Source organism: Anguilla anguilla, chromosome 17 (genome assembly GCF_013347855.1).
Source record: "Anguilla anguilla isolate fAngAng1 chromosome 17, fAngAng1.pri, whole genome shotgun sequence".
Taxonomy (NCBI): Eukaryota; Metazoa; Chordata; class Actinopteri; order Anguilliformes; family Anguillidae; genus Anguilla; species Anguilla anguilla.
Window position 1 is genome coordinate 22,729,529 of NC_049217.1, and position 69,103 is coordinate 22,798,631.

The 69,103-nt window shown below is 48.7% G+C and overlaps 6 protein-coding genes across 10 annotated transcripts in view; 4 read left to right on the top strand and 2 right to left on the bottom strand.

Moving 5' to 3' along the window:
* The window catches only part of hmox2b (heme oxygenase 2b), a 5,720-nt gene extending 4,712 nt beyond the window's left edge, over positions 1-1,008 (bottom strand). Inside the window, exon 1 of one of the 2 annotated variants that reach the window (XM_035398760.1) lies at positions 867-1,008. The gene's annotated coding sequence lies outside the window, so the exon portion shown is untranslated. Of the gene's footprint in view, positions 1-569; positions 841-866 lie in introns of those variants that run through there. The other variant, XM_035398761.1, reaches the window with a different exon arrangement.
* Positions 1,009-1,139: 131 nt separating this feature from the next.
* Positions 1,140-16,111, bottom strand: cfap70 (cilia and flagella associated protein 70). Its single transcript, XM_035398743.1, has 26 exons — positions 15,911-16,111; positions 15,390-15,573; positions 15,094-15,192; positions 14,835-14,917; positions 14,320-14,496; positions 13,989-14,171; positions 13,681-13,775; positions 13,419-13,521; positions 12,536-12,670; positions 11,564-11,728; positions 10,407-10,466; positions 9,866-9,957; positions 9,697-9,757; positions 9,277-9,471; positions 7,827-7,958; positions 6,939-7,064; positions 6,127-6,260; positions 5,320-5,435; positions 4,925-5,116; positions 4,632-4,819; positions 4,207-4,359; positions 3,849-4,010; positions 3,477-3,566; positions 2,640-2,741; positions 2,064-2,111; positions 1,140-1,836 (listed from the first exon to the last, which is right to left on the bottom strand). The coding sequence occupies exons 1-26, from the start codon at positions 15,980-15,982 to the stop codon at positions 1,756-1,758; spliced, it is 3,228 nt and encodes a 1,075-aa protein (XP_035254634.1). The 5' UTR covers positions 15,983-16,111; the 3' UTR covers positions 1,140-1,755.
* LOC118217023 (tubulin epsilon and delta complex protein 2) lies at positions 15,356-23,032 on the top strand. Of its 4 annotated transcripts, XM_035398754.1 has the most exons (10): positions 16,190-16,562; positions 16,679-16,783; positions 17,358-17,416; positions 17,670-18,249; positions 18,696-18,749; positions 18,990-19,068; positions 19,923-20,073; positions 20,610-20,708; positions 21,551-21,729; positions 22,200-23,032. In XM_035398754.1, exons 2-10 carry the CDS (start codon positions 16,680-16,682, stop codon positions 22,347-22,349), a joined length of 1,455 nt encoding a protein of 484 aa, XP_035254645.1. In that variant the 5' UTR covers positions 16,190-16,562; position 16,679; the 3' UTR covers positions 22,350-23,032. The 4 variants fall into 4 exon arrangements, with proteins under 4 accessions (XP_035254647.1, XP_035254645.1, XP_035254644.1 ...); XM_035398756.1 differs by lacking the exons at positions 16,190-16,562; positions 16,679-16,783 and adding an exon at positions 15,356-15,482; XM_035398753.1 differs by having other exon boundaries at positions 16,190-16,783; positions 22,200-23,031.
* Positions 23,033-29,800: 6,768 nt separating this feature from the next.
* On the top strand, positions 29,801-34,956 carry LOC118216073 (transmembrane protein 100). Its single transcript, XM_035397091.1, has one exon. The coding sequence runs from the start codon at positions 30,187-30,189 to the stop codon at positions 30,565-30,567; it is 381 nt and encodes a 126-aa protein (XP_035252982.1). The 5' UTR covers positions 29,801-30,186; the 3' UTR covers positions 30,568-34,956.
* Positions 34,957-41,434: 6,478 nt separating this feature from the next.
* On the top strand, positions 41,435-59,402 carry ccnf (cyclin F). The gene is made up of 18 exons (XM_035397113.1): positions 41,435-41,513; positions 41,610-41,694; positions 43,020-43,174; positions 44,346-44,452; positions 44,565-44,632; positions 44,806-45,002; positions 46,094-46,147; positions 47,539-47,643; positions 48,334-48,411; positions 49,709-49,860; positions 50,369-50,533; positions 50,986-51,109; positions 51,504-51,684; positions 52,290-52,377; positions 55,036-55,135; positions 55,997-56,136; positions 56,610-56,782; positions 56,965-59,402. The coding sequence occupies exons 2-18, from the start codon at positions 41,682-41,684 to the stop codon at positions 57,462-57,464; spliced, it is 2,400 nt and encodes a 799-aa protein (XP_035253004.1). The 5' UTR covers positions 41,435-41,513; positions 41,610-41,681; the 3' UTR covers positions 57,465-59,402.
* Positions 59,403-60,990: 1,588 nt separating this feature from the next.
* The window catches only part of abca3b (ATP-binding cassette, sub-family A (ABC1), member 3b), a 41,426-nt gene continuing 33,313 nt past the window's right edge, over positions 60,991-69,103 (top strand). The window contains 4 exon segments of the mRNA XM_035398703.1: positions 60,991-61,293; positions 63,338-63,430; positions 66,019-66,153; positions 66,155-66,278. Of these exon segments, the coding sequence (XP_035254594.1) occupies positions 63,377-63,430; positions 66,019-66,153; positions 66,155-66,278 (313 nt within the window). The 5' untranslated portion in view covers positions 60,991-61,293; positions 63,338-63,376.

Below are 69,103 nucleotides of genomic sequence, written 5' to 3' on the forward strand. Positions count from 1 at the left end.
CCCTCCGTTCATGTCAATGGAGCCATCTATGGCCATCCAGCCAGCTACCCCCGGGGCAATAAAAACACCGTAGTAAAAAAATGTAAGTAATAAACACATTGCAGTGTCATGTGGCACAATGTTCTTCTACTGACATATAGATTCCGCTAAATAAAGTTACAGGTCCATATAAAACTATTAGCCCACTAAGCTGCTTAGCTGGAAAGACATGCTATCTAGTTAGCTTTCGCTGTCCCCGACTGAACCAACTCTAACAACAAGTTAGCTGTCATCTTTGCACTGATCCCGCGACTGTTTCTCCAACGAACCGCTCCTGTTCATACTCCAGAGGTACTGTCTTTGCCAGATTTTCTCAGTTTCAACACTTCGTGGAGCCAAGTGCATATTCTAATGGTGTCATTTTATCTAAACGGATAGCTATTTTTACCTAAATTTAGCTGGTGAAAACCACAAACCATGTCACCTGTCTAGTTTAGACAATTGCAGATAAACTACTTGCATACTGTTAGCCAAGGAGCAGCATTAGCGAACTATCCAAACCGAAATGATTATTAACGTTATTTACGTACCGCATTACAAGATGTATGAGGTCATTGGCTAGCAAAACTGATTTGAAAGTATACACCCAAATTATCTTACGTCCAGCTATCAAGCAAAGTAACTTTCAAAAAACAAAGTTCAATTTAAACAAAGACATTCATAGCCGTAGTAGTGCAGCTAGCTCTCTCAGTTGCCGCAATGATTGCACAGATCAACCATACATATTTTGTCAAGTCACATAGTTTACACGCAACCTAATTGGTAGTGTGGATTTAATATGTCCATGAATGATGGCTACCTATTATTGTATGGCTAAATAAAATTACCTTCCTCTGCGGTACGTAGCCAGAAGTGTTTCTTCCGTTCAATAGCTGTCGCTCATGCGCTCATTCGCTAAACAGGAAGTGCTGGATTGCGTGCAGGAGAACAAGAGAGTACGTTACGCCAGACCAACGCCAGACACGTAGCTAATGACAGGTTTACGTCATTATTATAACGTACGCGGTAAAAACTGTACAAGTCAGTGATGGGGATTTCACCAGGGACCGTTGGTGTGCTGAAAATTGGTGGGGCCGAAAACCTTCCTTCAAACTGATCACTTACATTTGACTCAGTTTGTTTTATAATTTCCCACGATTAACAAGCATGCGAACGATCTGACTAATCAACTGGAAAGTAAATAACACAGCTTCTTCACACAGATTACATCAGGAGTGACCAATCTTGTCCGAAAAGGGTCGGTGTGGGTGCATGTTTTTTGTTTTAACCAAGCACAAAGACACCTCATTCTTTTGTGATCATAAATTTCATTATGTGCAGCAGTTTCTGAAGCAATGCCTGTTTTGGTCCAGAAGTCTTGGGAATATATTATATTTGCAAATATACAAAAACCTGTACACTTTGTAAAATTAACTTGACAACCAAGTATAAAATGTCCTTTCTGGGGTGTAATTTTTCATCAGCGGTTCAAAACATTCATTTAAATGTCTTCTTCCATGCGGCAATTTTTGTTCAAAACCTATTGTTTATTGTCTTATTGTTAACATCACAAATTTATGATGCTACATGCCACCGTGTTAGATTCTTCACAACGTATAGGATGAAGAAAATCAGGCACCTGGCACACCTTTCTGGCCTATGCTAACTGAGTGAGTGTGGGTGGGAGCAAGTGTCTCTTCATCTCCGGTCCGGACCAATCACAGCATCTGATCCGACTCAGAAGCTTGGATTTCCAAACCCGACCTGAGCTTGCAGCTCTGTAATCTCTCGCAGTAGCGTCTCTTTCTGAAGGTCCAACTGCAACAAAAAAATTTAAATTTAAATTCAACGTACTGCAAATGAAAATTGATGAATATTAACCTGCAGATTTTCGGTTTCTAGCACTGAATTTTTTAGCACTCATTTTTATTTAGTAATTTTGTAGGCATGCAATGGGCCTATTCAGTCAGATGGACGGTCGTGGCCTCAGCCATTAACTGGCAAGCTCAAAAAGGCCCAGTGTAGAGCATGAGAAAGGCACAAACCTTCGTGGCGTACTTATAGCACTGCTCAGCTTCCAGCTTCCTGCCCGTCTGAGGAGACAAAGACACCGGTCACGCACTGACAGACAGAACCCAAACCCCTCTGCCTCAGCCCTCGCCTCAGTTAGGGGTGGTGACATAACGGAAAGCGCCGTCCATCCAACTCCGCATTGGTCACTTGCACCAAGCTGTGGCTGCGCAGGGCCTTATGTGTTCTGGCTAAATTTAGACGCTGCCCAGCGTGAGATTGCACTGCAAGGACGCACAAATGTGTCCCTCTCAGGACAGTCAGCGTTCAGTGCCAGAAGACACAGGGTGCGTTCCAACTGCTTTTTTTTTTTTTTTACCTCCTTGTTTCCTTTCCTTGCCTCCCTTCCTATTACGGAAGCCCAAACAGGTCAAAAATATGTGAAACTGACGCCCGTATGGGGCGGAGTCATAGTGAGTGACTGACGCACACTTGAGTTATGGCCGCTCCGTGGGCACGCGCAGTCACAGAGCACAGTGCGTTGGTGGGCGTGTATGTTTCGACTGCGCGCCAGCCTCTGCAGAGGCACTTGTGGAGCTTCAGGAACTGACCCGCAGGCAGACCAGGGACAGGTGTCCCCACACCTCCGGGTTGGCGTTGTTCAGGGCGTTGGCTTCTGTGAGGGCATCCTCCGCCTCGGCCAGCTCTCCTAGCTAATCGCTCACACGGACAGACGGACGGACGGACGGACAGGCAAGCAAGCACACAGCAGCCAGACAGACAGACACTGTTATTCATAATCCGAGCGAGCAGTAATTGCTCAAGCACTAATAACATCACACAGACATCCGCAGCATTGTGTTTCAGAGGAAAGGTGTGTACACCAACACCAGCAGTATTATGCATAAAGTTTTCACAGGATTCTGCTGTTATGCTAAATACAGCACAGCTCATGTTACTGGTGTCACTTTGTGACAGGGCAATTAAACTGTCAGTGGGAAGCATGAAATGAATCTGATGCCAACACACTCTGCTGTAAGAAGCATTAAAGGTCAGGCAAGGACAAATTCATATGACTCCTGAGTTAAAAATGAATGACTGTGTGTGACGTGTGTGTGTATGCGTGTGTATGTGTTTGTGTGTGTGCGTGCACACATCTGTGTGCATGCGTGTGTGTGTGCGTGTGTGTGTGTGTGTGTGTATGCGTGTGTTTGTGTGTGCGTATGCGTGTGTGCATGTGTGCGTGTGCGTGTGTGTGTGTGTGCATGCGTGTGTTTGTGTGTGCGTATGCGTGTGTGTTTGTGCGCGTGTGTGTGTGTGTGCGTATGCGTGTGTGCGTGTGTGTTTGTGCGTGTGAGTGTGTGCGTGTGTGTGTGTGTGCGTATGCGTGTGCGTGTGTGCGTGTGTGTGTGTGCGTGTGTGTACACAAACAGAGATTTGGTAGCTACCCGGTAGCAGGCAATCCCCACTCCCAGCCAGGTGAGGCAGGATGGGGAGCTCTTGCAGCCGCGCAGGTAGGTGGGTTTGGCTTTCTCAAACTGCGGGGGTGGGGGTCACAAGGAACAGGGGATTATTCTATGTGCCATTACATTACATTACATTTATTTAGCAGATGCTTTTATCCAACGCGACGTACAAAAGTGCGTTTCATGTGCTGCACGGTCAGCAGGTTTCACTTGCGTAAAATCATTTTTCACAGGACCTCGTTAACTCCCTCGGATATCGTTGTGTTTACAGAGTCGAAGGAGGTGGCAGTACTGCACTGAATGCACAAAGGCTGTGTCGGGATCATGAGAAGCACACCTGTCCGTCTTGCTCACCTGTCCCTCCTGCAGGTAGATGTGTCCGAGACGCAGGTAGACCGCGTGCATGTCGGAGGCGTCTGCCACAAAGTCCACGGTCCTCTCGTAGCAGGTCTTCGCTTGGCTGTGGGTCCCCGTAAGGTAGTGCAGGTGACCGGTCAAAGCCCAGACATCCGGGTTCTACACATAACACAAGCAAACAAAGAACAACTGCTGAGGCAACACAGTATAAACATCATAAATGGTTTTACTGACTTGAGAATAATGTAAAAACAGCAAAATAAATTTTCATGTCTTTTTCCCCCCAACTTTTCCACTGTAATTGGTGATTTTTGCATGTTGCACTGTGCTCTGTTTTCTACATCACTCGCCGCACCTGTAGGCCACCGTCTAGCGCCTCCTTCAGGCTGGCCTCGGCGCTGCAGTAGTCCCCGCTCAGCAGATGCAGTCTGGCCAGCGCCAGGTGGTAGCAGCTGCTCCTGCCGCCCTCTGGACACAGCAACTGCTGAGCCAGAGCTCTCTCAGCCATCTGAGGGCGGGGGGGGAGGGCAGGCGGGGAGCGAGGGAGGGAGGGGGAGAGAGAAAGAGGGGTGGAGAGAGGGATGAGAGAGAGAGAGGGGGAAGACGGGGTGAAAGAGGGGGAGGGATTGAGTGGTAGGGAGGGAGGCAGAAAAAGTGAGAGACAGGGAGAAGCGGTTAGAGTGAGGGAGAGGGGGTTAGAGTGAAGTAAAGTTGGATGTGTATGTGGCTTTATGTGTTTTTGAGTGCACATGTGTGCATGTGTGTGCTCACAGTGCTAACCTGAAGGACGTTGTTCTCCAGCAGAAACTGCACAGCCTCCATGTAGATGGTGGTTCTGAGCCCGGGAGGGGATGCTGGGGGCTTTGTGATGGCAGGATCTTGGTAAGTGTCCCCCCCGTCTCTCCCTGGCCCGCCCTCCTGGCTGATCGGAGACCTGTTCACCAAGTTCTCTGCGTCCTCCTCAACATCTGAGCCACCAAGGACAGGAAATGACATCATCCACAAACAGGAACACAGCGCTGCAGAAGCAGACCACCCCACCCCACCCCACCCCCACGCTCTGCGGGGCTTACCTGTAGTGTTGACGGGGTGGTCGCTGGTAACTGACGACCTGTTCGGCTGCAGCACCTCATCTGCCCCCCTCTCGGCCCCATCTTTGCCACCGGACGACGGGCCGTTGGCCAGGGCCGCTCTCAGCCGCCTCTGGGCCTCCAGGAAGGCCATCTCTGCCTGGATGGCGTTGTCCCTGCTCTCGTAGTACAGGCCTGAGAGCACAGACACCACACATCACGGTCTGCAAACCCTTCTAGAACTCTAGGACTCTGGTGTTCCGGAACCCAGGGTTCTGGCGCAGTCACGTCCTGATTTGCTATAGGTACTTTAAATACTAATTAATGGTAATGGTAATGTCCATCTCAGCAGTGCACCCCCCCCTTGCCACGCCCCCACTCCCTCCCCCCAATCTCACCGAAAAGGGTCCAGGCTACCACGTTGTTAGGGTCGAGGGAAGTCGCCTGCTCCAAGAAAGTCTCCGCCTCCTCAAATCTTCCCGCCATCTCCGCAAGGATCCCACACATCAGCAGGCTGTTCAGGGGAATAAGTGGGCCCCCACATGACTTCGGTGCCCAAGCCCTCCCTCTTTGAGCCCCCACTTATCCTGCCTCTCTAGCACCCTCAATCCCTTTCCTTTTTTATTATTTCTAGGGACACTTTGAATATTTTAGTAAACGATTACTGTAACGAACAATAACAGTTAGTACATTAATCTAAGACTGGTGGACCCAGAGTTGTAAGCTGCTAGCCAGTCATAATTATGAAGGGAACACTCGCTCAGTCAAGGAAAATGAGACTAAATTGGAGTACAATTAGAATCATCAAGACCACAATCACTGGTACATTGCCTCTCATGCTAATTTGCACTACAGCTAATTAACATCTTCATTGCCTACTCTAGTTATCCCTCTGAGGCGACAGCAAAGAAATAAGCTAATTTAGGACAACCAATCAGTATTTTAATAAATACTGGGTAATCCAACAGTTACTTGGAAAGGTGATTAGTTGTGCCCATTCTTAATTATTATATAATTAATTTTCTAAGCAGAGGCTTGTATCCAGAGAAACTACACAGAATATGCTGAATATTTGCTGAAGGAATGCAAACGTAACTACCGTGTCAAAGGATACAGTGGCAGGGTTCCAAACTGGGCCTTGAACCTCTGCAACCTCTGTTCCCAGTTCCCTACCCACTGCCCCACCCTGCCACCCTTCCCCTCACCTGGGCAGGTGAGCCTGCTCTACGGAGACAGCCTGCTGGAAGCACTCCTGTGCCTTCACGTGGTCCCCCGTCAGCATGTGGAAAGCACCGAAATCAAACCAGTGGCCGGGGTCCTGGCGATCCAGAGCCAGCCTCTGAAAGAGACGCGCGAACCGACGTGAAGACGGTTTCCATGGTTTCAAGGCCAACGGCTGTCTACGCACCAGCCTGTCTAAAAATATTTTTAGTAAAGCATGAATGTGCTCTCAGTATGACAATCTATTTACAAGGACCATGGGTGCAGAATAGCTTTGGGTAAAAAAGCCTTTTCCTTTAGACTACCTTGATTGGAATGGGCTGCCTACATAACTGACAAACATCTATTTTGGTGAAACTGAAGGTTTCCTCATTTCTTAAAGGTAGGAGTACCCTTGCTATTGAATTCTAATTCTAATCCGCTGTATATATTGTTGTCCTGCACGTTGTACATGTATTTACTAATTCTTTCCATGTTTTTCAATGGCCATTCCAGTTTTTATTGCTAGGTTTTATCCCATTTGCCATCTAAGCATCTCGTATGCCGAGGACACCGTTGGGACGAGGGATTTTGCCCCTAGTCAGTACAGATTATTTGAAGGATTAACTGTTCCTCAGCGGAACGACGTGGACATTCGGGGCCCTGCTCGTTAGTGCATGTTCATCCCAAGAGAGTCATCGACCTCACAATGCTGAAGAGGAAGGGTTTAGATGAGTCTCAAACAGGGATGCTGAGAGCTGTGGCTGCAGTGTGGGGACTCTGTGACAATGGGAGGGGGAGGGGGTGGGTCCCATACCTCCTGGTAGTATTGGGAAGCCAAGGGATAGTCCTCATTCAGCTGGGCCTCCCTGGCGAAGTGCCTGAGCTGAGCGCTGTCCAGCAGGGGGCGCTGCTTCGTCTCCTGCATGTCTGATGAAAGTGTCTGTCCAGGGTGGGGGAGGGGGGGGGGGGGCAAGAGGGGGGTCAGACAGCCAGAGAGACCAGGACAGAGAGGGTCAGGAGAGAGGGTGAAAGAGACAAACGTGATCAAACGGAAGTAGACAAGGAAAGGGGGATGGCCAGCAACAGAGGAAAACAAATACAAGAAGTAAGAAGAAGGGGGAAGCGAAGGAACAAAAAGAAGTTGAGAGGAAAGAGGGAGGTGGAAAGACGAGATGGGGGAGGGAGGAGGGCGGTAGGGTTAAGCACTAGCGTCAGCAGAGTGAGCTGTGGCTTAAAGGTGGTTCATTCCGTTATCTGATTAGCTCACTATCTAATTAAGGATAGTGCTTTTTATCCGTTAGGTCAACAATACCCCAAAAGCAGGATGTGCTCTGAGACAGGTCCCCCAGGCAATGCACACAAGCCTAAACCCTCCCACAGACGTCCTGAACCAAAAAAAAAGACGGTCAGCTCCCGCGTTCCTTTCTGGCACCTCTATTTGCTTACTCCCTATGGTTCTGGCGGATAACAGGAGTTTCTATCAATATGTCAGAGTTTATGAATTAATTTGCTCCCAGTATTTTCATTGGTCATGCCAGAGCATCAGTTTAAAGTCAAATCAGAGCATTTCACTTTAAACAGTATTTTAAATTTCAATTCAGCCTGGTTTGTCTATAGAATCAGTAACTTCTCCCACAAACCCAACACAGCGGGGGGAGTGGGGGGGTTAGGTGGACGGGGGGCAGGTAGTCGTCGTCCTCACCTTGTTGAGGGCCACATGCATTTCGTCCACCAGGAACACGTAGAGCTGGCTCAGGAAAGCCTGCAGCTGCTCCGGGTCGGAGAAGGCCTCAGTCCGCAACATCTTCTCACGCACGATCCGGACCACCGAGTGCTGGGAAGGACAACCACCACCACCATTTCAGAGGGAGGGGTTGACCGTAAGTAGATAGAGAAAGAACAAGCACACAGAGCCATACACTGACCACACAAAGAGCGCACACTGACCACACAGAACCATACACTGACCACACAAAGAGCGCACACTGACCACACAGAACCATACACTGACCACACAGAACCATACACTGACCACACAGAGAGTGCACACTGACCACACAGAACCATACACTGACCACACAAAGAGCGCACACTGACCACACAAAGAGCGCACACTGACCACACAGAGCCATACACTGACCACACAGAGCCATACACTGACCACACAAAGAGCGCACACTGACCACACAGATCCATACACTGACCACACAAAGAGCGCACACTGACCACACAGATCCATACACTGACCACACAAAGAGCGCACACTGACCACACAGAGCCATACACTGACCACACAGAGCCATACACTGACCACACAGAACCATACACTGACCACACAAAGAGCGCACACTGAGCACACAGATCCATGCACTGACCACACAAAGAGTGCACACTGACCACACAGATCCATGCACTGACCACACAAAGAGTGCACACTGACCACACAGATCCATACACTGACCACACAAAGAGTGCACAATGACCACACAGATCCATACACTGACCACACAAAGAGAGCACACTGACCACACAGATCCATACACTGACCACACAAAGAGTGCACAATGACCACACAAAGAGCGCACACTGACCACACAGAGCCATACACTGACCACACAAAGAGCGCACACTGACCACACGATGTGACTGCAAAAGTACTGTAAACTGATAGTGTCATGCTGAAACAGTAAAGGGCCTTCCTCAAACTATTGGAAAAGCACAGAATCATCTAGAATGTGACCGTATGCTGTAGCATTAAGATCAGCCTTCAGTGGAACGAAGGGGCCTAGCCCAAACCATGAAAACAGCCCCAGACCAAGGAGTTTCCAGATACCTTTGGTCATACAGAATATATATATGTCCATCTAACCAGTCAAAAATCAACAACTTGCATGTGAGTTCTAGGCTGGAAGAGGATATTTTTCAACGGACCATCCCACTTGTGATCACAATGCTGATGCACAACAGTCCGTCTACTTATGCACAAGTGTCTTAACCAAAAAAAGAGCAATATCACAAAAGAAGTGACAAGGCTACCGAGTAAAGTGTCTATTTTGTTCCATGGGCCATGGGCTCTCTTTTTTAAAAATGGATGGTTTTTAGATCTTTGCGAATGTCCCACGTGTGAGGGTCTGCTGGCCCCGCCCTCTCACCTTCATCTGCTCCTTGAAGGCGAAGTACCGCCCAGAGTAGTTCAGCTCTGCCAGAAGCTGGGACTTGCGCTGCTCCTGGGAGGCGGGGTCAAGGGGCGGGGCTCCTGGGACCATGGCAGCTCCGAACAGCTGCTGGTACTGCTCCAGAACCTGGCCCACTACATTCGCCACTTGAGACTGATACTCCTGGACTGCCTGAGACACACACACACACACACACACACGCAGTTTGTGCAATTCAGACTTGCAGTTCTAATACCAACAGTGACCACAAGATGGCACGAGTGTAGAGAACTGTGCTGAGTGTGATCATCAGATCTAGGCAAGAGATTGTTCAGTGGGAGCAAGCATGTGTGTACATCTAAGTGTGTGCGTGTGTGTGTGTGTGTGTGCGTGTGTTTGTGTGTGTGTCTTCCTTACCCTCTCTGCTCCAACCGGTAGGCGTGGCAGGGGAGGTCTGGGGGGAATCAGTTCCATCACCCTAAATGATTTTTGAAAAACAGAAACATTAATTAATCAGGCCAGGACAGGACAGTATATATTCTGTTACATCAAAGATTCTGTAATTGGAGTGCAGGCCTGGCGCTACCTCCTGGCCAGCTCCTCCGGAGATCTCTTCGGCACCAGCGGCTTTTCCAGGGAGATTTCAATCACAATGTAGGTCCTGGCATCCACGTACATCTACAGCGGTGAGGGGAGGGGGGGGGGGGGGGGGGGGGGGGGGGGGGGGGGGTGACATCATCAGGCCTGTGTTCAGATGCATTTAGCACCTTCACTTCAAGGGATGCACATGGATGCACACACGCACACACATGCACACACACGCACGTACACATACGCACATGCACACACACACACACAAACACACGCACATACACGCGCACAAACACACACACACACACACATTGGCAGGGTGGCCCGGAATGGCTCAGCATGGCTGCGTCATTATCCAACTGCCCGTCAGACGCACACACTCATACACACACACACACCTGCACACACGCTCACACACACACACACACACACACACATACACCTGCACACACAGACCACACCTGCACACATGCTCACACACACACACACACACATACACACACACACAAAAAAACTCTAATCCAGACCCAGCTCACCTGTCCCTCCACATTCCCTTGAGTGTCCAGCTCTGTCCCCGTCTCAGCAGGTGACTTTCCCTGGTTCAAGAGCAGAGACACGGTGAGGTTTATCCAGCTGGCCGACTCACTGCGTGTGCCTTTTCACGTGCAGAACGAGCGAAACTGTCACAGCGAGGAAAACCATAAAGCTGCACTGGACGTAACAGTAGAAGTCATAGTCTAGGCAGGATTCAAGACCTTGCAGAAACAGAGCTGAACGGACGTGGCGAACAGGCCTCCGATGATGTCAGGCTTCATTACCCTGTTAACGCGTTTTTGGGGGGGGTGGTGGTTTGGGTGGGGGTGGGACGTGGGCGGTTTTAGGGAACATTGTGGGGGGGGGAGGGGGCGGGGGTTGTTCTACTTGCCGGCTGTAACCGCAGATGCTGCCGCACCCTCCTCCTCCTGCTGCCGAATAAGAAAAACGGGGGGGGGGGGGGGGGGGGGGGCCCGCGAAGGCCAGAGGAGGCAAAGAGATGATGACTCACCGCCGGTAATGAAGCCGGCAATTTGCGGCAATTACCGCTAATTGCGTTGGGAAGCAGCCCTCTGCTGCTCCGCCAGAGGCCTTCAGGGCCAGGAGCTGGGGGGGGTCGGGGTGGGGTGGGGTGGCTGGGGTCGGGCGGTGGGGGGATCACATGGAATTTTGAGTTCATATCTGGAGTAAACTAGCAGGGCACTCAAGAAACTCCCAATTTCGGCCTAATATTTTCCATCTCCAGCATTTTTGGAGTGGGTCTTCTTAAAGCTGTTTTGCCTTTCAGTGCACACCACTGTATGCAGCAAGCTAGATGAGAGCATGGATATATGGTGAGGAGAACAGGCCACCCATCTCTGTTCATCATTTACTTGTTGATAGCACCCAGCACTGGGTAAATCCTGGACTTGAACACCCAAAGGGTCTCTCTTGTATGACGTGGCAAGCTGTTCCAATTCTCTAAGTAACACCAAACGTCTCTAATTCAGTGCGAAATTCCCCTCCGGCACCTTTAAAGCATGAACAGGTTAAAAATACAGGAAAACAAGGCAGCTGTAGGGAGATGGCTAAGAGCCGTAGCTTGGCTTAGTTATGATTATCCCCACCCCCGCCGCCCCACCACCTACGCCGCTGGTTTCTAGGCAGCAGGCCCACTCACTTTTCTGGGCTGGTCCTTGGGCTCTTTTCCAGCCTTTTGTGCCTCTGGGATTTTGGGGGCCCCTGCCTTCCACTGGGAGGAGCTGAGGGCTGAGGAGGCCCGGTGTTTGGGATGAACCGCTGCAGTCCGCATGCTGTCCCGCAGGACGCTGCTGGTCCGCTTGGTCTGAAGCAGGGGTTTAGCATGGGGATTAGCATCATCGCCGTGACTACAAATGGAACAGGAGTTTAACATCACCATAACGACAATGGAACAGGGGTTTAAAATCACCGTAACAACAACGGAACTGAAATATAAAATCAACATTACAACAAAGGAACAGGAGTTTACATTGCCGTAACAACAATGGAACATGAATTTAACATCAACATTACAACAAAGGAACAGGAGTTTAACATCAACGTTACAACAATGATACAGGCGTTCAACAATACCATAAAAACACCAGAACAGGGTCAGGGAGAGTGGTTCCTAGTCCCCATCTTTGAACATAATAGCCTATGACACGTAAAAAGAAAATCGCTGCAGCAAATCCAGCAATTCAATATCTTTATTCATAACACGGGAACACAAGTGAAACACCATCTTAGCAACCCTGACAGCAGAAGCTTCCCTGAGCAGCCCTGTTGGGTTCCTTAATCAAATCAAGCGCAGGTAAAACAATACCCCAAATCCACAGCTACAGTCCGGAACATCAGATACGACAAACAGCAATCAGATCCGTAGCTGCGTGCGAAAATTAATTTCTCCACCCGACTGCACCCATTCTTGTATTGTGATGGTGACTGTTCTCTCTCTTGCTTGGCATTTTGAATGCAGAAGTGGCTTACATCCCCATCCCCATCTTCACCTCCATCAGCAAACAGCAACACATCCACCCTCACCACTGAAAAACAACTCAGCTGGAGAGTTCTGAGGCAAAGCAGCCAGCAGCCCTCCACCATCCCCACCCCCACCCCCACGCTCCCTCACCTTGGCCTCCAGGTCGGACTCGTAGAAGGGCCACAGGCGGTACGCGCCGCGGATGCGTTTGGCTCCGGGGTACAGCAGAGGGGCGAAGTCCACGTAGGCCACGCCGTGGAACGAGATCGGCGCCTCCTCCTCTCCCTGGCACCCGGCCAGAATCACAAAAACACGTCAGAGGACAGTTACATTTTCTCAACGACCAGGAGAGGAGTTCATGGACCAATTTAGATCACCGCCATTTATAGAAGAAATAAGATAAACACTAATTGAAAGAAAAAGACGCATTTTGGGGCATAAGTGTAGCAGATAAACGTCAGCTGCAGCTTTCCAGGCCTTCTGTCCATCTGGTGAGAGACAACGAATGTACCAACCGTACTATTGCTCTGCCAAAACAACCAATCATACTACTATACTAACATGTTGGGGTTGACATGACTACCTGTAGTGCATTTGTGTTCTTCTGAGCACTGCAACATTCAGATTATAATAAACACTCACTGTTCACCATACAGGCCAGTGTGCTGATCAGTTAAGAAACTGATGGATGTAATAGTGTCTAATGAAGAATACATACCAGCCAATGAGCTGTGTGGTAGTAAAAAGTGAAACACAAAGGAGAAAACAATGGCACCAGAATGTCTTATGACAACAGTAAGAGGAATGTGTGAAATATGCTTGTTCATTTGTGTAATCAAATTACTTGAAGCTGGCATTACTTCAAAAGGTCTCCCCCCTCACTGTTTTTGGAGAGAGACAGAGGAAACGAAGAGGCAACGGAGCATGGTGAAGGCCTGACAGTGAAGGGGCTGGGATGGACAGACTCCCTCCTGGAGAATGAAAGACAGACACGCAGACCAGGTTCCCTCGTCCATCGTCCGGGAGGACTCACCACCTTCTCCTTCCCAGCTTTCCCTCCTTTCGGGGCTCCGCCCTGCGCTGACCTCATCACCTCCACGGGCCACAGGCGACAGGCCTCGATCTGCTGGGTCAGGCTGAGGATGGGGCGTGGGGGTGGGGAGGAGGGGGTGTAGAATATGATGTTATAAATATATGTGGATCCTGGGATCGCAAACAACAACAAAAAAAACCCCTCCATTTGCCTCCCGAGGGGCGGGGGGGGGGGGGGGGGGGGGGGGGGGGGGGGGGCTCACCTAGCCACAGCTCCAGGATCCAAAAAGCAGCGCCTCTCGGTGTCCCAGCTCACCCTCTTCCTGTCCGTCTCCGCCTCCGTGCGGAACTCCCTGTCCTGGGATGTATGAACACGTTCCCTCAGCACGCCTTCACGCCGCATGCACCCTCATTCAGTACGTATTCACAGCTACATGTTTGCATTTTAAGCATTTAGCAGTCGCTCCTATCCAAGAGAATCCATTATTTGTGCGTATATTTACCAGGTTAAGTATCTGAGTTTTTGAGTCGTGTCTGAGTAGTTATCACACTAAGCATTCCTAGACTCTACCTCCACACCGGTCAGGTCTCCATCCTCTGTCTCAATTGGCTGCATATCTATGGAGGTTCCTGGCATGAACTGGGCCCCGGGGGCCAGCAGGGGCCCCACGGGCCACTTTTTGGGCCTGGAGAGGGGCTCTCTCTCCCCGCCGGCTTTCAGCAGTCCGTTGGCGAACAGCAGCGTGTGCTCCTTCTGCAGGAGGGAGAAAAACTAAGCATGAGTGCGTGCAGCGTGTGCTTCTCCATGAGAGACACACTTTTAGTACACTAGGTGACAAAAATACAAGACCTCTCTCTCTCTCTCTCTCTCTCTCTCTCTCTCTCACTCTCTCTCCCCTCACCTCTGACAGGGGCACCTGTAGGCCGGCCACGTAGTTGAAGGGGGGTCCAGTGCCGGCGTTCCAGGCTTCTGGGACCGAATATGCCGTTTCCACGGCAACCCTGAGCAGATTTGATTGGCTGAGCTGGACGTCAGACAGCACAGGCTCCGGGACACAGATGGTCACATCCAGGGAGGGCTGCGAACAAGGACGAGAGGAGAAAATGTCTTCTTCATCGCCAGGGGGGCCCAGCATGGCTCAGCATGGCTCAGCATGGCTGCGTCACACTCATACACACACACACACACCTGCACACACACTCGCTCACACACACACACACACACACACCTGCACACACGCTCACACACACACACACACACCTGCACACACAGACCACACAAACACATGGACACACGGAAATGCGCACGCACAAACGTGCACACACACACAGACCACACATACATACACTCACATGAACACACACACACGCACACACATCATGAATATGCGGGGCAAAGGAGACAGCCAGCCCTCACCTGGCAGCTGGCATCAGAGACGGCCTCTCCAGGCGAATCAGGGGTCAGGTGCAGAACAGCCACACATGTAGAGCTGCACTGACCTTCAAGAGGCCAGGATTCAGAGACGAAACCAAGTTAAACCAGGACAACCAACAACCTTGCAGTCCTGCTTAGAAGATGCTTTTTTCAGTTTAAGCAGTGGCAGAGTTTTGCTAATATTATGCTGTTATGACTTGCATGTGTATGTGCTGGGAGATCCAGTGAGCCTGGCTCTTACCCTGTAGAAGAGGCAGCAGGTCCAAGGCAGCTTGGCCCAAGATTATAGTCCTCTCCTCTTTCTGCTTCTTCTCTTTGGACAGAACCTCCATCACCGTCACTGCAGATCAGCACCGAAGTCATGTACGAGTTAAAGTTCTCAGTGCACCCACACCCACACACACACGCTTCCACACCAGCATGTTTTCTAAACTTACTCCCAAATTCACTGCTCTAATCTCATTGATTCATTAGTGCCATTGTGTTCTTGTTTTGTTGAGCAGACACCTGAAAGGCGAGAGCAGTTCATGCACTCACAGATAAGTGGTCGGTGCGCCAGGTCGTCCAAACTATTGGCTCCATTTCCGCAGTTGAAGCCGCAGGCGAAATTATACTCCACGCTCTGGTCGGGTACGGTCTCCACCTTCTGCGATTCCCCCAGCACTGCACCGCTAAACTCAGCCCGCACCATACTGAGGAAGGGCTTACCCTTGCCACCCTTCTGTGACCGAATATTTATATTACTGTTCACATATTAATTTGCCAGCATTATTTGAGAGTAAATGAACAATAATCTTAATTGCAAAACTTCTACCCAATTGAAATAAAGTAAAATAGTACAAACACACACACAAACAATAGCCAGACTACGTCTGTTTTCACTGACAACAGAAATAAGTGGCTCAAAATGTCATTTGTAACGAATATTATAAACTGCTCATGATAGCTAGGCAGCTACATGATGTTCATGTTAGACTCACTCTGACGATACATTACATACATTACATACATTGCATTTGAGCGCTAACATTACACAGCTAGCACACCAACACACTCACCAAGTTGTTTCCACTTAAAACAGTTATTTGCACAGGCACCGTCTTGCCTCCAGTTGCTTGAATCTGTTCCATGATTGCGATGAGAAGTTGATAGTTAGCAAAATGCGCAGGTTTATGGTTAACTGGAAACACGGAGGTTTCTGCAGGGCAGGATGGCTAAGCGTCCTATGGTTTCCATGGTTGCAACAGGACTGTGTCGCGAGATATGGTTTCTCCATTTGCTTCTGCAAATTCTTTCCTTTTCTATAAGTCAAATACTTTTTCGGAGCTCAAAAGAGCTGAAACTTCTGGGCAAAGACGTCAGCTAATAAACAATGCAACAGAGAATGTACAAAAACAGTAACTCAAAGACGACAGTGAAACTGTAACTTGCGAATTACCTTAAGGTCCTGTCAGCTCATTAAAATCATAAAAAGTTGTAACTTTAATCGTTTTACCAGATCCACTCAAAATTATTAGTGAGAATCTACTGTTTCTATTTCACATACTATAACGAGAAAATAAATGTTTTTAACTCTATATTAATATTTAAATATTTATATACGTGTAGTTTTAGAATAATGCGTTTGCAAGACCCGACACTATCCATTTCCGGAAGTGGAAGCGGGCTATTAGAAACTGAAGTTGTTTGCTGACAGTATGCTGCAAAGCGGTGTGTTGGTTGCCATGCAGATGTTAATAAAACAGTCATATTAGGATCAGACATTCAAATAATCGTTTCGGTTTAAAATATGTTTTGTTGAATTGCAAAGCGGTGTTTTTAAGTAGCATGTCGCTGCTAAATACGGTGGATGAAGCACTCCGGTTAACCCGGGTGGAGGAGGCCAAGATCAACGAGAGCATCCGTCAGTTAAGAGCGATTCTGCTTTCTATGTGAGTTCTATGATTATGCTCTGTTAAATATCTTTCTTGCAGTTTTGCGGTGCTGGCGTTTTATCGTGGCATTTCTGTAAGCGAAACTATACAACCAGCCAACGTGTTGACCTACCTGTAAAAGAAACAGTCTGTAGAGGGAGGCAGTCCAGTAAGTCGGTGTAGACAGCTGCTCCTGTCCCTCTGTCATAGTGGCTAAATATTTTTTAAAGAATTTTGCCGCAACAGTGTTGTATACTGTGTTGCCACCGTAATTTTTCGTCATGAAAAGGCAACAAAATACAGAAACTTTTTTTTTTTTTTTTTTTTTTTTAACTTTTCTTTGACAAATATGCAGTTTATTTAACATTCTTCTTTCATTAACGAACGTTAAGACGCTACCCCCAACAACCAAAGCAGGCAGACTTGTTTTGACTTTGATTAGCCTATTTGCAAGCGAACACACACATCCATGGAAATACTTTTCATTCTGAACAGCAGAATTGCTGAAAACAGATGCAGCAGGCTGCGTACAGTATCATCACAAATATTTCTGTGCTTGTTTCTTACCAATTCGTACTGTACTGTTTCACAGGAAAGCAGAACCAAAGGAAGCCCCTGAGGAGCAGGTGCCATCAACTGATAATGAGGAAGGTAAAGCCATTTCTGTCACAAATTACTCATTTAATGAGTATTCAGATGAGCTTGTGCGGCTGTGATTGCAGAGGAGGCAGTAAACAGTTTTTGTTTTATGCAGAGATCGCTCACATGAATGCTGTTCAGCGGCAGCCGGATTTTTGAATGCCTCCATTTGGAGCCCAGTTGTTTTGCATTTCATATCTGTGTGGAAAGCTCCCAAGCAGTTGGTAGAAATGTATACAGGAGTGTGTGTGTGTGTGTGTCCCAGGCGTGCTGCCAGAGGAGAGAGAGGAAATGGAACTACTGGAACGAGTGCTGCGGAGAGCACTACGAGTTCGCTGTAGATCAGGGGCCCTCAGGGGCCCTGAGACGGCGGGAAGGGGTGACGAAGGTGTGCTGGGAAGCAATCAGGCCGAAAGTGACGGTTCAGCCAGTCGGACGGCCTCCAAACCTGCCTGCAAACCCAGCGCGGGCCGGACGGCATCCCGGAGGTCTGCTTCGGCTTCGGGGCCCTCCGAAGAGGCGCGGGGAGGATCGGGCCATCGTGCCGGTCGGGGTCGAGGCGGCACGGCCCGAATCTCTGCCCGGAATCGAACGGTTGCCCCAGGGAGGGCGGCGCTCCCTCGACGCCCGGGCACAGGGTGGCAGTCTGCTCCAGCACCTGCCCCAGGGGAGCACCGCCACCCCCAGGCTTCGTTAGCAGGGGCCCAGCAGAGGGCAACCCAGACAGGCCTTTGCTCTGAAGATTCGGACATGAGACAGGACTCTGCCGAGGACCTGATGCCAGTGATGTGCTTGGCGGGGACCGACGCGGGGGGCAGAAGTCTCTCAACCACGAAAGGAGTCGGGTAGGACACCGTTCAGTGGGGCATAACTGTCAGGGGGCTGGGCTTAGAGGTTGCAGGTTCAAATCCTCAGTGTTCCAGATGTACATATAGGTAGGTTCACCATGGTATTTGCTTATAAATTCTTCCCAAACAACCACCCCAAAGACCTGCTCTACGTTGCTCCACATTGCTGAGCTACACCCACACTCTGAGTTATACTGTATGTCTGACAAGTAAAACATGGTCAAGTTTGATCTCTGTAGTCCTCCTTTCAGGTGCTTCCAGCTGTGAAATGTTCTAACCGAGCCAAACTACAGCCGTGTGGAATAAAAAAGATACCATGGTTCTTTCACCTTGGAGAACAGTGGTTATTTAACCTTGGAGAGCAGTGGTTCTTTAAACTGGGAGAGCAGTGGTCTTTGCTCATCTGAAGTACAGGATCTCTGATGCCTCTGTGTTTGTGACAGGAAACCATCTGTGCCACCTTCTGTCTGGAGAGCACATAGGACCAAGCACGAGAGGTCAGTGAGTCTGTGCTGCTCCCTGCTTCAGAAAGAGGCCTGCGTGACCAGCTTGCAGGATAAATTCAGTAAACTTTTGTAACCTTGAGGTGATAAATGCATCCACCACTGCTTAATTTCTTCTGCAAACACAACTCTGTACTTCCTGGGAAAGCTTGAATTTCCCTGTACAAGATTGGACAGGAATCAAATTGTACAGGAAGATTCAAATTTACACCAGTTTCCTGTTTGAATCTGCAGATTGTGGGACAAGGTTTTGGCAACGGCATCGAAGCCTGTGGAAGAGAAGGCCCGGTTCACCGAGAGGTTACTCAGCACTGTATCCAAAAACGAACCGTAAACCTGTAAAACCTCAAACCGTTTGAAACCTTTTCAAACCTTAAAAACCTGCTAAAAAGTATGCTTCCTTGGAACATAACGGTACACATTTCCGTGCAGCGCTGCAGATGGGTGAGGTTAAATATAGCTGGCTTCGTATGAACCGCTGCAGGATTTAGTCTCTAAATGCATGTGTAGGACAACGCCCCCGCAGTTCATTCTTCTGTGAGAAAATGCCATGGAAACAAGCTCTGGTATTGGCCCTCCCCGCTGAATCACTAGCTTCTGAGGAGAGTCAGACCCAATTTTACTGCTCCTCTTCCTTCGGTACGGTGCACTTTATTTATCTACAAGTATGTACATTTTCCCATGTGTAGCTATATTTATTTTGTAGTTATTGTATAAAAGTAATGAATTGTATACAGGCACACGTAACGTTGTTACCGATAATAATGAGTTGCTTTTAGATTCCACTTTATAGAGGAAGTTTTTCAGGCACAGATTAAGCCCAGTCCTGGACTAAATTCACTTTTGAATGGAGATTCTCCATCCAGGACTAACACTTAACCTGTGTCTGTGAGCCTGGCCCCATAGGCATTTAGTTATATCTGTTTTGTACTCCATGCAGCGTCGTTCAAGAATCACTCTGTGCTTTACAGTGGGGGTGGATTACTCTGCAGAACCATCACCTGTGTGACAAATGGCAGCCATTTTCTGGCAGAATTATGACTATATTGCAGATATATGCGCGCGCGCGCACACACACACACACACACACACTTTTAAAGCTTTAGTATTTCCTCCAGAGTCCATTTTGTGTCACAGTTGGCTGTTATCCTTGATGGGCCATCTCTGTGCGTGGGGCAGTTTCCCTGCAAGGTTCCCACTTGCAGCCCAGCAGACACCAGAGCGGAGGTGGAGAGGCTGACCCAGCTCTGCCGCGCGCTGACTCACTGCCTCCATGGAGAGGCGCTGGCTCACAGGACGGGCAGGCAGCCAGGGACAGGTATCTGGAGGAGGGGGGAAGAGTGGGATATAGTGTGAGAGAGAGAGAGAGAGAGAGAGTGAGGGGGAGAGATGGAGAGGCAGACTGTGAAGGAGGCAGAGAGAGAGCATCCTGATTGTTTAGCATCTCTGAGGAAATGCTGATTTAATGATTCCCCAAAACAATTATCTTAAGGGTATTCAATATTTAATCTGTTTATATCCCTGCTTCCTCCTTTGAATAATTTAACGAAGAGCGGTTTTTAAAATGTGCCTGTTCGTGTGCACATTTGCCCATTTAGAAGACGTTTATGCCGTATGACTTACAGATGGCATACAAAAATATTTGGTGAAGTTTTCAGCGTCGCAGCTGATCAAAGTTGTCATTTTCCACAGCATGAAGGTGTGGGCTATGTAAGCTATAATATGGTGTGGGTTTATGTGCGCAATTGTAATTGTATGAAATGGGGATAGCAGAGGAATATGTGCCTTGTTATAATGAAATTTAGTTGACAGAACCCCTACAGGGACTAGATCACTTGTATTGTGTGCTTGCAGGTGCATGCTGGGAGTTGGAGTACGAGTCCTTGCTGATGCAGGAGGGCCTGGAAAAGGTGGTGTTGGACCTCCAGGGGAGGGTGGAGAAGCTGAAGAGAGGTGAAGTGGCCTTGTTTCACCACACACCGAAGGGGCTGATGTATTTCACTTATGAAGTGGAGAGTGTAAAACATACACTTCAACAGGAAAAATAATGTTTCTGAAAAAGTCACCCCAGCTGGTTTCTCAGGACTGAACTGGTCTCAGGACTGAACAGTTATCAGTCTTTCCTCCCAGTAATACCAAAAAAGGGTCACTCCCCAGAGGGAGACCGATTGGCCCCCCAGTATCACGTATGTTTCCTCAGGATGCGGCCCGACGAGAGCCAAAACTCTCACCGTTCTGTCCCTCTCTCTGATTATACGCATCTGTTGCCGCCCCCTGGGGTCTCATTGAGGGTGGGACTGAGGCCTGGGGCTTGTGCTTGCAGCATCGAAGCCCCCACTCAGACCCCCCCCCCCCTCCTCCTTTCCCCCAGGGGAAGGCCACTTCGCGGTCATCTGCGTTTCCAGGACGCGAGCAAGCTATGTGAATCACCGTACCCGTGTGGGGAAGCCAGTGCGCGACTCTGTCGTTCTTCATGGGAGGGTTATTTTTGGAAAGATAACGGCTGGGTCGTTTTTCCCGAAAAACCGGAGGAAAAGAGAGAGCGCGCGGTGACTGTTCTCACAACCTCTCTCCCGATAGCTGCCCCCGCGCTCAGTTTGCAGGGGCACAGAAAGCGAAAGGAGGCTGAAGGGGAGCGAGCACCACCTCGGAGGCGTGGGTTTTTCCGGCAGTCTGCAGCCGGGAGCCCGGGACCTTTCCGGAGCCGCCCTGCTCCGTTTGGGCGCTGACGCTGTGGGTCCTGTAGGTGCTCTCGTTTCCCCTCCCTGTCTAAAAATAGCCCCTGTGTCCCTCAGATGCTGAGGCGTGGGATCGATGGGGGCCCGGGTACTGCTGTCCCACCCGGGGACGGGGGCGGTGGGGGGCCCCTGACCTGCCCCGCACGCTTCGGTACGCCAGCGAGGCCCAGCTGGCGGAGCTGGAGGGACTGAGGCTTAGAGTGGCACAGCTGCAGCAGGAGATTCACCTGCACCAGGTAAGAGTCACAGCTCACGCACCTGCTCCAGGTAAGAGTCACAGCTCACACACCTGCTCCAGGTAAGAGTCACAGCTCACACACCTGCTCCAGGTAAGAGTCACAGCTCACGCACCTGCACCAGGTAAGAGTCACAGCTCACGCACCTGCTCCAGGTAAGAGTCACAGCTCACACACCTGCTCCAGGTAAGAGTCACAGCTCACACACCTGCTCCAGGTAAGAGTCACAGCTCACACACCTGCTCCAGGTAAGAGTCACAGCTCACACACCTGTCTTTATATCATAATTGATTTCTGTATTTAGAACACATGAACACTTTTTGTATCTTATATATTTATATTACTCCCCACCACCACTGCCTTGATGCTCAATAAATTTCATATTAAAAGGCATCTGGGTGCTTTACCTTCGATTTGAGAACCCTCCCCCTCCTGGTTTAATGTGTATGGGTGTGCTGTCTCCCCTTCAGGCCATGAGAGAAGCCATGACCCCTTGCCTGACCTCCGCTTGGTCTGCCCGGGGAGGTCCTGGCGCCAGTGTGCTACGAGGCCTGTACTCCCTGCTCGGGGAAGGGGGGGCACGGTTCCCCGCCGTGGTCCTGGACACGGAGCCCGATTAGCCGGCACAGAGCTAGCGGGAACGTCAGAAAGCAGCAAGGCCTGGAACAACAAAATATCTGATTTCTTTCAATAAACTCTTACAATTTGTGGACCACAGTGAGAACTGAGGGACTGTCGAACCGAAGGAATCCGTCTCTGAACTGGTTGCTTCTTTTAATCTAACTGTGCACATGGAGTGTTGATACGTATTGCCTACCAATCAGCTGGTCTGATTTGGCTCCCTGCATTATGACGTCATAAACTGGCTAATTTTGGGAATGATGACTCCCATTCCTTCTGGTGTATTATGACCTCATTTCCCCCTCTCATCATCTGTTTTGTTTTTCTTCAACAATGGTGACAGGATTATGATTCATTTGAACCAATTTGAGCCTTTCTTCTACCAAATTCTGACTTTTCTACAACTTCAACTAATGTGAACCAAATTCACTGTTCCTGGAGATCACTGTGTGTCATTTCATCGCGTCTTTCTGATTTAATTCAATCAAAGTGCATCAGAATAAAATAATGACAAGTGATTTGAGAGAACTTCTGTTTTTCCGCAGTGTTATTTGTCACATGAATGCGACGTGCTTCAAAATCATTTTTTAATGACTTTTAAAATTTGTTTTAGTTAGTTTTTAGTCAAAAGCAAAATATATGATGCCATACAACATTAAAGAGACAAACATTCACTGACAGTTTAGTTTTTAGAATGTTCTCATTTGCAATGTTGCTCTCTACCAGCAGATGGTGCATTCTTCACATCATGAGCATCTACAATTGTACTTCAAGAGATGTGCTTGATTTTTGATTTTGTTTTGTGTTTCACACAGTAGTACATTGCTGTGTTTGCACATATAACCTGCATAAGGAATGCCTCAGCTGGATTTTCTGAAGTCTGACAAAACTGAATTTTTAATTCAATGGTATCCAGTTCGGCAGTCCTGACCTAACATTCTTGCTGTTTTTAATGAGTTAATAAATATGAAGGTGTAAATATGTTTCTATGACTGTGGTCCAGCCATCCTAGCGCAATAATTAGTGACCTGCACTGTCTTAAAGCTTTTTTGAGGTATGAGGTACATTATTTGATGTTTGGAAAATAATTTCTATTGCAGGCTTTGTACTTTGTACTTAGTACTTTGATGTGCTTTAAAACCACGTATTTTCCACACTGCTCTGAGCTAAACCTTGTGAATATTGATGAGGCCGATTCTTAGGCATGCGTCATCGATCCGAGTATGAGTGATTTGGCCAATTCAAGGTCTCAACAGGGGCAACTGCGCTTTACGAGGCGTGTCGTGTTCTCTGCGCCTTCCATAACAGCCGTTGGCGGTGTGACGGGACTCCCACGCTTTCGCGCATGGTGTGCTGCCAATTAACCTCGCTGAGCCTGTCCTGCAAATAAACCACTTCCGGCCAAATCGCGCTCCTTAACAGTACCGAACAGCCTCGCGTCGTGAGCAGTGCGTGCTTGCCATTTAAACTACACTTGCAGTAAATTTTGCATTTTTTCCCCAATGGATCGTTGATGCGCGAGCTCGGCATAAGGACGACGGTCGACGTACTGCATGTACGATTTTATTTGGCGTGAGGTAACATGTAGCCATACCATGAGAACATCTGAGGCGTCATCTTTTGACTCATGGCTTGCAAGATTTTGCACGTGCATACGGTCAAGAGAACAGTTTGTGTAGCTGTTTGTCTGAACTAAATGCACAAAGTGAACCATCGTTTTTTTTTTTTACTCATCAGAAATATGCCATGTTGTACTTAAATAGAATCAGTCGGAACATTATTACACTGCTATATTCTGATAATTTTAGTTATCAAAATTGGAGGAGGAAAGTGATAAATTATGCATTCTATGATACAATGTAAAAACAAGTGTTTTATCATTTAGAAACCCACATAATGAACTAAATGGTGACCTGCTGGTGTGTGGGAGAACACAGCATAGTGGCTCAGAGCAGACAATAGAGTGGTTGGACTCCAACCTCTCTGATTATGTGCTACATTAAAACGTGTCAGGGGTGCCTGGCTATTACTACACGGTAATACGAGTTAATAACTCAGTTTGGCAAAGTTTTAAGACAATGAGCAGATACATCACTTTACAAACTAAATAAATGTAGGTACCAGTGGGCTGACATATGTTGACATATGAAGTGCACTACATGAGTGCCGAAAGTATGTGGACATCTGGCATGCAACATCTCATCCAAAATGATGGACACTGATATGAGGTTGGTCCACCCTTTGCTGCTGTAATAACCTTCACTCTTATGGGAAGGCTTTATACTAGATGTCAGGGATGTACAGGGATTTGCTTTCATTCAGCCAGAAGAGCATTAGTGAGGTTGGGCACTGACCAAGCGATTAGGCCTGGCTCGCAGTTGTCTTTCCAATTGATCCCAAAGGTGTTGGATGGGGTTGAAGTCAGGGCTCTGTGCAGGCCATTCAAATTATTCCACATTCTCCATCCATTCGACCCATTATCTATACCTGCTTATCCTGGGCAAGGTCGCAGGGGTTCTGGAGCCTATCCCAGCGTTCATTTGGTGAGAGGCAGGAATGCACCCTGGACAGGCCGCCAATCTGTCGCAGGGCGCACACACCATTCACTCGCACACTCATATGTATGGGCAATTTAGTCTTCAATTAGCCTAACTGAAGGTCTTTGGACTGTGGGAGTTCACCGGGGGAAAGGGAAACAGGAAAGGGCCTTCCCCAAACTGCTAAGGAAGCACGTAATCATCTACAATGTTATTGCGTGCTGTAGCATTAATATTTGCCTTCACTGGAACTAAGGAGCCTAGCCCAAACAATTAAAAACAGCCCCAGACCATGGGGTGTCCAGTTACCCTTGGTCATATAGTGTATCTATGTATAAGTGGTCATGGAAGATTTTTTCCTCTTTTTTCTGTGTAATCTTAATGTTTTTCATGTTCCCACTCTAAGAGGTTTTTCTTTCTTGAATGTGTGGAATTGACACCCTGACATTCTTCTTTACCTAAAGAGGGTGACATTATGGCCTGCATTCTATCAAATTCTTCCATATAAATAAGCGCATGTGCTTTTTACTTTTTACTTTCACAGACAGTTTTTTTTTAAATTCAGCAATCACCAAAATGAACTAATTCTGTGAAGAAATAAGAATGAACACTTGCATTTATTTGTATGTCAAAGACCTACAAAATGTACAGCTTCTTTAGCCCAATCTATTCATCTGGCATCAGTGGACTCCATCTATTTCAGAGCTTGAATCACTACAGCTACTTCAGCTTCTACTTTGGTCTGACCCTTTTCCACTTGGAATCCAGGGGGTTGATATCGAACTGCCTTTGTGAGCACCGAAGACAAAGAAAACGAGGGATGTAGGGGAGATGAGAGAGTGAGCAATAGAGGGAGAGTGTGTGGGAAGAGCAGCCTACAAATGGATCTAAGTATTTGGGTGTGTGTGTGGGGGGGGGAGCTTGGGGGGGACATTAAAGACAACACAAGCTGCTCCAGACCAGGCAACAGGTGGCGTCGGGTTCATGCAGAGTGTCGTGGGTGTGCCTGTCGATGCCAACTCCCCCCTCCCCTCCCCATCCACTGAGTCACAGGGGGGTTGGGCGGTTGGGGGGGGGGGGGGGGTAACCAGTTTCAGTGATGGCTTCCCAGAAGGCCACCAGCAGTCAGGCAGGAACAAGTTCTTCCCCCAGAAAGAGAAAGGAGAGGGAGACAAACAGCAGACTCGGCACGTAGGCAAGAGAGCGACATCTGCTCGCTCTGAAGTGCCAGAGAGCGAAAGCAGGCAGGAAAAAGCCGAAAGCCTTTATCACGCCGCCCTCTCCTCGCACCCGGGTTCGATCGCTGCGCCCTCACGCGGGGCCGAGCCGCGCCTCTCTGGATTTATCCTTCCGCTCTTTCCCCCCCTCCCCGTTCTTCCCCCGGTGTGGAACGCCCGATTACGTCCGTCGTCAGAGCTCGCGGCCGCGAGGTTCCGACCGGTTCCGCGGAGCGCGGACGGGCGCGTGCTCTCCTCCGAAATCACGTGACGCGGCGGTCGGCTCTTCCGCTCACGCCGCGGTGCGAGCCGGGCCCGGGGCGCGCGGACGCGAGCGGGAGGTCGGCGCTCGACTTGCTGCGCGACGGGCGGACGACGGGCGTCTGACCGGCCGGCGGCGTTCGCTAGCGTCCCGGCTGTCTGAAATCGTACCGTTACCCGGGTGACGCTATGTAGCGCAGCTCGTCAAACTCCGGTCCTGGGTGGTCGCCGTGGCTGCCGGTTTTGGGGGGGTGTTCTCGGCACAAGTGTTTAATTTAAGTCAGCGGCTCAGGAATCCACACACCTCGGCCTTAATTGGCAGCTGATTGAAAGGAAAACCACAAAAAAACCCAAAGACACAACAGCCCCCATGGGATACAGTTTGACACCCCTGCTATAGAGAATCGGCGTGGCCCAGATACAGAACCAGACCGCGGGGCCCACCCATGCATTAGAAGCAGTCTCCCTTGAAGGAAAAACAGTCTGGTAGCAATGAAAGATGTGATCCGTGTGGGAACTAAATGGCTATTTGTAATTGGTTGTCATCCCCCGGGCCTTAATGTACCATGAGCAATAACGAAACCTGGCACATTCCTGAAACACTACGCTGGGTTTTTTTTTTTTTTTGGTTTTTTTTTTGAGACAAGCAGAGATGCTATGTGAAAAATATATGAATGGCCCTGTACAAAGATTGTGCCTGGTATGTTATTGCCTTTGTTGTTGGATTTCTTGCTTGTTGCCATGACAGTTTTTCAGGGCTAAGAAGTCAGAGTCTGAGGCATCAGGGGGCAAAAGGGCATCACCGAGGGCCACGCGCTACCCACCGACGCACCTCACTGCCCGCGCTGCCTGGCGCTGAGGACACCGACGTCTTCCTTCTCATGACTGCTTCCTTCCTTCTCGCGCGTGCAGCGGTAGTTCCCGCAATCGTATTGTCTCCTTTCTGATGTCGCTTTCAGGCTTATTTGGAAGAACGGAAAGGTCTTTGAATGGCCCTCCCCCCCCACCCCCCCCCAAAAAAAAACAAAAACAATGAAGTTGCGGGATTGATCCAGTCAAATAAATTACATTTTATAAAAATAGTTTCGAAACCATGGAAACGACATACATCACAGGAACCATCTGCTCTCCCCCGCTGTACCTACCCCCCCCCCCCGACTTTTCTTTTTCTCCCATTTCTCCTACCGCCACCCCCCTCTTCCTCCACTTTTTCCAAGTTATCCCCTCCCTTTCCCCCCCCCGCAGACCGCGTGCGCTCTCGTCTCTCTCTGTTTCTCTCCATACGCTCAGCTTCCGCAGTTCTGACTGACTGTGATTGTGTGTTATCCTCGACTTGTGTGTTTTCTTATTTTTATTTTTCTGTCATCCCGCCAGAATCCCACCAGTCGTCACTGACAGCGTTTCCCCAGAAAGGGATCGGGAATAATAATAAAAAAATTGCAAGTGTGTGTTGCGCGTGCTTAAATGACATTACATCATTGGTATCCATAGAGAAAAGGGTAGCGCATAGAAATCGATTCACTTTTTTTCAAACATTCAACAAGACAGAAAAGGGTCAAGCGGAATTGTTTGTAGTTTGCAACTGTGTAACAACAAGTTTAAAATAAGATTTTTGCCCATGCAAAAAAAAAAGAAAGAAAAAGAGTAGTAAACTATGAAATTTATATCTGCCTCTTAACCAACAGAACACTTATCAGGCTTGTGGATGAAAGGCATATTTCTATTTGGCTGTAAGAGAAAAACGCCTTGACTGTATGTGGGGTTTACTTCAATTCTCCCCCCCCACCACCCCCACCCCCCACAAAGTTATAGCTTTTTCTTCATGTTTTTTTTTTTTTAAATGGAGCCAAAATCAGCAGAACAGAACATTTTCTCTTTCAACTTGAAATTAATTTCATAAATGCTACTTTCAATAGCTGAGGAATGCGTAAATGGGGGTCAGCCACACAAATGGTCACGGCTGTTTCTCTGAGCAAGCCCGACAGACCGATAACGCCCCTGTCTAGGAAGCATCACGGCTCGACGTGAAGCAGACATTTACCGTGGTTTTGCTAGCCTCACTTACAGCTCATCTAAAAACTATATTCTCAGACCCATTCGGCGTTGAAAGCACAACATTCTCAGTCTCCCTCTTGAACCAGCTATGGAACTTAACATGACATTGGAAGTTTATGTATCGCACTTCTTATAAGTAGGCTATCTGCGAACAGCTACTATTGGTAGCCATTGTCTTGACATTAGCTGTTTATTGTCTAAACCTATTTGTGTCCACTGAAGTTATACATAAACTGGATCTGCCAAATACCTACATGCAATATAACTGTATATTACAAAAAATTATAGAAATTTTAAAAATTATATGAACTCAGGCACCTCACAGTAGGAGTTAAACTGGTGAGAAGGGACAGACTACAACAAACTTCTAAGAAATCTTTTTTTTAATAATGAGTAGAAAATAACTTCTAAAGGTAGATATTATAAAATAATTTACTATAATTACATTTTTTCATAGAAATAATCACTATAATTTACTGTAATTTGCGAAAATCATTCTCTGCTTTATACGTTGGTCAGAGAGCACTGAAGCTGGTTTAAAAAAATGAAAAATGAAAGAGCTAACAATTAGCTTGCATTAGTAGTCATGACATCAAAGGAAGAGGTTCCCAAAATGAACATCTGCTACTTTCATGACAAGGAATAACCATATATATATATATATATGTAGTATATGTTCACATGGCTTCACCATCTTTATCTATCTATCTATACAGTACCGCTGTGAAGAGGCATGGACCGATCTGATTAATGGAGTGTCATCCACAGCTCGAAGCGTCCTTATTTTAGCATTCTGCGTGGAGCTTGCACACGGGTGAGAGGCGAGTGGGCGTCAGAGTTGTGCAGGAGCGCACTCGCGGCGTGCGGGCGCGGCGCCGCCCGGCGCGGGCTGACGGCGAGGGGACCGCGTCGCGCGCCATTACCGTCTGGGACGTGGGGGTCGCGTGGCCGAAACCGCGACAGCGTGAGCCGGGTTTCAGCCCATCTCCTGCTCCGTGAGAGCCAATCACGGGCAACGTGGCCCGAAATGAAAGGCAGTCACGCCGGCGTTCGGGGAGTCGGCGTGCCTTTCTACTACGTTTCTTGGTCAATGAGCAGCAATGCACAAAAAGATTGAGAGAGAGAGAGAGAGAAAGAGAGAGAGAGAGAGAGAGAACAGAACTGGGGAGACAGCGATGGAACAGTTAACTCTCATTCCTACATCCACCTCCCCCCCCCCTCCTGCCTCCTCTCAACTCTCCCTCTCTCCCTCCCCCCCCCCCCCTCGCCCCTCCCCCAATGTCCCCCTATGGTGCTTGACGTCACGTTTAGGCGGCAGCCAATGGCGTGTGCTGAGCCCGCCCACCCGCCTCCCCTTGTCTCCACCCCTGCCCTTGGCTACGTTTATCTCCCCTGACCAGCCCTGGCAGAACAGCAGAGCAGCAGAGAGTATGGTGCTACAGCACTGAAGCAGAGAACAGTCCAGCGCAACAGAGACAGCGTGTGAAAGAGAGAGAGAGAGTGAGAGAGAGAGAGGGAGAGAGGGAGAGAGGGAGGCAGAGAAAGAGACAGAGAGATGTGAGTGGATTCCTTCTCAGAACCTCCTGATTCACCACGCTGCCTCTCTCTGTCTTTTAGTGCTGATGTAGATTTCCTCTCTGTTTATTTTTTTTTGGAAGGGGAAAGGGGTGGAGGTTTTGCTCACTTTCGCTGCAGGCCAGATCCGCATTCCAGCGCTTTCGCCAGCCCCTTTTCGCGGGACACCCCCGAGGCCCCCCTGTTTTAGGATGGGCTGCACCGCCGGCTCCCTGACCTGCCAGTCACAGCCGGGCGAGCGGACCGGGCCGCTGCAGGACCCCGCGCCCAAAGGGCCCGAGGCGCTGGCCTCCCTGGAGCGCCTGTCCCAGGCCACGGGGGGCATGGAGAAGTCCTGGTCCCGCTGCATCTTCCCCTTCGGGCTCATCTCCCTGGTGATCGGCGCGGCCGGGACCGGGGTGGCCTTCACCTTCAACAACCTGCCGCTGACCAAGGCGGTGTCGGTGGTGCTGCTGGGGGTGGGCCTGGCCCTGGTGCTGATGGCGGCCGCCTGCTGGACGGTCCACAGGGAGAAGAGGAGGAAACGGAAGGAGGGGGTCCCCCTGCCGGGTCCGGAGCAGTGTGCCGTCTGAGCCCCCATCCCCCCCCCCACCCCGAGGAGTGGGGGCGTGCGCGTGGAGGCCGTGGGGAGGAGAGGGGGGTGAGGGGGTTCCTCAGCTGAAACGTCAGCGCTTCCTTTCGGGGGAGGCGCCCCTGTAAAGTTTTCAGCCGATGGACCACAAGGCACAAGGAGGGAGGGAGAGAAGGAAGGAAGGAGCGAGGGAGGCAGGCAGCCTGGAGGTCTGATGCCTAACCAGGGGACACGTGGACAGAACACACGGTCTGGAAGAAGCTTCCACCAGACCCGCGCACAGTCCGGTACCTTCAAACAGGTGTCTGGTGTCAAAAAGAGCCTCCAGGAACTGTGAAAACACACATAAAAACTCTCACTCCACGCTGTCAAGGAGACCATCATACACACACACACACACACTTTGTGACGAGGCTGCCCGTGGTGTTATTTCTGCTGTCAGTCTTTGCATTCCTGCTGCTGACGTCCGACGGTGAATTTGGGGAAGGGGGCCAGCGACTGTAACCCAAAACCTGGACCAGACACCCGGACCTCCCTCCCTCCCTGTCCCAGCGCTTGCAACCCCCACCACCCTCATTGCCGGTGTGTCATGTTTACCACCCACCCACCCCCCCCCCAGGTCTGCTTGGAGGAGGAGCTTAAGGCTTTAGAGGTGGGGGGTGTTTTTTGAGAGGGGCGGAAAATGAGCGGGAGAGTCGGGACACGCTGGAGATCCGGGTCTCCAAGCCTGGACTGGATCGGACCGCTGTCATCGCCACGGTGACTCGGACGCCAAGCATTCCACTGACACGAGCAGCCAGCGGGATGCCAGCACGGGTCTGCCGCGTGCGAGTGCGAGTGTGTGTGTGTGTGTGTGTGTGTGTGAGCGTGTGCACGCGCACACCCCTTCCCAGGCCAACCTGATATTCCGAGGAGCAGAGATTTCTTGGAGGGGAGGAGAGGAGGAGGAATTTTAATCCCCGGGGAGCGAGTTCGTGCCGGGATACGAGGGAGAGGTGTTTTTCCGAGTGACGCGGGACTTTCAGCCCCGGCTCTACCCCCCCTCCCCACCCCATCCTGCCCTGGAGGGACACTACTCTGCGGCCTGAGCATCAGCACCCCGTCCCGGGAGCGACCGCACGCCCTCCACGCGCCCCTCTGACTTCGCCTGGCAGGCCCTCTTCCCTCTGCGGCCCGGGGGGGGGGGGGGGGGGGGGGGGGGGGAAGGTGACGGGCTCGCGTTCTGCACCCCTCAGGGCGGAAGCGGCACTCACAGGGAGGACCCCGCTGGATTTTAGCGACCGTGAGGCGGACATTTGAGGACATCGACTCGTTCGCTAGCCGCTGGAGCTGTGGGAGCGAGCTGTGTTGAGGGGGTGAGGTGGGGGAGGGGGGGGGGGGCGTGTTGTGGAAGTACTAAGGTTTGTTATCCTGTCAGTTTTACCGTTTCATTGCTCATTCTCTGCTGCTGTGTGGGCTCTGCATCTCGGCCGGGGGGTTGGGTGGGAGCTGTGGGGAGGTACATCCAGCTCATCTCGGAGCGTTTGTGAGTGTGTGTGAGTGTATTTGTGTGTGTGTGTGTGTGTGTGTGTGTGCGTGCGTGTGTGTGTATGTGTACGTGTGTGTATGTGTGTGTGTATGTAAGCGCTGATGAGCCTGTTTTACATGTGCCCCGTATGTGGAATCCCTTTCATTGACATGGCTCAGCAGTATAGCCTGTGTACAAGAATAATCAACAGCAAGCTAGTGGAAGGCAGTGGGTGAGGGAACCTTACTTTTGTAGTCAGACGGCTTTGGGGAAAAAATTATAGGTAACACCCCAGCAGTGTTCCGGAGCAAAGCGTTGACGGCACCAGACCTTCCTTTTCCAAAATGTCCAGCACCTGCTCTCTTCATTTAGTGAATCTTGTTTGAGGCAGTCGGCCGGCGAGGTGCGTTATGTGATTAAAAACATATTCGGGCTCGTTTTTTGTGCCTAGCAACCGCAGACTCTAAAAACCACAAAGCAGAAAAGGAAAGGAATTGACGGGTGGCGTTAGATCGAAGATAAACTCACGTGGCCTTGTGCGAGAGGTGCCGGACTAACCTGTCTAATCGCGGGGGTGTGGCTTATCGGCCAGAGGGTCAGCTTTCAAAGCAGCCACTCAGGGGGGGGAGCTCTGAGGACAGTGGCGATTTATCCACACTGACCACCTTCACACTGCGCACCCCACCTTGCCATCTCCCCCGCGCCACAGCCTCTGAGAGAGTGCCTGACTCACTGCACGCGCCTTCCTGTGCACGTACCTTTACACAGCCCGCTCCGGAGTTCGCAGGAGAGCGGGGGGGGAGAACATGCGTAACCGCACAGCTCTAGGTTTTAGTCCCCTCCTCTTCGCCCCCCCCAACATAAGGAAGGTGCTCATTACCCTTTTAGCCAAAAGAACACCAACAACCGATGGGCAAGACGCAAGAAGTGACACGCTGACAGAATTCAGAACTCTGTGTCGATGTGCCTTGTTTATTTTTTGGGGTGTTTTAAAAAAAAAAACTATCAAAACAGAGGCTGACACCCATTTGCCTTCTACATATAGTAGGCAAACATATAATGCCACCACATACATGCTGTGTTTACAAAGTTTAATTTTGTGTATGTGTTTGTATGTGTATTTTGCTGGATACACCCTGTCATCCGACACAGCTCTGACCTCCAGAGTTAACGATGGCTGGTCGGCATGACTCCGAGCATATAATTAGCCAGACAAATACAGCAAATTACTTTTTCTTATTTGATGGAGGGGAGAAATCCCTATTTGATTGGACAAAAATATATCTATGTAGCTAAATGCTTTTCAAATGCTGCCAAGGTTTGAAAATGCTTGGGGCATGGCTCTCAAAAAACACCAACCCTCGCTCTGCCCTCACAAAAGAATGCAGACGGAGGTCATGCACTGGATTGGCTTAAAGTAACACAGAACACCGCCTTGCCTAATTATTCCTGGAAGGAGAGAGAGGGTGAGGATGAGAGAAACAGAGAGAAAGAGAGACAGAGGGAGGGAGAGATAAAGACCGAGAAACTGGGGAGGGTATTGTGTTTACTAATGATTTTTATAACAGCTGATCTTTTCATGAGGCATATTGAGTGCCCCTCCTCTTCAGTCCAATGCAACTGCAATTGAACAAATATTGTGTTGGTTTTTGTGAACAAAGGCCTGGTGTTTTGGGGGTGGGTGGGCTCACAGAATGAGGAGGAGAGGAGGTGACAGTGTGTGGTTGTGTGGCGGTTTCGGGTTTTAGGGGTGAGGGCAGATATTGGAAGAAAAAAAAAACCCCACAAAAAACCCTGAATTCTCAACATTCTAGAAGGCTGATTATTGCGCATTGCCCTCGTTCAAAACAAGTAGTATAATAAGTATGGGCCTGTACAACACAGCGCCACAGGGCCACAGGTCTACACAGGTCCATGCTCACAGTGGCAACTGTTTTTCGGTTATCAGCACAGACATAGTTTCGCATCCATTTTCAAAAGGCTGCTTTTTCTGTCTGTTTTTTTCCTTTCTTCTTCTTCTCTCTCTCTCTCTCTCTTTTGGTTTACTGTAGGTCCCTCCCTGTGCCTGCTGAATGAAATATTGCCAGAAGGGGGAAATGGTCACTGGGCTGTTGAGATATACAGGATACGGGGAATTTTTAAATTTTTATTTTTACGCTTTGCCTTTCAATCAGCCCCAAGCATGTTCGTTTGGATTCAGGAAAAAGAAACTAAAAGAATATATGAAAAAAGAATAAAAGTGGCTAGCATGAGTTATTTAGGGGTGCCGTATCTGTTCTGTGCCTGCCCCTTGTGTTTGTGAAGGCGGACAGGGAAACTGCCACCATCTCTACCCAGAGTATATTCATTCTGTCTGCATTGATAAAAATAGGAAGAGAGGGAGCGAAAGGGAGAGAGAGAGAGAGGGAACAAGAGAGTAAACACACGCACACACACGTACGTGCGCACGCACACACACACAATCCTACAGATTCATTGAGAGAAACAGACCAGAGAGAGACTGCTTGTGTGCCTGGAATGTATAATTTTCACAGCCACTGTGGACCACGGATGCGCACGCACGCACACACACACACACACACACACACACACACACACACGCACGCACACATACACACATAGCCACACAATCTCCTCAAGTCAAAGGAAAAATGGGAAAACTACCTCCTGGTGAAAGGTTGCAGTCCATTGATGGGGGAGGGGCACTCATTGCTTACATGGATACGATTTGTTTTTGCCTTTAGCCAGGTAATGAATGTGTGTGCGTTTTGTCTGTGATTTACTCTGCAGTGTATATAAAACTGTATTTATACATATTTATATGCATATTTGATCTATTTTAGAAAAAGCTGTATTAAACACAAAAATGTTCTGTGAAAAAAACTGGTGTTTCGCATTTGTCATTGTTGTACACCATTGTACAGTAATTATGTGAAATGTCAGGTATACAAAAATATTACAAATTTGAAATTCTACCTCATCGCACGTGCACAATAACAAATTCACAATGACGTCATCGTTGTGTCTCCCACACACTTTTTTTCACATAACAAAGAATCCCTCACAGCGTATGCCTCGGTCCCTATGGACCATGCTAAAAATACTACCAGCGTAATAGAGATGGGGAGATGGGGAGATGGGGAGATGGGGGGGGGGGGGGGAGCAATAGAGAGAATGACAAAGATGTGCAAGGGCATAGAAAAAAGAACTTGCGGCACGCAACAGAACAACTGCATATCATTTATTATTTCCCCATTTTTGCACTTCGTTTTTAAACGTAAATCTAATTCTGTAACATGTCTGCCTAGTTAATGTGTTAATCTGCAGTCTTTAACTTTACAATAAATCAAAATAGTTAAGAACCTGAACTGGTAAAGATTAATGTTGCAGGTTTTATATCCCAGGTGAGACACTGCCATTGTACCTTTTAGCAAGGTACTTAACCTGAAATGATTCAGTAAATATCCATGTGTTGAAATGATTGCATTAAAGAAAGAAAGCTATGTAAGGTACTCTAGATATGAGCATCTGTTATACGCCTAAAATGAGTGCATTCGAATCAGCTCGCGGATTCAGTCATTTTGTTTTTATTCCATCCTTTGGAATATGTACTCTCAATACCAGTCACACATGGGTGCAACCAAAAGCGTCACTTCTGGCAAGACAGTGTAATGAGAAAATACTTTAAAAATGAAACACAGACACTGTGAATGATAACAATGTGTACAAGCCCATTACGCAACCTGGTGGCCGAGCTGTATCACCTTGCTCTTCCGTACGGCACATCACCATATTATTATTTGTTTCGACTGTCCGTTTACCAGCTAGTTAAAACCTCAGGCGCTGACCTACCCAACCACTATGATTATTTACTCAAATAGATTCCCCAGTACCTCGTGCTTATAGGGGTTTCGGGGCTTGGCTTTTCCCACTTTTCCAATTTCCTGTTTTTTTTTCTTCTGCAAAACGCAAAGCGAAATTAGGGAGAGTCGTCAGCTGGCGAACACATAAAATTCAGATTGCCAGAATTTTGCCAGAGCATTTTTACCTACGGATCTGGAAATAAGAACCAAGGGTACTGACCCTATATCGCTGTGTTTTCTGTCGTGAAGCGCTTGAGGGTTTGTACGAACCCTTCGCCATAATGTATGATAATCAACAGAATGGCCAGATACTGCCAAGGAGTAAAGAGACTGACCATCTGTACCAACCGGTCTCACTGGTTATTGTTGATTACCATAATCATTGCCCAGCGAAGTGCGCCAAGATAAAAACATGGAAAGGGGCCAATTATTTAGTTACTTTTTTCTTTACGCTGTTCTGTCTCTGTCTGTGATTAGCCTGCATGCTGAGCAAAAAAGCGCCGGGCAGCGTGACTTATCTGAAGGGCTCCGCGGGAGTCCGGTTCTCTGTAAGCACTGACAGCATCTCCGGGTATGGAAGGAAGATAATAGCGATCGTGATAATGCTGCCTTTTCATTTTCCGTGTAACGCCTTTGAAAAACTTAAATAAGTAAATAATATAAGATCGATTAAAATGATTAAATGTGGCACATTTAGCGCAAAAATAACAGTTAAGACCTCTGCGGGCGTCTTAAATGAAAGAAACGAAAGAAAAACAACTGTTGAGTAGCCTAGTACAGAATTCCCTGTGCTCAAAAACCACTCCGGTTTTCAGTGTAGTAGCCTAATTTCTCAATCAGACCCTTTCATCTTACCTGTGACAAACGCTGCCTTCTCCCATTTAAATTACATTTTATATCTCGGTTAACTACCCGTGCTGAAAACAAGTCCGTGAAAAGAAGACTCAGAATTGCACATAAATCTAATTTTCTGGGAGTAAACCCAATTACCGTGGCCCAGAAAGGGCGTAGCTGTGGGTTGAACATTGGAGATCATTATTTAATTTTTTGCAAGAGAGATATTAAATGGGTCTTTCTAGTGAATTAAAAAAAACCCAGATCTAAACCACGGCTATATATCCACAGTCTAAAAAGACCATTAAAATCTACATTACTTATTGTTGGTAAAACAAAAATAGAGAACTAAGTTCAGAGCCCAGTATATTATCTTTGATCTTAAGTTAACATTAGCTCCAACCATGGCCCTCAACTTCTCATTACTGAAAGTGCATTTTGACCCCTACAAGAATGAAACTGTATTCAGGGTGTGCAGAATAAAGTATAAAGGGGAAAAACACCAAAGGAAACTGCTTACTTTTGCAAAATGCAGTTTATATTTAGATATGCACAGTAAAATGTCCAGTGTTATGATAATTGAACTCTAACAGATAGAGACAGAGTGGGACCAAATGTTATCTGCCAGAGTTCAGGTAACACTTTTAGAGTTGATTCAACAAGGGATATTTACTGTGTACTGCATCTCACATACTTTGAATTATTAGTCCATAAAAGCACTATAATGTAGGCCTAGTCTTGCGTAGCACTACATTGCAGTGCTGTTATGGACTAGTAATTTTAGCCTGTAACAACCTGCTAACAGGGCTACATGACATAACAAGCTAACGAACAAAAATAATCAATCGTCTACATTTACACACATTAAAACATCTACAGTGACACTTGTTCTCTTCATAGCTAGATTGCATTTATTACGGCAACACATGAAAAGATGAATTGAATACATTCGAACACATTTTAACTCCTCCCCTTCCTTCTCCAACAACGATGACCGCTACAATTAAAACTTCACTACTGCCTTCACGAACGGAGCTCGCATGGGCGCAACCAAGTTTCAGAATATAGGGGAAATGAAGACCCGCGTATTGTTGGTTTCTTCACTATTGGGGTTAAAATGAGAAAACAGAGATCTTTTCTGATAATTCGTAACGGATGATATTTCTATTAATTTTAAATAATAAAATAGAATGGAGTTACGACTATGGAAGGGGTTACCATCCCTGTTCCCCCCTAGAAATTACGCCCTTGCCCAGAAATCTGTGGTTACATGGCAACCACTGCAAATACAGTATATTTTTGTCTCAGTTCGTCCTTTGTACATGCGTTTGAGTTAAAAAAAATAATTTTTTTTAACGTTGCCTAGGCAAATGATCATGGCTGAGTGCAATTCGAAGCGTACCGCAGGAATATAGAGATGTTCATGTAATTTGCCTGTACTGAACAGTTAATCAGAGCAAACAGATACAGCATAAAAGCAGATGTCCTGAATCACTCCACACATCCCGGTAAATTACTATTTGATTAAGTATCAATAGATATGAAGGGAAATGTGTTTGGTAGGCATAAGTAATTTAATCCCTTCATTTTAAATACTATGGCAATGGAGGAAGGCCTGGAAATGATTACATACAGTGATGTTTGTATTTATGCATGCATGTATGCATGCATGTAGTAGATTCTCTTTCATGTATTTTGCTTTGGTCTGACTTACTGCGTGTAAACACCATTCCACAGGTGTTTCTGGAATTGAACTTGTTTGGGTGTGTGTGTGTGTGTGTGTAATTCTGAATGTGTGAAGAACATTTCTTCATTTTCCTGAGTAGAACAGGTGTGTTTGGAGTATGTGTTGAGGCAAATGGTAGTCCGTGTGCATGTATGATGTAGTGACAAACATTCTGTTGGTAGGCAGGGAATATTAGCACGTAATCAGGGTTCACTTCGCATGTTTGACTGGGAACTGGGGAATAGCACTCCGTGCAGCTATGGTCTAAAATCAAGTAATGTAATATAAACACATTTGAATGCAATTTTTAAAACCCCTGCCTAATGCAGAGGATTTAGTTGTGTGCACACACGTTTTCTTGTTCTCTGTTTCCACAAGCTGTCCTCTTTACAAAATTCGGCCACAAATTAAATTATAGCACAATTGCAATAAGCCTGTGGCTCATAAAGCATGTAAGTCAGTAGCACAAGTGACGGAATCAGGATAAATGGGTCTCTTAACGTCTCAAGCTGACTTCAGTAATCATCATACGTAAGCCATTGTTTTGCTCCCCAATCCAAATAGAATAGATGTTTTCTCCAATTTCCTTAGTTGTCATCTTCATTTTTCAATAGACTGAAACTTCATTGGCTAATTAAACAAAACCAGTCATGTTTTGCTTCAGTCATGCATCTTGCACTGTGAGGGGTAATTAACAAGCATCCTGTCTAAATGTCAAGTTCTCTGATTGCTAATTCTCAGAATTGTCCCATAATTCTTATTCTGATACAGCGCTTGATGATGAGGACACAGACAAATGGTGACAAACCTCTGATGAAGCAGCTCTGGGTGAAACAAACGCGCGGGGTGGGGGGGGGCGGGGGTTTGGGGTTGAGGGTTTGGGGGGTGCATGTGCACAAAACCATAACAAAGATGGTTGGTCAAGCTTGAGCCTGATGTTCTTAATTTTTTTTTAACCCCGAACCTACATTTATATTTTCTTAAATAAATGAACAAGGTTGCGACGCAAATGTTTGAATTTACTTCCTTTCACTACAGAAATAGTGCATGTGGCAATATAGTTGATGATTGGCATCTGGAAACAAATTTGCATACGATCAAGGACTCGGGCCAATGCACATTAAACAAAGGGTTAACTCAACAACTTTCATTTCACTTTCCTGGGGCTATTTGAAACTGGCTGGATCTAACTTCAATGTTCGGATCAATTTTATTTTGAAAAATGATCACTGAATTCATGTATGAATTTTGTGTTAATATCTAAAAAAGTATGCTTCCATTTGCTTTAGAAAGGGTTTCAGCTCACTTCTGATACAGATGTGCTGCTGATAAACTCATCTGTAAACTCAACTCATTAGTGAGGCACACTTTCTCCTGCAGTCAGCAGTCTCCTGCTCCTCCCGGCAGCTCCTCCACACATGGCCGAACAAGCTGCCATTTTGCCTCTTCAGCCGTCAGTGTGGCACCCTGTCCTTCCAGATTGCTGCCACATTGCCGAAAGCTCCCAAGTTTTTTAACAACGCAGCATATGGCCGCTACTTTCCCAGGAGACCAGCTGGGTGGGGAAAGGAGAAGCAACAGATTTGTTGTATGAACCAATTCCAAGTACCATCTGAAATGAATCTGAACACGTATTAATTTCCTGTTGAAAATTCGCAAAATGTGGTAACATAATTAAGATGAAAATAAGTGGGAATGGTGGGCGGTACAGTCGTGTGTTGTGTAGCGCTTTTGCCTCACAGGAAAGCAAGTCTGGAGCTCAAATCCAAAGACATACTGGTTAGGTTAACTGGAGAGGCCAAATGGCCTCTAGATATCAGTGTGTGAGTGAATTGTGTGTGTGTCCTGCGATGGACTGGTGACCTGTCCAGAATGTACTCCAGACTTTTGTCCAGAGCATGCTGGGATAGCCCCCCCCCCCACCCCACAACCAGGAATAAGCGAGTTAAATGAGGGATGGATGGATGGATAATTAAAAATAATCAGATATTATAACCCAGGGGTCCGAAATATTATCCAGAAAGGGCCGGGGTGGTTGCAGGCTTTTAATTCCAAGCAGTAACACACCCAATTCTCCAAATCAAGTTTCGTTGCAAAGAGTCTTTTGGTTGACTAGTAGAATCAGGTGTGTAACTGCTTGGTTGGAACAAAGGCCTGCACCCACACCGCCCCTCTCTGGATAAGACTGAGGATTGTTATAACCTGAAGACTGTCGTGTTACATTACATACGCGTATTGAAAGAATGTTGAAGGGGTAGTGGTCAATGATTAAACTAAGGTTGATACAATCAATATTTAATAGTGATTAACTGTTCAACCAACTAAATTGACTCCAGCAGTACTTCACACTTTAATATTGGTCTGCTGGCCACACATTAAATGTTCTTAACTAAGATTGATTCAATCAAACCACAATGAACTTTGCTCCTCTTCAGTCACAAATTCAAGCTATTTCTGTTACTAAGTTAACATTAATATTTTACATACACAAAAATCTAATTATTCGATTACAGATTGCAAATCTGGTGTAAATGAACACTTACCTAGTTCAAGACAAGGCATATTGAATTTACATAAGAATAAGGTTCCTGTCTCTTTAAATACCGTGGATTTAAAGTACCGTCTCGTAGTTCACTACAAATCCCAAATCGTAACACCTTCTAATGGATGTTAGATGTTTCCGCTCTCCACGACCAATACTGTTGCAGAAATTTGGAAGCGCGTAATTCGAAATCGCATTATTTTATCCAATCGGTTGTTTCTCTTTTCATTACTGCGACCAGGAGCCAATCAGACAGTGACATTTACTTCTAGACGAATCAGACTGCTTTTCCTAGCTTGTTGGGCGTGCGGCTGCGTCAACCAATAGAGAGTTGAAGTTGATATTTAAACGGAGCGCGCGGGCGGTGCTTAGCCAAATTAGGGGAGGAACTTAAAAAACTCGAGTTGTGAGGCATGCACTTGCAAAACTTTAGCAAGGTTTGCTAGCTAATTGGTTTCATCCGTCTCCCTGACAAGTTAGTTTACCTGCTCAGCAAAATTAGTAAATGCATTACTAACCAAAGTTCATAAACTGCTAATAAGCACAATCTGTATTGTTTTTGTTTTGTTAGATCACAACGTCAGTGTGGGCTAGCTGTGTACAGTATCGTTACTTTGCTAATTTCTTTCGGCTAAAACTTGAAATGAAAGCGGGAGGTAAGTTAATATCTAATGTATTGTGTGTGATTGTTCAAAAAATGTCAGTTGTTAAATGTGAGTTCAGCTAACGTTAGTGCTTTGGTCAGATTTATTTTTAGATTTAAAATGGTGCATAAATTAGTTGTACATTTTGGTTGCCTAAGTTGGTTCTCTTTCTGCTGGCTGCATGACTAGCATTAGCAGTGTAACTTATCCAAGTTATTTGCTCCAGTTGGTTCCGTCTTGCTTATGAAGTTATCTATGATTTAACAGGCTATATGCATATTCCTGCCATATTGATAAATAACTTGTAGAATTAGCCATGACTGAATATTAGTTAGGGATGCTATCTAGCTAGTCAACAGTTGGGGCATCTATCAGCTAACGTTACATAAAGTTGGGAGATCAAGCACGGCGAGCTAGTAGTCTGTGGGTTTCTGCGCCTAACACACATTCAGTGAACGTATTATTAATTTTAGTACACGTTAACTACATATGCCTTGTGATTTAGCTTGCCTGTCAGTTATAATGGTGTCCCAAATAGTATTGATAGTATGTTGAGGGAGTCACCGCTTGCTAACTTAGCTTGCTGGGTCGGAGGGAAAATTAGGCGCTTAGTTTGGTGTGGTGATGGGACAGAACACATCGACTTATAACTTATTAATTGATATATAAACATTATATTGTAGCTATCTTGTAACCTAACGTTTGCTGGGCATAATACCTAACGGTAGTTAAAGTAACTTAACACATTTTTCCATATTGCGTCGCTGCGTTAGTGGAAATATTTTGTGAGAAACCTAGCGTTAGTTGCTTACTAAAATGGATAACTGACGAGACGAGATGCCCCTGGAAAAAAGAATGGCACGCATTGCTCATAGGATTCGTTCAAGGATATTAATTTAGACCTTTAAGAAGCAATACTGGCCATCTGATTTGATTTTGAAAATACTCTACCTATTTGACGTTATTATGTATTCCAGGTAGCCACTTGGGTGCATGATGTATGATAACGTTAATAGTAGTTGGCTTAGCAGGGGTGGGGTGTTAATGTGTTTATATTGAGACTACATCATGATCAGAAGATCGCATCTTAAAATCCTGGGTGGGGCAGTGGGCCATTGTGCCCCTGTGTTTGGTATAGCTAACATTCAGACTTGAGCAAGTTTCAGTTTCCCTGTCTGGGGTGTTGATGGGGACATTTGTGAATTTGGTTGTCCTCCCGCAGGTTTACATGAGCATTGCCCAAAGTACTTAAAAACGTAATTCATTTTTGTGATGAGGATTAATTAACCTGCTGCGAGCATGATTAACTCTTTCTGTCTTTACCCCCTCCCCCCCAGTGGTACATTGCCGTTGCTCAAAGTGCTTCTCGGTGCCAGCGAGGAGGCGAGTAAGAAAGCGCCCCCCCTTCCTCACCCTGCTGTCCCTGCCCGAAGAGGTTCTCCTGTGTGTGCTCCAGTGTCTGTCTGCTGAGGACCTGCTGTCTGTCAGAGCTGTGAGTACAAACACGCGCACACACACAAATACACACACGCACACACGCAAACACACACACACACGGTTTTATTTGTATAGTGAATTTGACAGAAGACTGCCACAAAGATGCTTTACAGAGTAACGGCAGGGCAAAAAATGGTAAAAACCAGGCCTGAACGCCCAAATAGCAAGCACGTGAAGTATAAAAAATAAAAAAAACTCAGTGGGGAGAAGGACCCTCTAATGGTGATGAGAGGACTCCCCGATGGGAATAAATCTCGGGAGGAATCTGACGACAGAAGGGGAGCCCGTCCTCCGCTGGCTGGCCTGGTGTAAAGGTAGAATGGATGCAACTGAATTGTAATGGGGGATCTATCACAGCAAATCAAATGGATTGAGTGCCCCCACACACACCTGCAGGCCACAGCACTGTCTGGGTCCTGCATGGCCTCTTTGCCCGGTGAAAAACTCCTCACTAAAAGCCACAATATGGCAAAATATTGTTTCATTTAATTGGCCTCTTTTTAACATTGAGGCGGGGGGGGGGAGGTGGTCTCGCACTCTCAAATCTAGAATCTAGACGGGGAGTCTTGCCCCGAGCTGCAGCATTGTGGACAGGACTGCAGGCTGCCTGTCGTCTGGGGCACTCGAGTCGAGCAGGAGCCATTTCAAACGGCTGGCAGACAGATGAGATTTGTCTTTCCTGGTGTTTAGAAGGCAAAACGCCTCAGGACATAGTGTTTAAGAGAGAAGGGGCCTTTGATTGTTTTCCAAACAGAAAACATTTTGGAGACCGACGGCCGTAGTGCTCGCAGCTGTGTGTCACACAGTGAGGCCACACGCTCATCGTTTACTCATTCTGCCTGACACACACACATGCGCGCACACACATGCACACGTACAAGCACACACAGAGACGCACGCGCACACATGCGTGCGCGCACACACACACACACACACACACACACAGTCTCAATCAAACTACTTTGTACCACTTTGTGGAATTGCATTGCCAGAAACCGAATGAGGACGTGGAGCTGGTTTGACAAGTGAAGAGGAGGGGTTGTGGGGAGAGCATAAAAGTAGTTGGCACCTGTAAGACTAAGATGGCGTGCTGGTGTAATGCTAACAGACACCGCCTCTAAGGCTCTTTCCTTCCCCCACCCCTCCTTTTTTTTGTTTTTTCTCAGGTACATTCCAGACTCCGTGACATCATCGACAGCCACTCCAGCATCTGGGCCAGGGTCAGCTTTAAGGACAGTTGGCCGGCCCCTCAGAGCGTCTGGCTCTTTGAGAGGTAACCAAGGTCCCTGCCCCCCTCCCCCCGACCAGTGCATCCACAGATGGCCTTTTGAAAAAAATTATTTCTTTTTTTTGACGGTCGCTTTAATTTCATTTTCTTGTTTCAGAGCGGCGGAAAAAGGGAACTTCGAGGCGGCTGTGAAACTGGGTATCGCGTACTTGTACAACGAAGGACGTAAGTTTTGCCGTGACTGACAGACGTGCCATTCCTCTGTTCTCAGTGTTTGTGAACTCAGTGTTTTGTAAATGTTCAAATGGTTTTTTTTCATATTAATACTTATTTCTTTCTTGCTCTCTCTCTCCCTCCCTCTCCCTCTCTCTTCCCCCCTCGCCCCTCGCCTGGCGCAGCGTCGCTGAGTGACGAGGGTCGCGCGGAGTTGTGCGGCAGGAAGGCCGCCTGGTTCTTCGGCCTGGCGGAGAGCCTCCGGCCCTCGGGGGCCGATCCCTTCGTCTGGGTCTTCATCCGGCCGCCGTGGTCCCCCTCCGGGAGCTGCTGCAAGGCCGTGGTGTTCGACCGGCTCAAGGCCGAGTGCGACGCCCACGCGGTAAGCCGCACGCGCCGTCCGGTGCCCCGCCCCCAGGCCCAGCCCCGCCCCCCGCTCCCAGGCCCAGCCCCGCCCCCAGCCCCGCCCCCAACCTCAGCCCCAGCCCCAACCCGAACCCCAGCCCCAGCCCCAACCTTCCATTTCACGCTCTGCTGCTTTGGGCTGGTTGGAGTGCTGGCCTGCAGTACTACAGCATGGCCCCTAGGGGGTGCATTTGAAGGTTCTGTTGCTAAAACTCGCCTGTGGCTAGCACACCCTTTTTACACTAAATGACTGCACCACTGAAGTTCATGAACACTTGGATGTCCAATCCTTGCACTGGTGCATTTCCCTGAAATCCTTGTGAGGTACTTTTCCCTGAAATCCTTGTGTGGTACTTGTTTTACTTTCTTGAATTTTTGAGTCCTCCTTCCATAATGTGTAAGAATGGGGAGGTTGGGGGGTTAAACTAAACTTGATTAAATTTATTAGTTGAAGGTTGTTTGAGTTTCCAATTCTGGTTGAAAAACCGAAAGATAATCGTTCATACATCTTTTCATGGTCACCTCGATCCTCAGGCGCAATTTTGTCTGCGTATAGCGTAAAGAGGAGGTGAACGGGAACGATGCCCCCCCCACCCCCCCCACCCCCGCCCCCACCGGGCGGTTCGACACCTCGTAACTGGAGATGAGGGCTGTGGGGAGATATTGAATGGAGAGCCATCGCTCCCCTTTACTGTGGGATTGATGAGGCAGAGAGTCGGATTCATCGAATTAATCTTCTTCTTTAAAAGGAAATTGGGGAAAAAAATTCCTGTCCTAGGGTAGCAGCTGGTTGAGGGAGACGGTTTTTGGAAAGGAGAAAGGAGCCATTATAGCTGTTGGTGTAAAAAAATGTATTTATTTATTTATTTATTTATTTATTTATTTATTTTTATTGCCGGATTGTGGACAAAGGCAGTCTTTAATGCATTAGTCTATTTCGCCGTTATTAAATTCCTGTGATTTATTATGATTTATTTGTTTTTCCTTTGCAGTTTGTGTTATTGCAATTGCCTTAATGAAATTGTTTTATCTTCTAATGCATTTGTTTGTCAATTTTCTGTTCTATAGGAGAAGAAGGGTTATTTGCTGCACTCTTTGGCCAGAGTTCTTCAGCTCTTCGATGTAAGTGGCGGGGGCGGGGGCGGGGGGGTGGGAGGGGAGGATGAACAGACAGTGCTTTTGGGGAGAGTTCAGTGTGCCTCAGTTTTGATCAGACCGTTGGGGTTTGCAGCCTGACTTGTCATCAACACAGATTGGATTATACACCCCCCTTCCCCCCCCCCCCCCCCGCCATTCTCTGTCCTCTGCAGGCGGGTAGGTGTGTGGGTGTAGTCTGTTAAAGGTCGTTTGGGAAGGGGTGGGTGGGGGAGAGGGAGAGGGAGGTGTGGGGGAGGAGGCCACGGTTGGTAAGTTCTTTTTCGAGGTGTTTTGCTGTATTGAAGGATCCCAGGGGCACCTTCAGGCTGAAGTCTGCAGGTGTTAATTCGGTCCTCATACGTTCTCTAGCCAGGCCTCCATCATAGACGTGTGTGAGATTAGGTACTCCTCAACACTACTGCAGGGCACTTGACCTCTAGCACTTGAGTGCTATGTGCAGCAGGGGTGAAAATGCTGCAGTGGATTTCCAGTTGCCTAATACTTTGAGTAATAGACTTTATATCCATTTTAATCCTCCTTTGCACTCCTATTGGCCAGTTTTTGGTCATTTTAATTTTAGCTTTAGTCAGATTGCGTCATGTCAGGGAATTTTTGGAGGGCGCAGATCACATGGAAATCGATAGGAAGCGCAGGAGATTTGTGTTTGCTTGTGTGACTGTTTATTTAAATCCATCAATTTGCCCACACAGACTTGAGGGGTGGTTAAGGGGTTTTGAAATCTGCTGTGGTCCAGGTCGGTTTGCCCTGACTTTGCGCAGCCTGGGGAAGGGGGGGGGGGGGGGGGTTCCAAGGACACTGTCAGGGATATTTCACCAGTCTTTTATCCTCTTCCGTCCAGCTGTTTGACACGTTGACCTGGGCCCTGTGTCATGTAGCGGGATTACGGAGTTTGCTTGATAACTGCACCCAGTAAAACCCAGAACCCGCCCAAATCGGGAACGTGGACTGAAGTAAAAAGCTGGAACTGGGTTTTACTCTGTGCAGTTATCCAGCTAACACGGTAATCCTGCCTTGTGAAATACCCCCCCGTTCTGTTGTTTTTTCTGGCATGCCAGCTGAGTTAATCATTTTGCCGTCTGTGTCTGTGTGCGTGTGTGTGCGTGTGTCTGCGTGTGTGTGTCTGTGTGTGTGTGTGTGTGTGTGTATATGTGTGTGTGTGTGTGTGTGTGCGTGTCTGTCTGTCTGTCTGTCTGTCTGTGCATGTGCGTGTGTCTGTGCCTGTGTGTGTGTCTGTGTGTGTGTGTGTGTGCGTGTGTGTGTGTCTGTGTGTGTGTGTGTCTGTGTGTGCGTGTGCGTGTGTGTGTCTGTGTGTGTGCGTGTGTGTGCGTGTGTGTCTGTGTGTGTGTGTGTGTCAGGAGGAGGAGAAGCGCAGTGAGGCCCTGTCCATGCTGGAGGAGTCGTCCCGTCACGGCTGCCTGCAGAGCTGCTTCCTGCTGTGGGAGCATCGGCGCGTAGCGGCGGTACGTCACTCCCGCTGGAACATTACCGCGCCGCCGCCGCCGTAAACGCCTTCCTGCTGTCCCCTCAATTTCATCCTCATGAAGCGCTCGCGCGGACGGCCGAGAGCACGCACGACAGAAACGGATGTGCGGTGAACGCGTCAGCGTTTCACATTTCGGTTTGGAGAGAGCGCGGCGACGACCCTCATTTCACTCTTGGGTTGTGCTGGCGTCGGCCCCGCCCGGGTGTGGGGTTGAGGAACCCCCCCCTCCCCAGGTGTGGGGTTGAGGCCCTGCCCGGGTGTGGGGTTGAGGACCCCCCCCCCCTCCCTGGGTGTGGGGTGGAACCCCCGGGCCTTTTGTCACTGCGACGCCACGCCCCATCCTGAGAGCAGTAGAAACTCGCTATGCAAACGAGAGCTAGATTAGCGCTCAAAGCTCTAAAAACATAGCGGAGTAATGGATTACATTGGCACTGCGATACTTAAGTTTCGCTTCTGACTGAACTCAACTTTTTTTTTTTTGTCTTGTTATGCCTTGTTACCTGAAGCAGATGTTTACCGCCATTATTGTAACAGTATTGTTAAGACAAAATGGTTTCATTCTGTTGGCTGCTGTTAGCCCCTTGAAGAACATGTTATTGCTGATGTTCCAGTTTGTGTTGAAGCTGAAGTCAGTGTGCTCACCCTGCCCCCCCCCTCCCCCCCTCAGGTGGCGGATCCAGGCAGGTACCTCCAGTGTCTGCGAACGCTCAGGGACTACGCGGCCAAGGGCTGCTGGGAGGCGCAGGTTGGTACCCCCGATCCTTCCTTCCTTCCTTCCTTCCTTCCCCGCGTGCGTCAGTCTCTCCTTCCCGCCGATGTACCGATCCCCGGGGGGTCACTCCAGCGCCCGCCACAGAGAGCGGAGCGCGAGTCTGGAGAGGGCCCTCCTCCTCATCGGCGCCTTCGCCACTCAGACCGCGGTCCGCCCCCCCCTTCGCTCTCCTCTCCGCGCCCGGTCTCGTCTCCGAGCCTTTCTAAAAATAACCCCAAACGGGCGGCGTCGGCGTGTCAGCTGGTGGCTCGGTTTGAGCCGTGATGGTGTACAGCAGCCCCTGCTCCCGTCTCATGCCCCCACCCCTCCACCCCCGCTGATTTTGGAGCTTTGTCTGAGCGCGCCTGTCGGCGGTATCGCGCGGTCGTGTTCAGGCCGGTGAACGCCGGTCCGTACGGCCTGCCTCTCACTCTCCGGTCCGTTTTCTGGTCTCTGCTCTCGTCTCCGTCAAGCCGACCCCGGTAAAACAACATTGATATTATTATTTTTTAAACGTTGTTTATTGTCCGCCTGTCGCAGTCTCTCCCCTGCGTAGAGCCGGAACAGGTGAGAGAGCTCACCTCGACTACTGCACAATTGCAGCGCCCTTCCTGGGTGGTGTACGGCAGCCATTTTGTTTTGGAACGCTCACCACGTCGGCATGGCGACTTGCTAGCAGGCCTGATGGCAGATTGACTGGCTGAGCTGAAACTGATTCGACAGGGCAATGAAAGCGGTCGATGTCCACTCAGGGCATGAACCTGGAGAGCCAGCCAGCCTGGTTCCAGCTCCACAGTGGGGAAGGGGAATAATGAGCTGGCCTGGAAGAAACCCCTGTGTTTTTCTTTTTTATTATTTAGTGTATTTTATTATTTGAAAGAAGTACATATCTTTGAATATTTTCCCTGTGCAAAGACTCTCTTGGATTTTTTACGACTGCGCCCCCCCCCACACATTGCAAACTGTGAGATGTATTAATGGTATGAATTACGATTTCTGTGCACATTGCCTGTAGCTTAACGTGTCGTGGATAAGATATTGTCCCCAGTGGGGGTCTCAGTTGAGCAGCAGTGTCATTAAAAAAATAAATCAGATGTTTGTGGTGTGGGCGTTATAATACAAATAACTGACCGTACAGTGACAATGGAGAACATTACATTACATTACATTACATTATAGGCATTTAGCTGACGCTCTTATCCAGAGCGACTTACAACAGAACATGATCTCTGTCTCTCTCTCCCTCTCTCCTCCTCTGCCTCCCCTCCCCCCCTCCCTCTCCCTCTCTCAGCTGGCGCTGGCCAGGTTGTGCTGCAGTGGGAACCCTTTGGGTCTGGAACAGCGCACCTGCGCTGACCTGGTGACCCAGGTGTTCCGCTCCTGCCCCGCCCCCCGCCGCCGCGCCGAGGACCTGCTCCGCCGGGGCATTAACGACACCATGAGGTGAGCCGGGTGGGGGGGTGTCCCAGGGGGGGGTGTCCCAGGGTTTCGGCCAAATCCGTACGGCCTGGACTCGAGTGTTCTTCTGTGTGTGCGTTTAATTCCTTTTCTTAACCGCTCGGGGGGGGGGGGGGGGGGGATTGTGGGTGAAAGAAACCACCCCCTGTGGAGCGCATTATGGTTTTCTCCATTGCAGTCCAGGCGATGGCGGGGGGGGGGGGGGGGGGGATCTACCCCCTGGGACGGTTCTACCCCCTGGGACGGTTCTACCCCCTGGGGCGGTTCTACCCCCTAGGGCGGTTCATCCTGTTCTGTTCTCTTGGTTTGGAGTTACTCCAACATCCCAGCAGCAATCAGTTCCACAGTATTCCTCTATGGGGAGTGATCTGGAGCCCCCAGGGCAGAAATGGGGCATTCTTATTTACCTTTTTAACTTTATGTTTGTCTTCTCTACCTCTCTCTTCCCTCCTTCCCCCTCGTCTCTCCTTCATTCCCCTCCTCCCCCTCTCAGGTATATCCTGGTGGATTGGCTGGTGGAGGTGACCACCATGAAGGACTTCTGCAGCCGGGCTCTGCACGTGACGGTCAGCTGCGTGGACCGCTACCTGGCCCGGCACGCCGTCCCCAAGGCTCGGCTGCAGCTGCTGGGCATCGCCTGCATGGTGGTCTGCACCCGGTGAGCTGCGCGCGTGGCACCCTGCGCTGCTGCGGGCCGCAGTCAGCGCAGGCACGGTCTGGGTTCGACTGTCCATGCACTAGAACAGTCAGAGCCTTAACAGATACCAGACTGTGGGGCCCACACACACTGGAGCAGAGCCTTAACAGATACCGGACTGTGGGGCCCACACACACTGGTATAGAGCATTTACAGATACCAGACTGGGTCCCATCCACACACTAGAACAGAGCCTTAACAGATACCAGACTGTGGGGCCCACACACACTGGTATAGAGCATTTACAGATACCAGACTGGGTCCCATCCACACAGAGCTTTAACTGGATGAACCAACCCCCCCCCCCCCCCCCCCCCCCCCCCCACAGCCCCCTTTTTTCGTCCTGCTTGTAACCCGGCCCCTGACAGTGCCGCTGGACGGGAGTGTCCTGACCTTCTCCTGCCGGCCCACAGGTACGTCAGCAAGGAGATCCTGACCATCCGGGAGGCCGTCTGGCTCACGGACAACACCTACAAGTACGAGGACCTGGTCCGCATGATGGGAGAGGTCATCTCTGTGCTGGACGGCAGGATCCGGGTGAGTGGACACACGGACATGTAGGCAGGCAGACAGACAGACGGACACACAAACGGATGCACATGCTAGCAGACACACACTAGACACTCTGGCTGACTGACGGACAGACACTGAGACTCTTACACAGATGGGCGCATTGGCATGCAGGTAGGCAGACAGACAGATGGACTGAATGCAGACAGACACAAATGGATGCGAACGCTAGCAGCTACATACTAGACACTCTGGCTGACAAGACGGACACAAGACAGACAGACACACAAAGACGGGCACACAGATGCCCGGTGGGACTCCCCGCCCACATGGGGGACGTTTAAAGCATACCGATTGGTCGGCTGTGCTCCCTCGCCGGTTGGTTCCCGCAGGCTGATTGGCTGTTGGTCTCCTCCTGCAGACTCCCACAGTTCTGGACTACGGGGAGGTGCTTTTGGCGCTGTGTCCTCTGGAGAGGCGCAGCTCGCACCTGCTCAGCTACATCTGCGAGCTCTCCCTGCTCTACACCTCCCTGACCCTGCCGTCCCCCGCCCGGCTCGCCAGCGCCGCCCTGCTGCTCACACGTGCCCTGCACCACCACGGTACGCCCGGGCTCACCCCACGCCTGCTTTTCTGAGTGTGTGTGTGTGTGTGTGTGTGTGTGTGTGTGTGTGTGTGTGTGTGTGTGTGTGTGTGTGTGTGTGTGTGTGTGTGTGTGTGTGTGTGTGTGTGTGTGTGTGTGTGTGTGTGTGTGTGTGTGTGTGTGTGTGTGTGTGTGTGTGTGTGTGTCGTTCCTTTGAGGTGTGTCTGTGTCCTTTAGGCGTGTGTGTGTGTGTGTTTTACACAGTGTGGATTATAGTATGGGGAACATTAAAAAAGTTTTTTTTTTTAGTTGAAATGTCTTAAATTTGTCTGATCTATTGCATGATATTTAATTTTACACACAAGGTTTGTGAAAATGTAAAGGTTTTGAAAAAGATTTTAAATGTAGCATTAGGCTGCAGGAGATGTGTGTTCATTATAGCTCAACGTTTTCCAGTTACTGCACAGATTTAAAAATCTGCTAATGTTCTTGTTTTAACACATTTCTGGTAAGCGGGCGGGGGAAGTGGGTGGTTCCCAGGAAAAGGCATGAAATGTCAGAAGGGCAGTGTGCTCCAGGTCTTGACCCTAAACCCCACCCCCTTGTCTCATTGCCCAATCGCAGCTCCCGTTTGGCCAGCCTCGTTGGCAGAGCACACCAGCTTCTGCAAGGAGGAGCTGGTCCCCTGTGCCATCGAGCTGTACACAAAGTGGTGAGTTCCTTCCCCCCCTGACCCACAGTTTCGGTGTGAGGTGTCACGGTGCGTGTGCGGTTCGAGCGTGTGCCGTGGCGGCTGGTGCGCAGAGCCAAACCGCCGAGGAGAACAATGGCTTTTAGTAGCGCCCGTTCGCCAAGAGCGCCTGGGAGTGTCACAGTATTTCGGAAGTTCCGTATCTTTTGTTTTGAATGTTTTGGGAGCCGAATAAGCGATTTTGAAAGCTCATTCCAGAAGCGGGAAAAACGTCTTGACCCCTGAGAATTGGGCTGTCGCAAGATCATTTCCTGTATTAAAAAAAAAAGACTGGCGCTGTGCTGCTTCCCGTTTTGGCACAGCCCGCTCAGCCATGATGTTCCCATGAGCGCGCAGGACGGGGCGGCCCTGGTGCGCCTCTCAGAACTGGCATCGGGGTCCTGTGGTTCTGTTCGTATCCATGGCGATTTGTCGGAAGCCTGCACCAGCTGTCTCGTGCCATCAGTAACAGGAGGGCAGGCTTTTCACCGGCTGGCCTGAAGCCCCACAGTATGGCCCTGTAGCCTGTGCAGTACCCAAGGGGCTCTTCTGACTGAAACAGCCATGACTGTGCTCAACTCTTTGTTGCACGGCAACCCCAAGAACGGTATTGGGTAGCTCCTGAACAGTGTTGTGTCCCCTTGCCTCCAGTAGGGGGTTCCATTTGCCACAAGGGCTGTATGGTGTCTTTTTTTTCCTTTTCTTTTTTCTTCTCAGTTAGTTGTGCTGATCTGTGAGAGGCCCATATAAGGATTTCCTCTACAGAAGTACCCCCCCCCCCCCCCTTCGCCCATGTGGTAGAGCCTGATCGATAGGGGGTTTTTGAGTCCGATTCGATGCCGATTTTAGAGTGGGGAAAACTCATCGATTACCAATATGGCAGCCGAAGTTGTGAATTTTTGATAAATAAAATGAAAATAAACCTTTTTGTGTGCCCGATCCACAGCCGTCTCAGTAAACCTGAGAAGACTGCATCGTGCTGCTCCAGCCTCAACAGCCCCGCTAATTAGCTTGTTTACCTTTAGCTCTGGAAGGGGGGGGAAAGAATGGTTCAAATTGTTTCGGTTCTGGGCCCCAGCCCCCTCTCATCAACGAGGTAAAAGAATAGTGTGTACCTCTGGTAAATCCAGAGGGAATGCTCGTTTGAAAAGGAATAAACGGTTAACAGCGGTTCAGTCTGTCGGTCCGTTTCAGTGGAGCTGGTCCTGAGCCCTGCGGTCTTGCGTCCGGTCGCGCGGTTCTTAAATTTTCATGAATAATGCATAAGCAAGCAGCGCGAAGGATGCTGGTCCCTATGGAACTGCTTGAGCTTTGCGCACTCGAGTCATTTCAAAGTTTAAGAATTTCACGCCTTGAAGCTTCCTGTGGGTTTGAAGGTCGCTTTGTATATAAATACTTTTTTAATAAAAACCCGCACATCTCCAGTAATATTTTTGTGCATAACCTTTTCCTTTTTTTTGTTGTTGATATAATTGGGTGTTATTATTTTCTCATAATTTATGCCGGTCCCTTGTTTTTCGGGCTATTTCGGTGCTCGAGCCAGACGGGCCAACCTGCCGTTTGGCGTAAAACAAGCTATTGAGTCATTAAGCCCTTCTCCTGTAGCTGTCTCTGTTAGGCCAGCTGGCAGCCGTCCAGCCTGCTAGCGCCAGTAAGCAGTTCCCTGTTCTGCACCAGCTGACTAGCCCTGTTGTGGAGTTAAAGTGTCTTGTGCCAGGTGTGTTTGACTGTGTCCTGTGCCAGGTGTGTTTGACTGTGTCCTGTGCCAGGTGTGTTTGACTGTGTCCTGTGCCAGGTGTGTTTGACTGTGTCCTGGAGAACTACCTGCAAGCGTGCATCTCGTCTGACGCCCACATTCCTGTGCTTGTTTGTTGGTTGTCGGTGCCCCTCTGCTCCTATCTGTAGATGTGTGTGTGTGTGTGTGTGTGTGAGAGAGAGAATCTGTAGATGTGTCTGCTAATCTGTGTGTGTTTGTGTTTTTGTAGGACTCTGTGTGTGTGTGTGTGTGTGTGCGTGACTGTGTGTGTGTGTGTGTGTGTGTGAGTGTGTGAGTGTGTGTGTGTGTGTGAGAATCTGTAGATGTGTCTGCTTATCTGTGTGTGTTTGTGTTTTTGTAGGAGTGTGTGTGTGTCTGTAGGACTGTGTGTGAGTGTATGTATGTGTGCGTGTGTGTGTGTGAGAGAGAGAGAGAGAATCTGTAGATGTCTGCTTATCTGTGTGTGTTTGTGTTTTTGTAGGACTGTGTGTGTGTGTGTGTCTGTAGGAGTGTGTGTGTGTGTCTGCGTGCACATCCTGCAGCTCTGCGGGATGCTGCAGCTCCTCCTGCTCTGTGTGAGTCACCCTGAGGTGCAGGAAGGGAGGCGGGGCTCGGTTCTGCTGGGTCTCATGGAGAAATAACCACGGTAACGGTGGAGTGAGACTGACCAATGAGACCTCACAGAGGAGGCCTGATGGAGCTTCTCTACAAAGCCTAAAACTAAAAAAATAAAAATAAAAAATAAAGTCACAAGGGAATAAGATGGATGGATTGATTGGTAGATTGCTGGATGGGGATTGGTTGATGGATGGATTGACTCTCAGGCCTTTTCACTGACCATCTTTTTACTCTCTCTCTCCCTCTCTGGCCCTGTGACTACACAGCTTCAGTGAAGACGTGCCCAAAGACTACAGGCAGGTGTCCCTGACTGGGGTGAAGCAGAGGTTTGAGGATGAAGCCTATCAGCATATCAGCAAGGAGAAGGTTAGCTTTGTGTCCTGCATTCCTTCCAGTCAATGTTTTTGTGCGTTGGGCTGGGCGTGGGGATTACTTCTCCATTTTAAAATGTTTGTGTGAACGTGTGGCAGCAGTGTGAGCGGTGTTTTTGTTTTTCAAAGCACTGGTGCACACTGATGTATTTAATTTAGGTGAGAATTAAGGTTTAAAATTTTTTTTTAGTTTTCACCAGCATTTCCTTGAAAATGGCAGCTTTCAGACTCATATTTGAGTTTTGTAGGGCATGCGAACCTGGCCCATGTGCTTCAGCAGCTGATTGCTCGTCTGTGGCTCCTCGTGTGCATGTCTGGGGTTGGCCGTTTGAAATCTTTGAGGACTTGTTTGGCGGGCTCGCTTTGTAAACATGTGCCCGCGGTTTGAGCGCATGTGTTGACATGACCGAAGAAAGCACATTCTCACAAACACGCCGGGCCTTGGAGCCGTTTTCAAGCTGTTGTCTAATTTCTGTAATCTCACATCATAAAATGCCTTTCTGAATATTTAAATCCCTTTATTGGATGAGTTTAGTGGTCATGTGACTGGAGAAAAAATCACATTTTTGAAAACTGCTCTGCTGAGAACTCCATAGACAACAGAACAGTCCTTCTGTAGGCAACGGATAGGGGCACACAAGCATGCGTCAGCCCAGCCTGTGATTGGTCCGTCCCTTCTGAAGGCGCTGTGGTATCACAGGTGTATTCGTGTCACTTCCTGTCTGAGCCCCGCTTCCAGGTGACCGTTGGCGGCAGCTGCTGTTGAATTGCTAACGCTGTGGTGGTGGGCGTGTATGAGAGGGTCTGTCTGACCTGTGCTGTGCTGACCTGTGCTGTTCTGTTCTGTTCTGCACAGGTGATGGGCTTTGGGGAGCTGTGTAACGTCCTGGGCGTGCCTGAGGTGGAGCAGTGGTCGTCCGGCCCGGATTCTGGCTCCCCAGCTGCCCAAACCGCCGACATGCACACCTTCCTCTCCTCCCCCACCGGAAACAAGAGGTACGCCCCGCCCCCCGCCCCCCTGGCCCACCCGGTCCACCCGGGCTCTCCCCTCCTTTACACGGGGTTTCAGTTCACCCGGCTGGGGGTGCAGTAGATTGATGCGCCCGCGCCGTGCGATCCCCGGTTTTTACGGCCGGCCTCTGGTGCCGGGACGGCTGTATCGGGACCACATCCGGGGAGACGTTGTCCAATCAGCCGTTATTGATGCCCGAGACGCCGTTGTGGGGCGCCGAAGCCCCCTGTGATGGATGAGCGACGTCGCGGCTGCCGGCGGCGGGATGAGAAACTCTAGTCCCCCGGCCTCTGCAGAGCTCGCCGGCTTGTGTGGGGCCATAATCTGCAATGCTGGTGTGTGTGGGGCGGGGTGTGCTGCCTATGCACTACAAGGATAGTGTGGAGTTTGTTTGTGTTCCTGCATTGTGGGCGTGCGTGCGTGTGTGCGGGAGCCTCACCCTCTGATTCTTCTCCAGGCGGCGAGAGGACAGCATGGAGACGCACAGAGGCAGCTTCTTGGCCACGCCCACGGCCGAGCTGTCCAACCCGGAGGAGACGCTGCTCGGGGACATCCTGGACTGGAGCCTGGACGCGTGCTGCTCAGGGTACGAGGGGGACCAGGAGAGCGAGGGGGAGAAGGACGCAGACGGTGAGTGTGAGCGCCCGCAGCGGTTTGTGTTGGCGCACCGTCGACGGCCAGCGGGTTAGTGGGTCTGTTGGGTGCTCTGAAACACGTTGTTGTTCCTGTATTGATGGACAGTGTCCCCACTCGGAGACAGATCTGTGTGTTTCTGTTGCTGACAGACAGTTTCCTCCTCCTCCTCTTCCCAGCATCCTTCAGCGCTGTGGTGCTCATGGAGCTGAAGGGGGCGCCAGAGGACGGCCGACGGCACTGCCGCGCCCTGTCCAGCGACGAGGAGAGCCTCTGCGAGCGGGAGGCGGAGGAGGAGGACGGCGACGGCGGCGAAGAGGAAGGCAGGAGCTGCTCCCGGTTGCGGGTGGGAGCGGGGGAGGCGTCGCCACGGACGCAGGGAGAAGAGCCCCTCCTCCACTCCTTCAGCACGGACCTCCACAGCTCGGGGTACTCCTCCGTGCAGAGCGCCAGCTCGCCCCCCTCCCAAGGCCCCTGCCCCCTCGCTGCCCTGAGCCCGCCCCCCCCGGGGGCCCTCGTCCCGACCTCGCCGCGCCCCCGCCCCTCCCCCTCGGAGCCGTCCCAGAAGCCCCGGGCCTGCGGCCGGGGGCAGGTGAAGAGGAAGAACGCCGCGGCGCACAGCGGGGGGGAGGCCGGGGAGGAAGAGGATGGGGTCGGCATCGGCTTCCTCGTCCTGTAGAGCGCTGACCAAAAACCCCCTGCTCTCCCCTCTGGGGCTCCGCGCACCCCTCTCCTTGTACCCGGGCGTTTTGAGGTGCCCGTTTCTCAGCCCGAGAGGAAGGATCGGATGTGGGTGCCAAGCAACGCTCGATTATCCGCACTGAGCTTTTAAAAAAATAAAAAAAATATTCAAAGTAGAGGGAGGTGATACTTGAAATCTGCGATGTTGTTCCTATTGACACTTGTTGTCTCTGCTCATTTCAGATCCACTACTTGACACTGATCAAGACATCCCAGAATTCCACAGTATTTAATGAAAAAAAAAAAATCCCAATTGTTGGATTTTTGTTACGGAAACCACTAGTTCTGTGTGTGTATGTGTGCATGTGCAACATCGCGTTTATCTTTTTAAAATTTTTTTGTTTTTTTTTACACTTTTGCAACTGCCTAATAACTCAGGTGCTCATCAACATCCAAACTGAAATCTCTACAACTGCCTTTGATCTGTATTTATACAGTGTGACATTTTCCTGATGTTACCAAATACTGCAATATTTTGATTGTATTTTCAGCCTCCGGTGGCCTACCCCTCCTTTCAACCAAGGGTTTCATTCATGAAGGATGGAACGGCCAGTGTTACTGATGTCTGAACTCAGTAGGTGCTGAACAATGATGTACACTCCATGTACAAGTCATTTTTACATCCATTTCTTTGCCTAGGTTTGTGTGAATTGTCTTTGATTTCTCGCTGTCATTCACCATCTTGGTTAATAGAAGCCGAGTGGGGGGGGGGCAGATTGTGAAGAGCAGATGATCAGTTTAGTCTACAGAAACACATCTACCTGTAATTTATGTGCATGTAATGCACATACACGCTTTCTTCGATTTGCTGGGTCTCTTGACTGTTGAACAAAAGGAGACAAAATCGCGCAGGTTTGTATACCGTAGAACAGGTATTCAGTTGCCATTCAGCGTCTCGCCAACGCACTCAAACTGTTTGTGCGCCGCTTGTTAAAACCGCCACGACCGCCGACGTACGGAAGCTTGGACAAACTGACCGCTACCATAGCGACGACTGTGACTACAGCCGGCGGCTGGTGACCACGCCCCCGATGTAACACGCGGAGATGTCTGGTGCTGTCTGTGGCACTTTTCAGTTTGGAAGTTCAGTTCAAACCGTGTTTGAGGCTAGAGTTTGTATTGCAACATTTGCTGTGCTAGAACAATCAGCTACTCTTGTCGAGTACGCGGTGAGGTTATAGGTGTTGCGCGTCCTTTCTGGAGGGAGTTTGAAAGGAATTTGTAACACTAAACGGCATTAAATGATTCATTTTTCAGAGATTCAAAGTACTGTACACCTGCCAATGTGGTCTCTGCAACGTTTGGGACAGGGGAGATGACCCTTATCCTCAAACTGTTGTAATTGTAAATGGTTGTGAATAGTTTTCTTTTGTGACTGTTTTGTACCTGATTTGTGTGTAAATATGTAAATGTGAGAAAGCTGTGACTAGCTGCTTTTACTTGAAACAGAAAAACTTTTTTTTTCATTCCGAAAAAAAAGAAAGAACTGCCACAGTGTACCTGAAGGTGGCGCTCTTGCTTCCTTCAGTGCTGTCTTTCTGGTCCCTTGCCCCACCCCAAAGTCTTACCTGTGTGTGAATTTATTTTTATGAAATGCTTCCCTCCAATAATAAACTTACTTGAAGGGATTATTTAAGAATTATAATGCCTTGACTAAACGGTGAAAAGAAAGTTTATTCCTTGAATCTCTGGCTGCGCTTGCGATGTGAGCTGAACCTAATGCTATGTTGTGTGTCTTTGTTTTTTTTATTGTACTGTGGAACTGTACATGCAAATGAAATGCAAACATCCTGACGTTGTGGTCCTTTCAGTAATCCGGGTAACAATCTGAACAAGAAGCCACTTGTTTTTTTAAAACAAATTGCCAATAAATGTGGAGGAAGAAAAAGCGATTGGTGATTTTGTTTTATTTAGCTGTAGGGGTTAGGGGAATAATGGGAAATTTTAGGGATGCCCCCACTCCATGTGTTAATGAGATTCACCCCACATACCTGGTCTTCACTAAAACCACACATATGCCGCTTTTCCGCCTCATGCTACTGGCTCAACTTGACTCGACTCTACTCAACTTTTTTGGTTTTCCATCGGGCAAAAGTTGTGGATAGTACCTGGTACTTTTTTGGTATCACGTCCGTCGACGTTGCGATTCCAAAAGGTGACGTGAAAACACTGCAGACCCCACTGATCGCTCAGAGCAATGCGCTTCATGCGGCGTTGCTAATGACGACCAGCTACGTTGATGGGGGCACTATCTGCAGTGGAAAACGAAGTACCTGGTACCAAAAGCGAGCAGAGTTGAGCCGGTACCATATGGTTGAAAAGCGGCTATATAGGGACACTGGCACAGACAAATGCAGCTATAGCAGGTTTGGGTTGCAAGAGTCAAAAGGCCCATTCTCTGGCATTGGTCTAATAATTAAATGACTTTCTGTGTGATGGTTCTTTTTCCAACTGAATTAGTTTCTCCCTTCGAGCTGTTTACCGAACAAATGTAAGAGGGGTGGAGATCACACCTGAGGACCTAATTGAAGCCAGAAACTGGTGGAAGAGCCTTTAAATTCAGAGACAAAGCAAATGACAATGATACAAACCTTTTATTGGTGTTTAGCAGACAGTCTTAGCCAGAGAGACTACTTAAAAATAATAATACATACACATTTATACGACCGGATATTTTACCAAAGTAATTCAGATGAAGTACCTTGCTCAAGGCTACAATGGTGTCGTCCTACCTGGGAATCAAACCTTTAGGTTACAAGCTCAGTTCCTTACCCATTATACTACACTGCTGCCCCATTGAAGACAAAGCTGGAATTTTGTGGCATTTGTATGTACACTGTCTTTATGTAAGAGTGTAAATGCTTTGAATTGTAAACTGCTAATAAAGGGAGGCTCCTTGTTTGAGTCTGAGGATTGCATTTGCCCCCTGGCTGGAGTGGGGTGCAAACTGGGGCACACGGGTGCCAGACCATAGTTTAATATGTGCCAATTATGTGTGTGCAGATGGATAGTTCAGCAATCCCACAATGACACAGACCAGCATCCACTGTTTTTTTACTGGTTCACTAGCCATTTCGAATGGGCACTGATTTTCTGAGTTCAAAGCAGGAGAATAGCCCCCCCCATCACCTTGATTTTATTGGATATTCCTCAAATTAACATGTTAATATCAACTGGCGATATGTTACATTCATACGGCCAGATAAGTGAGTCCGTAATTAGTTATAAATTATCATTTGGTTTCACATAATTAAAATATTCGGTATCACGCAAACAAGATGAGTTAAGTAGCAAGCAAGAATCTCCATTCTATCCTCAAAACTGACACAGGAACCGTAACTCGTTGCACACTCAACGGTAATTGAAGTAAACAGGGCAAGTGTTGTATGTCGACCAATGAGATGACTGCGTATTGTTTAATAACGACCATTTCACAAAGTTGAAGGTATTGGTTTCTGGTCACGTGACACAGGGCAAATTTCCAGGGAGATCACGTGACTCTTGTGTTGACGATTGTCTCATCTGCACAATGAATAGGGGCTCTGCCGGCGCTTGGTGCAATGTCATTATCCATAACTGAAATTTAAAGACCAAAACCTTTGTTGGGCATCGTCTGCGTACGAGGACAGCACCCCGAAGCTATATTCAGATGTTTTAAGTAAGATAAATTCGAATGCTAAGCAGCGCTAATATAAAAAGGGATTTTTTCAACGCCGACTGGAAAAGACATCCCATGAAGTTCAATAGACTGACGGCACATCCGTAAGGTAAGGTTGTCTTACAGACGTTTTATGTTATATAGATCTACGCACGTTATCTCTCTCGATACTCTTAGTAACAGATCTGTATGAATAGTAATACAATACAATATGCAAAATATATTTTGTTTTGTTCCTGAAATCTGTGGAAAGGGACTGACGGACATTTCATCCAATCGGTTAAGGCCGAAGAGCTTGAAGTGAACGTGTTGCAGAAAAGACAGGTGGATACAATAATGATTAGCTGTGTAGCCTGATGACCACATCGTGCCTACAAAAACCGTTACATTCGCTGTTTTTGTCAGTTATCGTGTAAAACAGTCAATGCATATTAATAGTTAGCCAGCTGGCAGTAGCCTACGGACGCAACAATGGCAATTACCTAGAACGCTTAGAGCATAAATAATATTATGTCGTGTGTGGGCCTACTAATCGTTAATCGTTTGAAGAAATTAATCATGATTGTGTTTGTTCGCCTGATAAGTAATGAATATAGTATACCTCGCGCACATCTTAACGAGATTAGTGATCCTGAGTTAAGGTCCACGTCAGCTTGCTAGTTCTGCAGCGCACAAATCTCATATTGTGGTTATCATACATGTATCAAAGCGAGCTTTCTTAAAATGTGAAGAAATGCATACATTACATTACATTACATTATAGGTTCTTAGCAGACGCTCTTATCCAGAGCGACTTACAACAAGTGCATTACAAAACTCAGAGACAAGTGCTTTACAACATTCCTGCAAGAGAGCTACAATAGGTATAACTTTGCTTAGGTATAAGTGTGAATTGTACACCCTAATTTTTTTTTTTTTTTTTTTTTTTTTTTAGAAAAAAAAAATGTTAGAGGGTAGTGGGGGGTGATGAGGTGAGATGTAGCTTGAAGAGGTGAGTCTTCAGTCTACGTTTGAAGACGGCCAGGGTCTTTGCTGTTCTGACTTGCACAGGAATAGATATTTTTGAAAAATGTAATCATATATTAGTTGTCACACGGTTCTCATTTAAGTAATTTTGAATTCTTAATATGCATGTTATTCATGTTTGCAGCCAATTTGTCTGTGGGACCCTGATAACACAATTGATACCAAGCGCTAATCGATCACCTATCATATGACCAAGCAGCACATGATTCGCTGAGGACCAGGGATAACGTGGGAGACACTGGAAGGACCCCAACGAAATTGTTTGTCTCGACGCAGTTCTTTTAAAAAGGAGACAAAGCGGTCAATACCTTTTTTTGAGAATACATGAACAAATATAGCAATTTTTTATGAGTCCGAGTGGAATGCAGTGCCTTATTTACTTAAGATTGGGTTTTGAACAGAGTACCTGCTGCACCATTTAAATTTCAGTTTGTGACTGGCGGGGGTTTACAGTGTCATTCTTCACCCAACCAACTGCCATTTTGTCCTCTCCTTACAACAGTCCAAACTCAGGACTTGCTGATCCACTCTAACCCTGTTGAACTGCATATTTTTCTCACATATTTAACTCACCACCCTGACAAACTAACAAATGTGTTTCTGCATCAGTCTACTGTTCTCCCAGTGGTTTGTCTTTTGCTCTCTCAGTTCTCGTTGCCCGTGTTTTTTATCTTCAGCTTTCCCCCGCTCGGTGGGACAGTTTTCCAGCTAAGAGCCATTTGTTCCATCAAATAATGTCCTTTGATTCTCTTGCCCCGATTAGCCACTGAGGCCCAGTCACAATCCGCATGACCGTGCAATCTTTTTACCGTTCTTAAATGTTTTCATGCTGGGAAATCAGAGTTCTTCTTTTTTTGCCACTGTTGTTTTTTCTTTGTTTTGTTTTTGTGAAATCTCAGATTTGTTGAGGCCTGCAATTTTACATGCATGCTGTTTGCGCAATTGTGATTCTGGCTTGTTCAGGCCAGCTCAGTTTCCTAAGGGGGGGGGGGGGGGGGGGGGGGGGTTGCCGGTTGCCGGTTGCTGAGAGACTCATATCAGATGTTTTGCTGTGTGAACACTTTATCATTATTTTTAAAGACATTTATTTGATCCTAATCTCCCTCTCGCACTCTCCCTCCTCCCAGGTTCTGTGAGATTGGCTGGCTTCACGCACTGTTTGCAGGATGACCGTGGTGCGGCAGTTCGGCCTGCTGCTATGGAAGAACTACATTCAGCAGGTGGGCAAGTGATGTGCAGTACAGGAATGCTCAAGAAATGAGGGGGGGGGGGGGAAATCCAGGAAACAGCAAGGGATTCTTTTTTTTTTTTGCTTTAAATACACACTTGCATACACATACACGTAATGTTTGTGCAGTCACCCCATACTTTTCAGTCGATTTCATACTTGATAAATGAGAGAAGCTTAGGGTGATGGGAAGTCTGTAGAGTAGCCTTTCTGCACTGTGGCCCCATCTTTCTCTGTGACCCTCTCTGCTTCTCCCCGGTCTGAATACAGTGAAAGATACATATACATATGGCGGGTGCACTGTCAGACCTTTAAAAACAAGCAGAGGTTTAGGATTACACCAGGATGTAGTGTCAGTGCTCTTTTATAAGATAAAAGCTTGTTTTGAACCGTTACCTGGGGCAGGTCTGGCCCTTCTGCCATGTGTGAGTGTGGGCTGAAGGTGGGGAGTAAGCCCAGCATATAGGCTATACGTAGTATGGCGGTTTATTTTTGAAAGATGCGAGACAAAAAAAGTAGAGATTTATAATTTTTACAATTACATTTTTGTTGTGAAGGTTTAAGAATGTGCTGGGGAGTTCTTGTGTGCAGACACGCCCCTAGCATGAGCCTGGTTGGGGCAGAATAGGCCTCTAGACCTCGTGTGTGGACTATGGGAATGGTCAGAACTAAAATCCCTGACACTGTTTAAAGTCCATCAAAGAGAAAGAAAAGAAAACCAGTCTATTAGGAGGCAAAGTCCTTTTGGTATTCAAGAAGCAATTTTTAAGTGTTTTTTTTTTTTTCCAGGGAACAATGCTAGCTACACACCTCAGATATTCCATAAACTTTATGCATGATGGCTTACCTCTTTTCCCCTATGGATGCTTTTCAAGAGAATCATTCCCGATCATATAAGCATGCGCCCGATATTCAGGGGGACAGTTCAGTTTAACAGCAGTAGTGCTTTGTCCTAAGATAAGTGCGACTTGAAATGCAAACATTAAGTAAGTGCGGGCGTTGGACTTGCTGATAAACGCCAGCTCATAAATGTGGGCCATGGTCTAAGATTGCTATGGCAACGGTGGGCAGGATCGGCCATTCCATGAGCTGTTCCCCGCCACTGTGAGGTCTGATGATAATAACCTGTCTGTGTGTGTGTGCACGTGTGTGTGTGTGTGTTTTGGCCCAATTCCTGCAGTGGGGGGTGGGGGGGGGGGGGTGGTGGTGGTAGAGTGTCTTTAGTTATAAACTGCCTAGCAACATGTCTGCCAATCCCTGTAGAGCCACTTTGTACCTGTTCTGTGGCATTCCTGCATGCTTACAAAGAGTGCCGAAGACCCGGATAGACTTGTTTTTGCCCGAGTGGTGGGGGTGCCCGACGGCTTGGACCGCGCGATCCATCCGTGTGTGTGTGTGTGTGCGCGCACGTGTGTGTGTGTGTGTTTGCGCTTGAGTGCATGCACGTGTTTGTGTTCGTGTACATGAGCGTGCGCTCATGTTTGCGTGTCATAGTTTACTAGTCACTAGTTACTAGTGTTCGCATCGCTCCAGACATGCCTGTGACATGTCCCCCCTGCATCACCCCCCTTCTCTTCCAGCGGAGGGAATTTATTTAAGCGTCTGAAGGGACAAGCTTGAGAATGTTCAGGGACAGAACCTGAATTCTGCTCCCTGGGGATAGGGGGATGAACACCTTGTCATTGGGAGAGAAGCAGGTCGGCGTTTAAAAAAAAAAAATATATATTTTTTTAAAACACACATCTTTTCCTGACATCCCAGAATGCTGATGATACACTTCTCTCGGAATATGGCTCACGCTGTAGAATCATCTGCGGTGAATCATAAAGGTGTCCGTTACATTCGGGGCTGGGATAATGGACGAGGCGGTGCTGGCGGTGTGGAATTTACAGGAAGTGAGCGTGAGTGCGAGGACACCGGCCCCTCCGTCCCGTCTCGACCTCTGACACCCGCAGGGTGTGCAGTTTTCAGCGCTCCGTTGGTCAGTTAAAATGGCGGCGGATGATACGATGGTCATGGCCTCTCCGTGTTTCTGGGGTCGTCCTCCGGCTTTCCCAGGCTCAGGAGCGCTGAGCAGCGCTGGTCTGTAGGCGGTCCAGCTCTGTGTCCGGCCTGCTCACGGAGCTCCAGGCCTCGGTGGCCATTTTGTGTGATGTGGAAAGCTACGTGTTATTGGCGCTGTGCGTTTTTGCCCCGCCCCTATTCCGACTCTCGTCCTCAGAGTGCCGTGGGTCCCCCGATCGCCACTTTCTCCTCTCTCCTTCTTTGGGTTTCCCTTTGAATAATGCTACAGTTGTAGTAATATAGGTTCTGTGTGTGGTGGTGTTTTCTTTAGTTACTGTACAAGCTGTCGTTTGTTAGGTTGCCATTGCTCTCACTGATTATACATGGGCCTTCTGTGCCTTCATGGTGATGCATTTATACAATCCTGAGAATAGCACTGATGTTCTCCACTGGACCGTAAGTCACTTTGGATAAGAGTGTCTGCTAAGTGTAGTGTAATGTAATGTGATGTGTGAATGGCTGTCAGAGTGTGCTTCTCCTAACCCTAACACCCCCCTCTTCCCACCCCCCACGCAGAAGCGGCAGATCCTCGTGACCCTGGTGGAGATCGCCCTCCCCCTGCTCTTCTCCGCCATCCTCATCGTGCTGCGCCAGAAGATCCCCTTCATCAACTACCCCAACACCACCGTCTACCACAGCTTCTCTGTGGACGGTCCGCCCCCCCCACCTCCTCCCTGGCCACTTCCAGCTGGCGTACGTGCCCAGCAATGCCAGCGTGGTGCGCCAGGTGGCCAAGGACGTGCAGCGCAGCCTGGGCGCCTGGGTCATCAGCTCGGGTGAGTCCCGCAGGAAGCGATGCGCCTGCGCCCCACAGGAAGTGATGCGCCGGCCTTGTGCAGGAAGTGATGGTAACCTGTGGTTACCGTGCTGCCTGGGCTTTTGATGTGGTTGTAGGTCTTGTGTTGCTTTTCCGCTCGCTTGTTAAATTTTGCAGAACAAAGTCAGTTTGCCTCGCGCACCTGTCGGAACCAATTCATTTAGCGAATGTTTGTGGCGTGCGCGTGCGCGTGCGCTATGCGTGCTTGTACATGTACCATATGTTTTATACGAAGTTGTCCTTGAAATACCTTTTAGCTGAATAACCTGTAGCAATCCCAATAATGGCTGTCTGGTTTCACGCTAGCCTTTAGCTGTGGAGCAGAGGAAGCTGGCTTACTTAGTTCCATAACCACGGCGGTGCGGAGTGAACCCCACACCGCTGTACGCCGTGTTGTGAAGGGTGTCCTGGCTCGCCGTACTGCCGTTTGATTCTGGGTGCGCGGGTTCAAGTCCCAGGCGAGACGCAGCCGCTAGCCTGGAGCAAGGTGATTTGCCCCCTGTTAAATAACCGTTTAAATGCGTTGCAGGATTTTTATGCAGATGCTGGTATTGGTATCGCTCCCTTGGGTGAGGGCACTCTCATCTGCCTGTCAGTCACAATAAAAACAGTAATGATGATGATAGTCATTGTAGTGGCGACGTCCTTCAGGTTCGGCGTGCGTGCAGATTGTGCCCTGTGAGTCAGAGCGCTCTCTCTCTCTGATTGGTCTTAATTGGTGAGGAGAGAGTAATGTGCGCTGGTCACTGCAGTGAGTCACCAGCATGGCTCACTCAGGACTCACACTGTTCTGTGTCATCCATCAAACGGACTGCCTTCGCCGTGGACTCCAGATGGCTGAATTTAGCATTGGTTTGTGTGTGCGTTCTCAATAACCGAAAGCATTGAATTATTGAAGCTATGCATATTGCATGGGTTACCTGGGGTTTGGAAACGCAGCCACTGCCTTGCGTTTCTGTTGCATTCGCTGTGCAGCAAGCTTGTGATCGCTACAGACGTATTCACGCAAACTGATCTCAATGATCACAGTGAGGCCTGTGTATGTGGTGTGTGTGCACGTGGTGTGTTTTATGTGTGTGTGTGTGTGTGTGTGTGTGTGTGTGTGTGTGTGTGTGGTGTGTGTGTGTGTGTGTGTGTGTGTGTGTGTGTGTGTGTGTGTGTGTGTGTGTGTGTGTGTGTGTGTGTGCATGCAGTCTGTTTTGTGTGTGTGTGTGTGTGCAGTCTGTTGTGTGTGTGTGTGTGTGTGTGTGTATGCAGTCTGTTGTGTGTGTGTGTGTGTGTGTGTGTGTGTGTGTGTGTGTGTGTGTGTGTGTGTGTATGTGTGCATGCAGTCTGTTTTGTGTGTGTGTGTGTGTGTGTGTGTGTGTGTGTGTGTTTACCCTCTCTCTGTAATCTCGTGAGAGTCAGCTCCTCCGTGGGCAGGACACTGAGGGACTGTAACGGCTGTGTTTGTGTCCTGAACAGAAAGGGCGAACGGGTAGAAAAACGAGACGGCCGCTGTAAACCGACTCTCTCGCCGGTTTTTGACTTCCCTGAGGTGAAGCCTGTCCCTGGCTACAGCTGCAGGGTTGCCGTGGTGTCGTCCCCGGAGTCATGGAAACCACAGTTACCATAGACCCCTGCTCGGCACCATGGAATCTCAGCTGGAAAAATTCCAAATGAGTCCCCCCTGCGAGAAACAGAGAAGGAAACCCCTCCCCCACTTTTACTCATGCCTGCTGCTGCCGGTGTTTTTACACTATCAGAGGTGCGCATTAAGAATGCACACCTGTTTACCTGAACCTTTTGATCTCATTGCTGCGGAGGCCACACCTGAGGCAGGCCCCGCCCAAGCCCCGCCCCTTACCACGCGCCTAAGTAAGGGGGAGGAGCCCAGCCTGCTCGCCCAGTTCCAGCCCCTCCCACATGTTTACCAAGCCCAGAGCTGCACGCCCTGGTGCCCTCTGGGATATCGATGGTTCCGCGTTCAGCCCGATGTGAACGGGGAGGGGGGGGGGGCAGTGCTGCCAGTGTGTTTGCGTTCAGGAATACGTGGCAGCGTAGCGAGCCGTGCCTGCCTGCTCTCGCTGCCTTTGTCCTGGCGGGCGGTGTTGTACGGTACTGGAGCTGAACTCCCAGACTGGCCGGGCTGGGCAGGGCTGGGCGGGGCTGTATTGACCTGTGTACTGGAAATGTAGGTCACCCCCCCTCCCCGTGGTCTTTTAGGCACTGTGTGTGTGAGCGTGTATGTGCACACGTTTCTGTTTCTGTTTGTGTGAGATTGTATGTGTCTAAGTGCATGTGTGTGTGTTTGTGTGCGTGTGTGTGTTTGTTTGTTTTATCTGAGTCATAAGGCCCTCAGCTGTGTCATGAGTTCAAGCCTCCCAGCTCCGGCCCTCTGCCTCCATTAACCCCCCCAGTTCTCAGTGTGTGGTGTTATTGAGCCTTCCCCTCTCCACTTCCCCCTCCGTCCAACACACTGCCTGCTCTAAAATGTACCACGACGGAGAGAAAAAGCAACACTTGCTCAAACTGGACATTTTAAACTTAAAAGGGCATTTGACTCTCCTGTGGAATAGAAGTTCCCTTTGTACGGGATTCCTAACTGCCGTCGTTTGGATAAAGCGGCATTACGAACAGGAGAGAGAAGTGTTAGCCAGCTGTCGTCTGATAAACAGAGAGCTCACATGCTCTTCTTTGCTTCTGGCAGATTCATAGCCGAGTTCTTTAAGGATGAAATGCATCCTGGCTGTATCGAGTTACTGTAGCTGTAGCTTTGCTTCCAGTGAGCTGGCTGAAGGCTTC

What these genes read in the sequence shown, in the direction of transcription:
- ccnf (XM_035397113.1), top strand. An exon ending in GTACTTGTACAACGAAGGAC is followed by an intron (nt 44,633 to 44,805) that starts GTAAGTTTTGCC and finishes CGCCTGGCGCAG; the next exon opens with CGTCGCTGAGTGACGAGGGT. An exon ending in AGCATATCAGCAAGGAGAAG is followed by an intron (nt 55,136 to 55,996) that starts GTTAGCTTTGTG and finishes TGTTCTGCACAG; the next exon opens with GTGATGGGCTTTGGGGAGCT.
- LOC118216073 (XM_035397091.1), top strand. Translation starts at nt 30,187, where the DNA reads ATGGGCTGCACCGCCGGCTCCCTGACCTGCCAGTCACAGCCGGGCGAG.
- LOC118217023 (XM_035398754.1), top strand. Translation starts at nt 16,680, where the DNA reads ATGTCGCTGCTAAATACGGTGGATGAAGCACTCCGGTTAACCCGGGTG. An exon ending in TCAACCACGAAAGGAGTCGG is followed by an intron (nt 18,250 to 18,695) that starts GTAGGACACCGT and finishes TGTTTGTGACAG; the next exon opens with GAAACCATCTGTGCCACCTT. An exon ending in GGTGGAGAAGCTGAAGAGAG is followed by an intron (nt 20,709 to 21,550) that starts GTGAAGTGGCCT and finishes TGTGTCCCTCAG; the next exon opens with ATGCTGAGGCGTGGGATCGA.
- cfap70 (XM_035398743.1), bottom strand. Translation starts at nt 15,982, where the DNA reads ATGGAACAGATTCAAGCAACTGGAGGCAAGACGGTGCCTGTGCAAATA. An exon ending in GATCCTGGAGCTGTGGCTAG is followed by an intron (nt 13,522 to 13,680) that starts GTGAGCCCCCCC and finishes CCCCATCCTCAG; the next exon opens with CCTGACCCAGCAGATCGAGG. An exon ending in TGCATGTGGCCCTCAACAAG is followed by an intron (nt 7,065 to 7,826) that starts GTGAGGACGACG and finishes CACCCTGGACAG; the next exon opens with ACACTTTCATCAGACATGCA.